The sequence below is a fragment of the Bos grunniens genome, chromosome 15 (genome assembly GCF_055505025.1).
Source record: "Bos grunniens cultivar Pamir isolate PY7600 chromosome 15, Bosgru_T2T1.0, whole genome shotgun sequence".
Lineage (NCBI taxonomy): Eukaryota > Metazoa > Chordata > Mammalia > Artiodactyla > Bovidae > Bos > Bos grunniens.
Window position 1 is genome coordinate 48,572,935 of NC_141179.1, and position 72,089 is coordinate 48,645,023.

Sequence of the window (72,089 nt, forward strand, 5' to 3'; positions counted from 1 at the left end):
GGACTGTGAAGAAGGCTGAGCGCCGAAGAATTGATGTTTTTGAACTGTGGTGTTGGAGAAGACTCTTGAGAGTCGCTTGGACTGCAAGGAGATCCAACCAGTCCATTCTGAAGATCAGCCCTGGGATTTCTTTGGAAGGAAGATGCTAAAGCTGAAACTCCAGTACTTTGGCCACCTCATGCGAAGAGTTCACTCATTGGAAAAGACTTGGATGCTGGGAGGGATTGGGGGCAAGAGGAGAAGGGGACGACAGAAGATGAGATGGCTGGATGGCATCACTGACTCGATGGACGTTGAGTCTGAGTGAACTCCGGGAGTTGGTGATGGACAGGGAAGCCTGGTGTGCTGCGATTCATGGGGTCGCAAAGAGTTGGACATGACTGAGCGACTGATCTGATCTGATCTGATCCAACTGAACTATTTCACTACTGTGAATGAGTGTGTGGGTATTAAGTCGCTTCAGACATGTCTGACTCTGCGACCCCATGGACGGTATAGCCAGCCAGACTCCTCTGTCCACGGGATTCTCCAGGTAAGAATATTAAGAGTGGCTAGCCATTCCCTTCTCCAGGGAATCTTCCTGACCAAGAGATCAAAGCCAGGTCATCTGCATGGCGGGCAGATTCTTCACCTCTTGAGCCACTTGGGAAGCCCATTATCATTGCTATCTATAATGTGAAAGATACTAAGATATTTAACATTATTTTTTTGAACTGTCTTCAAAATCTTAGTGTACAATTTATATGTATGATACATCTCAATTCAGACAAGTGTTCAAGAGCCACCAGAACCTCTTGGCTACCATAATGGACAGCCAAGCTCTTGATATTCAACTCCTTGATATTTGTTTCCATCCTCACAGCCACCTCATCATAATTTTATAGTTGGCTCAAAAAGCATACATCACCTGTCTACCAAAGGCACTTATTCACAAGCTGTTCATGAACATAAAGAAAAGGAAGTATGGAGAAAGTAGAAGAAATCATTCTCTTCCTAAAAGTGCTTTATATTGATTATTTTCTCTTTACATTTTCCCCACATTCTGGCAGAAAAATCTGTATTGGTTTGGTCATTTTCTTCCTCTCCCCTGTTTTTATTTCAATCCATTTAGAATAATTTTTTTTTCAATTAGTATCTTCGATTTTTAAAATCCACGAAGTTTGTAGTGAAAACTGAAGTTAGAACCTTTCTTTAAATTGAATTTAAAACCACCAAAATTAATGTTTTAGCACTCAATCTTATATACTTACACAAAAAAACACTCAATGGATTTTAGCACTCAATTCTATATATACTTACACAAGAAACCCAGCAATTTCTATGCTCATATATTGCATTTTATAAAAGCTGACAACAATGTTACAGGAATATAAAGTTACAGGTCAATTTATTTTATAAACAGAGATGAAAACAAAACCTAAACAACGTATGAACAAAAACAAATCCAGTATTGCTTGTGAATAATAATAGTGGTTTATTCCAGAAATTTGTGTTGGTTTTAAAAATGAAAACATATCAATATACTCAGTAACAGAATAAAAATGACATGTAATTATCTCAATAATTATAGACACAATATATGTTGAAAATTTTCCATTCAGTACATAAACTGACATCAGATAGAACTGTTATTTCCTAATACTGCATCAACAAAGAAAAATCTTTACCAAATGGTCAACAGGAAAGAAAGGATAAACTGAGATTCAGGAGAGACTTGGAGTACAGGGTATAAACTCAGAATGTTTAAGAGCTTGGGCGACGCAGAGTCATCGGGAACACACAGTTGCAAGGATTAAAATACGGACAAAGGGTTGTAGGAAAGTAATACTTAGAGAAGGTGTAGATAGGGAAGCCATGGTTGGTGACATTGTAAAAGGAGACTGTGCCAGCATCATAGTCTAAGAACACCCCAACTCGGCGAGGGGGCACTGTCATGGATAAGAGCAGGGAAGTGGATGATTCCTCGTAGGCTCTATATTCATGCTTGTGATGTAATCCAATCACCCAGTACCCACTTTGAGGCTGGTATCGGGAGTAAACATTCCGATTGTTTGCAAACTGGTTGAAAGAGAAAGCAGGTCCCATTGAATCACTGCACACCCCCAGGATCCAGTCAGTCTTCTTGGCTACATCTACCTCCCAGTAATGCTTCCCTGAGGAGAAGTGCTGAGAGCCCAGGACACCACAGCCGTAATGCTCTTCCAGATGAGATCCGGACAGCTGAGCGCCCACAAATCGCACCTGCCTCCGGTTCTTAGACAGGACAAGATTTAAGTTAGCCGTGTGTGGATTCAGGGTCACGTCCACTGTGGGAGAAAAGTACAGCATCAGCAGAGGATGGGTACATAGTCTTATGACTCTGAGAAGAGGAAACACAGATTATGAGTGGGAAGAAATGGAGCTGGGTGGTGGGGGGAATAGCGACACCTCATATCTGAGAGTGTGTGTGGCTATGAGTGGGGAGGATAAGCACACGTCAGCTTAAAGAGGCCACAGTTTCTACTTACCCCAGTAGCTCTGGACATCTGTCAGCTCTGTAACAACAAAGAGTCAATCACACCAGCATTCTCAGGTCTGCTGCCCTCCCTCACCTGGGTGAGGGGAGTGTCAGGGAATTCTCTACGATTGTGAACTGGCCACTTCATTCCCCTTTTAAGTATGAACCGCATCTTCCTCAGCATATTGTGTTGCTCCCTCTGCCACTGTTCCCAAATACCAACCATGCCCTCCATTCTTTTCATTTCCTACTACTACCATGATCCCCCATCCAAACTCTGTTTCCTGAAACTTCTCACCTCTAAACACTCGAAGCATCTTTTTCAGATCTGGAGCTCGAAACATACTCTTCAGCTTCGTGGGGAGAGCCTCTGGCTTCTTCAGGGTCCAGAACTCACTCCTAGAGAGAAAAGACATTATGAAACTCCAACACTGCTAAACTTGGGTGCCTCTAATTCCTGTGTCCCAGGCCCATTGGTGAACTTCAACATTCTTTCCTGAAGAAAATTAGCATCATTCTGCAAAGAGCTCCGGCATAGGAGCCAGAAGACCTGGACTAAAAACTAGCTTCTCACCATATGTGTACATGTTGATAAGATTGTCATGCTTTTTTTAATGACTGTGTAGTACCTATATCTGGGTTTCCCAGGTGCCACTAGTAGTAAAGAATCTGCCTGCCAATGCAGGAGATGCAACAAACACAGGTTTGATTCCTGGGTTGGGAAGATCCCCTGGAGGAGGGCATGGCAACCCGCTCCAGTATTCTTGCTTGGAGAATCCCATGGACAGAGGAGCCTGGCGGGCTACAGTCCATGGGGTTGCACAGAGTTGGACACGACTGAACATAAAGTCACAAAAATAGTATCTCTATCTGTATCTATATCCATTTATTAATATCTACACCACATCTTTATTCAGTCAACTGTTGACGAACACTTAGGATGCTTCCACATCTTGGCTATTGTAAACAGTGCTACAATACTGGGGTGCATGTATCTTTTGTACAGACTGGGGAATATGGCCAATATTTTCTAATAACTTTAAATGGAACAATGTATAAAAATATTGACTCACTATGTGGTATACCTTAAACTAATATAGTCTTTTGATTCAACTATAGAACAATTTTTTTTAAAGTTGATAGGATTTATCCCTCAAAGCCTCATTTTGGTTTCTTTGTTTGGTTTGTTGTTTTGTGAAACACAACAATTTTTCCTTCTTTGTCTGCATCCTAGAGACCGAATGCATGCTAAGTCACTAAGTCGTGTCCAACTCTTTGCAACCATGGACTGTAGCCTGCCAGGCTACTCTGTCTGTGGGATTCTCCAGGCAAGAATACTGGAGTGGGTTGCTATTTCTGCCTTAGAGGACCTTCCTGACCCAGGGATTGAATCCACATCTTCTGCACTGGCAGACAGATTCTTTACCTCTTGAGCCACCTGGGAAGCCCTGAGACTGTATAATATTAAATAAAATAATGGCTGGGAAATTTTTTGCTACCTCTAAAAAAGACACAAAATATTTAAAACATCAGTGACTTCTTAGAGAGTCTACAGGTATCTGTGTGGACAGGCAGAACATCAGGACCTGCTATGGGGCTTTCAGAGTTATCAGACAAGGGATTCCCTCTGAAGAGTCTGTGATTTAGTTCTTAATGTCTTACAGATGCCTAGGGAGAAAGACCTGCAGAACAGTCCCTTAGTCTCTGGGAATGTTATCTCAGTTGGAGAAAGGAAATGTCCTCACCTCCAGACCGAGAGTGAAAACTTCCAAAGGGACAACAGGCTCCACAGGTCACATGTCTGTAGGAGCCTCAAGGTACCAGGTATGTGGGCAACTTTAGGGGTCACCTTGAAGAATGAAATTCTACAGTATGTGATACAGAATATGTTCTTGTTCCAGGGCCAAAGCCACTTTTTTTCAAGACCTCAGTCTATGTTTTTATTGTAACTGAGAAAAATGCTAGTCTGAAGAATACTTGGTAGCAAGGTATGGATTGTTCCAAAGCCAAGAGAGAAAGGGAAACTTAAGCAGGGGTCCCTAGAGCTGATTCCTGAACCCTGAAAAAAAAATGCAAATGGAAAATTTCCCTTTAATAAAGTATATGGGCAAAGAAAATCACTGTGTATTTTTAGAGAGCTATAAAGTACTGGAATCAGGGCTGGAAGCAGGTATACAGAGGTTTGTTCTATCACAAGGTACAAGGTGAGTCAGTGATACTGTAACCCTTGATTAAGGACACCACCATCCTCAATTTGTGACCTACCACAAACCAATTTCTCCTAACATAGAAACCAAGCCATTCCCTTTATTCTGGAGGACCCCAAATTCTCATGCTAAGCAATTCAAGACACCACAGTCCTAAATCTTCCCTGCCTGGTGACTTTTTTCCCTTTCTCATTGACTGTAAGATGACTCTACTACAGGAGCATTCTACCCCTCCTAACAGGGTATAGGAATCTTCTGTCAACCCAAGAGAACCACCTCATGTTCTACACATACCTTTTCGCAACGTCACTCACATCCTAGAAAAGAAAGAGAGAGGTTAAGATAAGGAGTAATAGACCTTGTCCTCTACTACAGCCACATCCATGTCTATCATCCCGCCCTTACCACCCCATGATATGTTGGGGCTAGAGATGATCCAATATGGAGGCCACAAAGCAGAGGTAAGAACTCAAGGCAGACTCTCCCTGAGGCCCTATCCAGGCATATCAGGAAATGATTCAACTCACGCCATGGTGCATTTATTTTTATAAATGTGTGTGTATGTGTGTGATGTTATATATGTGCATCATCTATTAATTGCCAGGCACTGTGCCTGGTCCTAGATGCTCTTACATGACTAAGTCCTAATTTCTGTGATCTAGATGCTTACATTCCGGTTGCTGAGGATACAAGACCTTAAATGCGGCTGGTTCTCAAATCCCACCTCCCCTAACCCTCTAGGTTGCTTTGCTGACTTTGTATTTTTCTTGTGTATTTTCAACACACATACCTGTTGATGATGCTCACATTTCTTTTATATACCCCAGTACACAAGCCACAGGCTTCCCTAGTGACTCAGTGGTAAAGAATCTACCTGCCAATGCAGGAGATGCGGGTTCAATCCCCTGGGTCAGGAAGACCCCCTGGGCAAGGAAATGGCAACCCATTCCAGTATTCCTGCCTGGGAAATCCCATGGACAGAGAAGCCTGAAAGGCTATAGTCCATGGGGTCACAAAGAGTCAGATACGACTTAGTGACTAGAACAACATAAGCTACAGGAATCACAATTTCAAGATGTCTGAAAGAAATTTTACTTTTTCTGCAACCATAAAGTCTCCTCTGTTACTTTCCATCTTTTTCAATGACATCAGCATTCAGTCACCAAAGGTAGACAAAGTACTGTCCTAAAAAACTGATATTCACCACAACATCCCATCTTAGACCAAAGTAGTCCATTTCACACCCTTAACTTTTTTTAGCCACTGCTCTTTACTATCATCACCACCACTGCCTGATTCATTTGAGTAGAATTATCTCATGGCCTCTTAATTAATCTTCCTAACTTCTGCTCTATACACTTCAATTCAGTAGAAGAAAAGGCCAATGGTTTGATCTGTGCAATACAAGAATAACTATTTTCATAGTAGTGGAGCTATTTTTGGTTGTATCTTGTAAAAACACAACTCAAACTTGCTTGAATATGTAAAGTGGCAGATGTAGATTCAGGTTTGTAACAATTTTTTTTTTTTGGCCATATCACACTGCATGTGGGATCTTAAGTTCCTTGACCAGGGATCGAACCTGCACCCCCTGCAGTGGAAGCACGGAGTCTTAACCACTGGACTAGTCAGGGGAGTCCCAAGGCTGTATTAATCTTAAGGCATACTTATAATAAGACACTCAAATGATCAAGTCAGGATGCCACTTCATGCCTTTTCCTCTTAGCTTAGCTTTATTCTCAGGGTTCACATTTTGAAAGCCGCAGGTATGTGTCCAGCTGTCAAATCTTCATGGGCAACAATGTTAAACAGATACGAAAAAGAGAAGGAGGAAGTCTGTGATGGGCAAGTTCTGCGAAAATTGACTAAGATAACACTCTCGTTAAAATGACAATTGGCTGTTCTGGGTAGAAGAGTCGAGCAGGGGCCTCAACTATTAAACAAACTGACTATCCATTTGTACTTATGAAGCAATGTTTCCGTTTTGAGGACACTTGTAAAGGGGTTAGAATAAGTGGTGTTAGAAGCAAGCATTAGGGCAACCCAACATCAAAGATGAATAAAAAAGCAAGAAGAATAAGCTAAAAACATGAAATCAGAAGCAGTGAATGAGGAAAAGCTCCAAGAGGTGGAAAATAACTACCCCATGACCCCATGACCTCAATTCGAACTACCCCATGATCCCAATACGAACAGAGGTAGTGGAGGTGATGGAATTCCAGCCGAGTTATTTCAAATCCTAAAAGATGATGCTGTGAAAGTGCTGCACTCAATATGCCAGCAAATTTGGAAAACTCAGCAGTGGCCACAGGACTGTAAAAGGCAGTTTTCATTCTAATCCCAAAGTAACGCAATGCCAAAGAATGCTCAAACTACCACACAACTGTACTCATCTCTCATGCTAGTTAAGTAATACTCAAAATTCTCCAAGCCAGGCTTCAACAGTACATGAACCATGAACTTCCAGATGTTCAAGCTGGATTTAGAATAGGCAGTGGAACCAGAGATCAAATTGCCAACATTCGTTGGATCATAGAAAAAGCAAGAGAGTTCTAGAAGAACATCTACTTCTGCTTTATTGACAATGCCAAAGCCTTTGACTGTGTGGACCACAACAAACTGTGGAAAAATCTGAAAGAGATGGGAATACCAGACCACCTGACCTGCCTCTTGAGAAATCTGTAGGCAGGTCAGGAAGCAACAGTTAGAACTGGACATGGAACAGCAGACTGGTTCCAAATAGGAAAAGGAGTATGTCAAGGCTGTATATTGTCACCCTACTTATTTAACTTACATGCAGAGTACATCATGAGAAATGCTGGGCTGGAAGAAGCACAACCTGGAATCAAGATTGCCAGGAGAAATATCAATAACCTCAGATATGCAGATGACACCGCCATTATGGCAGAAAGTGAAAAAGAACTAAAGAGCCTGTTGATGAAAGTGAAAGAGGAGAGTGAAAAAGTTGGCTTAAAGCTCAACATTCAGAAAACTAAGATCATGGCATCTGGTCCCATCACGTCATGGCAAATAGATAGGGAAACAGTGGAAACAGTGGCTGACTTTATTTTCTTGGGCTCCAAAATCACTGCAGATAGTAACTGCAGTCATGAAATTAAAAGACACTTGCTCCTTGGAAGAAAAGTTATAACCAACCTAGATAGTATATTAAAAAGCAGAGATATTACTTTGCTAACAAAGGTCTGTCTAGTCAGAGCTATGATTTTTCCAGTAGTCATGTATGGATGTGAGCGTTGGACTATAAAGAAAGCTGAGCGCCAAAGAATTGATACTTTTGAACTGTGCTGTTGGAGAAAACCTGAGTCCCTCAGACTGCAAGGAGATTCAACCAGTCCATCCTAAAGGAAATCAGTCCTGAATATTCATTGGAAGGACTGATGCTGAAGCTGAAACTCCAGTACTTTGGCCACCTGACGTGAAGAACTGATTCACTTGAAAAGATTCGGATCCCTGATGCTGGGAAAGATTGAAAGCAGGAAGAGAAGGGGACGACAGAGGATGACATGGTTGGATGGCATCACTGACTCAACGGATGTGAGTTTGAGTAAACTCTGGATGTTGGCGATGGACAGGGAGGCCTGGCGTGCTGGGGTTGCAAAGAGTCAGACACGACTGAGTGACTGTGCTTAACTGAACTGACCCCAGAACTAGGGCCCAAGAATAAGTAAAGAAATGATTACTCTACTAGGAAAGACAGCAATTGGAAAGCAAGAAACCAAACAGAAAATAAGGAATAGCCTGAAGGTTTCAGAATGTCTCAAGGTACATCCTGCTTCAACTTAACAGTCACACTATTCACTCTATGAAGAAATAGCCACTCAGATTTCCACCTCAGTTCAAATCTCTCTATCAGATTTTTGGATTTGACAGCTTGCACTCTCCTAGTCTATATATACACAGAGACCGGAGTTCTTTCTTTGTTCTTCAAAAGCTCTGTTTGAACTTCTATTATAACATTTTCAATGATTCTGTCCTACAGAAGAGAGTCACAGCAAAGAAGAGCTGGTGATTACATAAAAAAATCTCTAAAGTACTTGAGTTTGGTTGTGTATGCCTGTGACTAACCTGGGTGAAAGGAACCTGACCAATCCCAACACAGCATCAGAGGTCAGTAGTACCAAGACTGAGAATTGATGCTATAAAATATCACTCACTATACAAGATCTTTGACATAGTACTGAATTAACTTTTGGACTATCCTTTATACATAGGAAATAAAAATGAGATAATCCCTTAGCATTTGTACTTTTAATTATCCTGTGCTTTATCCATGGATAAATCTTGAACTGTCTAATAGCAAAGAGGCACTGTATGATCAAAGGAAATTTTTTTATTTCCTCCACCAGGATAGGAGTCCCACATCAGAAGGGAAGGAGAGTTATTTTCTCTTGGTCTTGACTCTCAGATCGCAGGCCCCTTTCCTACTCTTACCTGCAGGAGCTCTGTTGCTGACCCCTGACAACGGTGCTCCAGGTCTGAGATGAGCTCTCTCAGGGACTGGCTCTGCTGGACCAGCTCGACCTCAGCTTCTGCTATGATGTTCAACCCTCTCCTTTCCTCCTCCTCCAGCTTCTTCAGCTGTCGCTGTTCCTCTTTGTCCAGGATGCTCCTCAACTGATCAAACTGTTTCTGGATCCTGTGTTTCTCAGGTTCCATCTGATTCTTAAGGAACATGGAAAAGAAAGAGGCTGCTAATCTGCTGAGCTGAGGGTCTCCTGTATAAGGAGCAGAGGGGTGGGGAGGGCAGGCTCCGCACTGGTTTCCTGGAAGGTCTCACTGGGTTGGAGGAACAAATGAGGGAGTAGGCCCTGCAGAACCTGCTCTTTCCTCCTGTTCTCCTTTCAGCTCTTCTCAGACCACTGGCCCCAGGCTGCCTTACCTAGGCTTCTAAGACAGAGACTTTGATTCCTGGGGGTGGTTCAGATTCTAAACATCTTCCCTAGCCGGTCAGGATTAGGCATCAGCCTCCTTTTCCAGTTTTCAACATTGATATAAGAATGACTGGCCTGTGCCTGACCTATTTTTCAAACTTTTGAAACTATAGGACAAGGTCCAGAATCCTTAATTAAGGGCTGCCAATGACTATGGTTATTTTCCCATATGATTGTCTTCAGAAACTTAGATTCCCTTTGATATGTTCATTTCTATTCCCCTTTCTCTCCCCCTTACTCTGCACCAAGAACAATACGCTTGTTTGGAAGGCTTGCAGTGAAGAACTGGGCAAAAGGAAGCTTATCTAGCCAAACTGGGGAACAGATAAAACCAGGTCTCCTTTGCCCTCAGCTCCCATGCCCTGGCTTGATTTCTGCTCCAGGACACCTTAAGAAGAATCTCTTACCTTCCAGGATATCCTCTTCTCTCTGATAACAGCTGCTAATTTCTCGGCTTCCTGCTGCTCTTGCCTCAGCTTCTTCAGAGACTCCTGGAACTTCTCCTGGAAGAAACACATCAAGTCAAGCAGGGTCAAGTGTCAAACTGTCTCAGTGCCAAGACATGGAAAGAATGGGGGAGAGATTATGCTGACCTCAGGAGATGCCAGCCCTAGAATGAAAAACTGAGAAGGTCAAAGTTACCTTTTACAAACAAGGGATGGAAACCAGTGAGAATAGGCACTTTCTGTTTTCTGCGGGGGAACCACCTGACCATGAATCACTTTAAGTTCTTTGCTCTCACTGCCAATATATCCCCTGCACTCAACCTGTGTAGCCCCCAGCTGGCCTTCAGCAGCAGTCTCTACTCATGCAGAGCCGATCGTGGTAAGCAAGACAGAGACGGTCTCTGCTCTTGGTCAGAAGGGCTTTTTCTAGGTTCACCCTCTAGGTAAATGGGAGGACTACAAAGAAATTAGATTAGAGCATAAAGAAAAGTTAAAATCTACCCAGCAGTCTGTTCCTGCCTGTCTTCCCTCCACCTGGGCACCCACCTGGTACTCCTGGGCTATCTCCTCCATGAGGAATGTGTGGTGACCACGGTGCTCCTGAGACCGCTCGCAAAGCCAGCAAATGAGCTTCCCATCCTCCTCACAGAAAAGCTGGAGTTTCTCTCCATGGTGCGCACAAAGAATCACCTTCAGCTGCTTCCCTGAGCCCAACACCACCTCCCTGAGCCTCTCGGCTATGTTGGCCAGGTGCCGATTGGGCCGCAGGTTCCCAAGCCAGTAGCTGGTCTGGCACACAGGACACCTGCTCTGCCCCTCCTGGCCAGGCATGGACTCCTTGTTGTCTGCAGTGATGCAGGCTTGGCAGAAGCTGTGTCCACAGTCTATGCTCAGGGGTTCGGTCAGGAGCTCCAGGCAGATGGGGCAGGTCACTTCATCTTGGATGTCCACCAGGACTGCTGAAGTCATTGTAGCCACTTTCCTGGCCTCTGCCTGCCCAGCCCTGACTTCTAAGGTGCTTCTTGTGTTTGGAATCCTGGGTAGATGGGCAAACAAAAAAGGATTTGGGGTAAGAAATGAGGGAGACAAAGGGAGGCTGACTGTTCTGGATAAAGAGGTCAAGCACTGGGGTAATGAGAACTTCTCATTCTAACTTCAAACATGTTCTTTGCCCCTGCCTCACATTCGACATCAATTTGTACCCTCATTATAGCAATAAAACAATTTCCTTTTACTCACTGGATAAAGGGACAATGAGATCCTGGAGAGAAGTGGCTTTTGGGTGAGTCTGTTTAACCTTTTCTCAGCCCACAAACACACATCCTCAATGTTCCAAGCACCAGAACATGCTGCTCCCTCAGGATGTTTGTACTTGCTGTTCCTACTGCAAGGAAGCCCCTTCACCCTGGTATCCACATGACTCTCTGACTTCCTTCAACTTTCTCCCTACATGTTTCCTTACCAGAAGGGTTTCCTCTGCCAAGCCTAGCTAAGGCACAGCCACCCACACCATCACTTTCCATATACTCAATGACTTTATTTTTCTTTTTATCACCACCTAACACATTTCTTTTGGGGGGCTTCCCTTGTGGCTCAGTGATAAAGAACCTGCCTGCCAATGAAGGAGATGCAAGTTCCTGGGTCAGGAAGATCCCCTGGAGAAGGAAATGGCAACCCCCTTCAGTGTTCTTGCCTGGAAATCCCATGGACAGAGGAGTCTGGTGGGTTATAGTTCATGAGGTCACAAAGAATCAGACATGACTAAGCAACGCTTTAATTGTCTGAATCCTCCCACTGGAATATAAGCTCCATGAGATCAGAGACTGTTTTCTTATTACTGAATGAGTTCAGTGCCTGACACACAGGTCCTCAACTTTCTTTTTTTTTTTGGTCCTCAACTTTCGATGAAGAAAACCAGAACCTCCTCATCTCTCCATAGATGATTAGATCTTTCTCAGTAGCTTCTTCACCTCTCTTTGCCATCATGCTGGCATGGCTCTCCAGGATTTAATCTCCAAATTCAAAGGTTATCATTTATTGGGAAGACACAACCACCTTCTAACAGAGCTTTACATAGAGCCCTTTCATCTCTCACGGTCACTTTCCCAGAAAAACCCAAAGAAATTACAATGACCACAATAAGATGATGTCATATCTTTACAACCAACACTTTTATAACCAGCTGTGATTTCAAAACCATATTCCCCTGCTTTATACCTTATAGGAAAACTATGAATAAATTATTTTTGGCCTTTTGATAAACAGAGAACCTAAGTGACTTTATAAAAATCACACAGCTTATAAAGCACAGAGCCGGCAACACTTCTCATGTCGAGTCCTAGTTCAAAGCTCCATCCTCAATCTTGTAACTTTAACCCCAAAGAAGGTGTGTGTGTGTGTTAGCACTTAGTTATGTCCGACTCTTTGCGACCCCATGGACTGTAGCCTGCCAGGCTCTTTTGTTCATGGACTTCTCCAGGCAAGAATACTGGAGTGGATTGCCATTGCCTTCTCTAGGAAAGATGGTGTTCAGTTCAGTTTAGTCGCTCAGTCGTGTCCAACTCTTTGCGACCCCATGGACTGCAAAGATGGTCTTAAGGGTGCTCATAGTCTGGCACTGACCTGGTGCTTTTGAGAAAAGACTTTACCAGGCCTGTCCAAAACTCTAGCAGGAGGCTTATGGGGCCCATGTGAATGGGAGAGGAAGAGACAGGTGGGCAGTTGAGGTCACACATGGTTTAGGGATAGGATAATTCATTGAGAGCAGACCTAGGCAGAAGCATGCAGGTGGGGTGTTTGGGACAGAAGTCTTATAGCATTTGGGGAAAGTATTTCAGAATCACTAATAGGAGAAAAAGATAAAAATGGAGGAAAAAGAGGAATGAAGAATTGATACCTTTAATAATATGGATGAGCTGTGAAAACATGCTAAGTGAGTAAAACCAAATACAAAAGATCACATATTATAGAACTCTTTTTATAAGCAATGTCTAGGACTTCCTTGGTTGCACAGTAGATGAGAATCCACCTGACAATGCAGGAGACACAGGTTCGATCCCTGGTCCAGGAAGATTATACATGCAGCGGAGCAAAGTCCATGTGCTACAACTGCTGAGCCTGTGCCCTAGAGATCACGTGCCACAACTGAGCTTGTATGCTGCAAGTACCAAAGCCCATGCACCTAAGAGCCTGTGCTCAGCAACAAGAGAAGTCACCACAATGAGAAGCCACAATGAGAGGCACACCAAAATGAAGAGTAACCCTCACTTGCTGCAACTAGAGAAAGCCCATGCAAAAGCAATGAAGACCCAATGCAGCATAAATAAATAAAAGTTAAAAATAATCTGGAGTAGGTAAATGTACAGACACACAAAGTAGATTAGTGGCTGCCAAGAGTTGGTGGGACGGGGACTAGAGAAGGACTACTGATGCATTTGGAATCACTTCGGGGGGGTGATGAAAATATTCTGGAATTAGACAGTGGCGCTAGTGAACACCTTTGTGATTTAAAAAACAACAACAACCTTATTTGTATACCTTGAAAGGGTGAATTTTATGGTATATGAACTATATCTCAATTTAAAAAAATCATATGACAGGAAAAAAAAAGAGGGAGAGGCTATCTTGTGACTTCTGGTTCAGAGCTCTCCCAACTCCACAGCTTTTACACAAGGCAGCCATGGGAAAAGACCTGAGTCAAGCACGGTGCTGTAGCTGATATGGGGAGATAGGGATGACTGAAATAAATCCCGTACAAGGAAGTGTACCACTCAGACTGTGAGCAGGAAACATAACCTCTTTTGAACACATAGCAAAGACAATCATTATTAATGCAAGCAAGTATGTACCCATGAAGGGACAGTGGAAAACAAAAAATAATCACAGAGACCATTTTCTGATTGCTTTTTATGTGAGAGGCAATGGCTGAACTTTTTATAGGCATTATATAATCTAATCCCATAATAACTCAATCAGATAAATGTAGTAACACTTTTTTTTTTTTTTTTTACAAATGTGAAAAGTGAACTTCTTAAAAAGATAGTCAATTACCAAAGGTCTCGGAATGAATAACTGATGAAGCAAAGGTTACAATCTAGTTTTATGCAAATCCAAACCTCAGTTGTTGTCTGGTCCTTAAAAGAAGAGAATGTTTCCTTTATGCACCCCCACCCCCAAGCATTACCTGCCAAGGCACTCAGATCACAAAGCTGCTCAGCTTGTTTCTACCCACTCCTGACTGGTGCTTGTCTCATTTTTCAGCTGTACTGATTCAGCATGATAGCTCCATTCTTCTGATGTCTGAAAGCATCCTACAGCACTTCCTAAGCTATCTGCAGGCTCCTTCTCCAGCCCTGCTCTGCTTCATTCCTCACGGCACATCCCTGGGACTCCATGCTTCCCTTTCCCTGACAGTATGAGATGAGAAGAGAAGGCACTGCCAACTCGGGTAACACAGATGCAGCTCTGAATCCTGAATTTGTCTGTCTCTGGTTCTGGAACACTGGGGTAATTCCTGATCTGAGAGGTGATTTTGTGAATTGCTGATGACAAGTCCTCCCTTATAGCACACTTGTCATAAATTACCTGAGCCTGTGTAGAAGAGTCTCAGTAAAAACTGGCTGTCACTACATTTATACCACCATTGCCTGCCAATCCCTTAGTGGTCTGCCCTATTACCATGATGAAAAGAGCCTCTTTCATATTTTTACCAGGAACAGGGATACAGCAAAATCTGATGAATGGATAGCTCTATATAAATATATATATTTATATATATATATATATGTATTATTTTATTTATTTACTTTTTTGCTGGGCCTTTTCCCCTCTTACAGTTTTATTGAAATATAATTGGAATAAAGTACTGTGTACATTAAAGACATAATGATTTGAGTGACATTACAAAATGTTTACCACAAGTTGAGTGAACATCCATCATAAAAAAATAGATGAAGGAAAAAATATTTTTTCTTTGTGATTCGTAGGATTCACTTAAGAACTTTCTTATGTAACATATAGCAGTGTTAATCACGTTAATCATGAATGCATCATTTTCTTACCCCTTTCATATCTTCCTCCTACTTTCGGACCTAGGGGGAAAAAATCCACTATCTCAAGTCATTTACAAGATTTAATAAGATGGCATTTAAGGACAAGGTGAGAAAGCTGGACCTGGCCTAGTCTTTTTTCCATGGCTCACATAAGGGTTAGTTAGGGAAGCTAGTAGCTTCTCTGATGAGACAACTCAAGATATTGAAACTGACCCTAACTTTATTTTTTGTCTGTGCTTAATTAATATAGATGTCCTCATTGAAAAATATCTTCTCATTCTTGAAAGTTTTCAGTCATTAAATTATATTAGTGTTGTCTTAAATCACATAATTTTAAAGAAATTTAAAAGTATTTATTTATAGTGTTCCAGCATTGAATCACGGAGAAGGCAATGGCAACCCACTCCAGTACCCTTGCCTGGAAAATCCCATGGATGGAGGGGCCTGGTAGGCTGCAGTCCATGGGGTCGCTAGGAGTCGGATACGACTGAAGCAACTTAGCAGCAGCAGCAGCATTGAATCACTCATTGGAAACCACATGTTCCACTTGCCTATATAGGAATGGGCCTAGGAGTCTAGTTTGGGTCACCAAAGAAGAGCCAGCTGACAAAGACACTGCCTACTTGAAGGTACACTACCTCTGATTCCAGCTGTGACCCTCATGTACAAGGTAGGCCATAGCGTGACTTGAGTGCAGATATAATTCTATGTTTCTTAACTGGCCCCCAGCAAAGGTGGATGTATACTGTGTACAACATGCTCAGTGTGGGCAAAATTTAAGAAAACAAAATCTGTTAGCTAGGCAGCAGCAGGGAACTGATGGAGTTAAACCAAGGTATGCATTGTTTTGCAGAAACCATTGCAAAAAGATGCAAAAAGTTTCAAATACCAGATGTTTCACAAAGGTTACAGTGCATTCCAATCAACAAGATAACCACAGCGTGAGCAAACCACCAAGCACCTGTTTGCTCGCCATTTTTGGCAAGCTAGAGAAACCCATACTACATGGAAGATCAAGCCTGCCATTTCATGAATAGCCATGCACCCCAGACACAAAACTTCCCTGATCCTGCTGTTCAGAAAGACAGTTTTTGAGAGCTTCTCCCTGTCTCCTTACTTGTCGCAAGTAAGAAACACTTCTACTTTAATCAGTAGTTGGTGGTTCATTGGCTATGCACCCCAACTGATGGACCCACTGAATCTGGTGACAGGTCCTGTAATTGACATCAATTTTCCCCTCTTGAGAGTGTAATAAGATTAAAAAAATATCAAGTTGCCTACCAGTAACAAGCCCTTACAGAAGTGCCTGAGAAAGTGCTCCAGACCAAGAAAACAATCTGTGAGATAAGTAAGGTGAGTACAAGGCATTGCTAGAGATCTAGTGAGCTAAAACCATGACCTCAGTGCATATTACTAGACAATAAAATGGGCGTACTGATATATACAACAAAATAAATCTCAAAAGAATTATGCAAAATGAAAGAAACTAGACAGCAAGGATAAGGTGCTGTATGATTTCATTTATATGAAATCCTAAAAACGACAAAAAAGTCTACTATTTGAGAACAGACTAGTGGATACCAGGGCCCGGGGCTGCCAGAAGGGGATAAATTACAAACGGACACAAAAAAGTATGGAGGATGATGGAAATCCCCTATGTATATCATGACTGTGTTGTTTGGACAACTATATATGGTCAAACCTGATGGAATTGTAGGCTTATTAAAACTGCCAACTTATTAAATGTAAATGACAACTCAGTAGAGCTAACAAAAAATAGAAGAAATGCAATGAGAAAAACTGAGGCTTAATTTTCCGATCTTCTGAACACAAGTTAGAAATGTGTTGTCAAGCACGGTAGCCACATGTGGCTCCTGAACACTTGAGATGTGGCTAATTGGAAATAAGATGTATAGCCACATCTCAAGTGCTCAGGAGCCACATGTGGCTACCATGCTTGACAATACATTTCTAACTTGTGTTCAGAAGATCGGAAAATTAGGCATCCAGTCCCACCACTTCATGGGAAATAGATGGGGAAACAGTGGAAACAGTGTCAGACTTTATTTTTCTGGGCTCCAAAATCACTGCAGATGGTGACTGCAGCCATGAAATTAAAAGATGCTTACTCCTTGGAAGGAAAGTTATGACCAACCTAGATAGCATATTCAAAAGCAGAGACATTACTTTGCCAACAAAGGTTCGTCTAGTCAAGGCTATGGTTTTTCCTGTGGTCATGTATGGATGTGAGAGTTGGACTGTGAAGAAAGCTGACCGCCGAAGAATTGATGCTTTTTTTTGAATTGATGCTTTTGAACTGTGGTGTTGGAGAAGACTCTTGAGAGTCCCTTGGACTGCAAGGGGATCCAACCAGTCCATTCTGAAGGAGATCAGCTCAGGGATTTCTTTGGAAGGAATGATGCTAAAGCTAAAACTCCAGTACTTTGGCCACCTCATGCGAAGAGTTGACTCATTGGAAAAGACTCGGATGCTGGGAGGGATTGGGGGCAGGAGGAGAAGGAGACGACAGAGGATGAGATGGCTGGATGGCATGACTGACTCGATGGACGTGAGTCTGAGTGAACTCTGGGAGTTGGTGATGGACAGGGAGGCCTGGCGTGCTGCGATTCATGGGGTTGCAAAGAGTCGGACACGACTGAGCATCTGATCTGATCTGATGTGAAGTATAAAATACACACTGAAGATATGGTAAGAAGCAAATAATCTGGTAAGAAAGATTTGGTAAGAAAAATAATCTAAAACATTTCATTAATGGATTTTAAAATATTGATTACATTGTTTAAATATATTTGGGGAGCATGAAGTTAAATATATTAAAATAGTTTCTTCTAATGTTTTAATGAATCCAATAGAAAAATTTAAATTATATATGTGGCCCTATAATTCTATATAACTTTTCCATCTAATGCTCTACTTGAGATATTCAAGGCAGAGTAAGATTCTTGAACAGAAAAGATTATGTAAGAGTTGATGTCTCTTGTTATGAAGTTGAACCTGGGGAATGGAAGAAAACAGACTCAGCTAACATTCAGTTATAAGGGTTTGCGTGAGCCCCGCCCACATCCCATTAGGCGCTTCACCAATGGCTACTGCTCAATGCAGCCCAAATGACACAAGAAAAGCCAACAGAGTCCCATGTCTCAAGAGCTGTGTGGGTGGCAGAAAAATGAGTCCCGCTGTGTGAGAGCAGATACCAGAGCCTAAGGGGAAGAGCTCTGAAGATCAAATTAGCAAATGAAAGTCCTACAGTCCGGTCCAGCTCTTTAGGACCCCATGAACTGTAGCTTGCCAGGCTCCTCTGTCCGTGAGAATTCTCCAGGCAAGAATAATGGAGTGGATTGCCATGCCCTCCACCAGGGGATCTTCCCGACCCAGGGATCGAACCTGCATCTCTTGTGTCTCTCCTGTATTGACAGGGGGTTCTTCACCACTAGCAACACCTGGGAAGCCCAAATTAGCAAATGAAAGAAGCCAAATCCAGGACTGGGTGGAACCAATTACATCAGAAGCAGCCTCCAGAAAATGGTAAAGTGGTCTGCTAACTTGCCTCACTGGAATCCAGAATTTCTGGGCCTCAGAGAGACCAATTCAGTATCTGCGTTTGTATAAGATCTCAGGCGATTCGTATGCACATTAACTCCTCAGAAGCTCTGCTTTCCTCCCAGGTAATTGCAATTTAGGGTGCAAAATAGAAAGGGGTGACGGTGGGTGGGGAATGGCAGAGAATGAACTGATACTTAGATCTGAAACATCTTTTAGAATGAAAGCTCACAACTCGATATTAAAACGGCTTTCAGAGTAAAAGTCAGTAAATCGGTATTCTTTCCAAAATTTTGATTTCATACTTTTCTAAGGTAGGCATTGAGTTTGATTAATATTTTGAGTATTTACGATTTTTTCAGGCGCTCTCCTGTTTAAACTTCTGCCTCACTTAAACCTCACCAAAACTCTAGAATGTAAATATGACGCTGTTCATTACATAGATAGAAGAAGCTGAAGCTGAAGCAACAGGTAGGAGGCACACAGGCTGGGTCTAAGTGTCCAAGACCGACGCTGAGCCCAGGCACGCTGGCCACAGCTGCTATGCTCCTAACCACACATTTTTGTCTTCATCGACAGATTAAACGCTGTCTCTAATCTCGCTGAGCTCATTCACAGTGAGGATGAGAAAGAAAGTATCTGTATCATGAGCCCCACAAGGGAAGGGACCCCATTTCTTATACCGCCCTGTCACTTCAAGTGACAGTAAGTGGTCCAGCCACAGAGGGCAGATATCTCCGCGTGAAGGGCACGTAGAGGCTTCAGAGAGTCAAGGCAAACGAAAGGTTTTTAAAATAGTCTCTGAAGAACAGACTACTCTCGAAAAGGTCTTTTTTCCTGAGCTCGGTGGGGCGCCGCCCTGCCCGCTATGGGGAAATTGCACGCAGCCCGCAGGTCAGACTGAGCGCGTCCGGAAGGCTCATCCCCCAGCTCCCTCTGGGAGGAGTCAGGGCCTCAGGGGTGGAGGGGTGGGGGGTGGGGGCAGGATAAACGGTGCTCACTTCCTGGAGCAGTAAAGTTGAAGATGGGGGGATGGGCTGCTGACCTCTGGATCCAAGCCAGTCCCCAGGTCGGCCGTTATTTCCTAACGTCATTCCCTAACAGGACTTTCAGAGGTGACTCCCCGACATCCTTTAGCTTCCAGAATCAGGGTTTCATTATCACCACCTTTACACAGGCGACTCCCAGCTCCAAAGGTGTGTCTTCCTCACTCCCTTCCTGAACTTGAGTCATCTCAAAACTGCAGAGGTCTCCCTCACTCGGCCTCCACCCGCGAACACCCCCAACCAACCTGTAGGACGGGTCAAACTCTGAACACTAGTGGGGACAGCGGCGGCTGGCCAGAAAATGGACTCGCTCACCAACCTGCAATCTGTGACTTGGATCAGAGCCGAGGATTTACAGCTGCTGCCGCCGCCACCGAGGCAGAAAGGCTCAGGGGGAAAGGGGCGGGGGCGGGGCCGGGGGGAGGAGATGCTGCTGATTTGTCCAGCGCCGCGTTGGGTCCTGCGCTCCAAGGCCGCATCCAGCTTCAAGAAGGCGGTTCCGCTTACCGGTTGAACCGCAAATGGTGAGGCCTCGGCCACCCTGAAGGCCAGGGATGGTACTTGTAGATTGTCTTCAGTTTGGCTTTCCGACCTCATGTCAGGGTTAGGATACGCATACCTGTACTCCATATTAAAATATCAATTAAAATGTCTGAATAAAAGTATTTATAAAGTTATACGAATAAGGAAAGGTAACAATTTGGCATTATAATGGCATGCTTTGCAAAAAGATCATTAAAGTTTATCAATTTAAAATTACAAATATAGTTGGAACTTGTATTACAGATATAACTTTGTATCTAATTTTAATTGATATAACTGAGAGACTAAATGTTTCTTAAGTCCTCAGGAATACAAGCAAGCTTTATGAAGCTTCGGGAACTTCAACTGTAGGGGTTTGATAGCACAGCAATTCTGAGAAGAAAAAAAAGGTTAAACTTTCTGCCCCAAGGAAACTGACTTGGTCTGGGAAGGCAGTTAGGGGAAGGAGGGCCTGGACCTATGAGGGTGTCCAGATAAAAGTCAGAGCAGAGGGCTCTGTGATTCAACATAATATTTTCTAGGTTCATCCATGTTGTATCTTGTATGAGTATTTTGTTCCTTTGACGCCTGAGTAATACTCTGTTGGATGGGTTTTTCACATTTTGTTCATCAGTTTTTAGACATTTGGATTGTTTTTACTTTTTGGCTGTTCTGAATAATGTGTCTATGAATTTTCTTGTACAAATTTTTTTTTTTAAATAAACATAGGCTTTTTATTTCTCTTGGGTATACACCTAAGAATAGAATTGCTGGATCATGTATTTACTTTTGTGAAGAAATTCTGGGCTGTTTCCCAAAGTGATTGTAATATTTTGCATTCCCACCAGCTTTGTAAGAAAGGTTTCAGTTTCTCCACATCTTTGCCTGTACTTGTTATTATGTTTTGTTTTCTCTTATAATAACGTGTGAAGTGCTATCTCATCATTATTTTAATTTGCATTTCCCTAAGGACTAATAGTGTTTATCATCGTTTCATACACATTACTATCTGTGTACCTTTTTTGAGAAATGTCTATTCATGTCCTTGATCCTTTTTTTAATTGGGTTATTTGTCTTTTTCTGAGATTTTCATATATTCTAAATACAAGTCTTTTATGAGTTCTGTGATTTGTAAATATCCTCTACCATTCTAAGGGTAGTCTTTTCATTTTCTTGATTGCATCCTTTGAGGATTAGATTCTTAATTTTGATGAAGTCCATTTTTTTTGTCACTTGTACTTTTGATGTCATGTCTATGAAGCTTTTGCCTAACCCAAAGTCATGAAGACTTTCTCCTATATTTTTTTCTAAAGATTTTATAATTTAACTCTTACACTTAGAGCTATGAGCTATTTTAAGTTCATTTTTACTGTGTGAGATAGAGGTTCTGTTTTATTCTTTTGAGTGTGGATAGCCTGTTGTCTCAGGAACATATTCTTTCCTCATTGAATTGTCTTGACATTGTTGGGAAATCTTTAAGGAGTTTTGTGTGTGTATGTGTGTGTGAAAGAGAGAGAGATGGTAGGGTGTAGTTGGGAATGAAATATTTTCAGTGTCTAAATGTTATGTAAGAAAAGATCACCTGGCAGCACTGATCAGGTTGAAGAGGTCTGGAGGTGACAGACAATGCCTAAATCCAGGGAAAATAAATGTCTAATTATTGCTTTAATTTGGAGGAAAATTGCTGAACTAGATTCTACTGAGTATAGATAGAAGACAATGAATTTGTTCATAATTGGTTTTCTCTTCCTGAAATTGATGACAAAGTGTAGGTGGAAATTAAGGATAAGTGAATCATGACATATAGCCAGATCTTTTGCTCTGTTAATGACATCTATTCAGAAGAAAAGGTAAAATTAAGAGATAAAAAATACGAGTAAGAAGAGAAATGTGAGCTGATATTCAAAGGAGCCCACTGAAGAAACATATTTCCAGGGAAAGTATCTTGAAGGAACAGAGCAAAAAGCCAAAAAGATAGTTCAAGAGAGCCTTGTTATTAAAGAAGACCAGTATCTAGCAAGGAATAGATTCAAAAGAAGGATGATATCTAGCTCAGGAATTAACTCAAAATTCATTTCATCAAAAGGTTTTTTTAAAACCTGAGGATTAATAAACCAAAGAGTTTATAACATTCCATTAAATACAACTTGCGTTTTCTTTTTCTGAATTGTTTTTCTTTTGAGAATAGCTATTCCAGAATTTCAAGGTAGAAGTTACACTGCTGCTTTTAGAATGTCTATCTTTCAAGTTCTCCTAACAAGTTTTCCTTGATCTTTCTTATTTCCTTCACTCTATTCCACATTTTTGAATCCCTACTTTATTCAAGCCCAATCCACTCACCCCCACCCCTTAAAAAGATATCTTCATGTGACTATAGATTTGATTTTTACACTTGAAATACAATTTATCACAGAGAAGTTAGTGAAAGGTGAAATATCTGCTTTACAAAGAAACTCTGAGACCCCCGATTTACATCGTTTGCCTAAAATTAACTGGCAGATCAGGTAATGAATAGCTGTTGTCCTGTAACGTATCTGCTCATCTATTTCCTATTGGGTGTGTGTGCTAAGTCCCTTCAGTTGTGTCTGACTTTTTGCAACCCTATGTAGGCACTGTAGCACATGAGGGTTCTCTGTCCATGGGATTTTCCAGGCAAGAATACTGGAGTGGGTTGCCATGCTCTCCTCCAGGGGATCTTCCCAACCCAGGGATCAAACCCGTCTCTTATGTCTCCTGCATTGGCAGGCAGATTCTTTACCACTAGCACCACCTGGGAAGCCCGATTAATCTATTCCATGGGGTTTGATTTTATTCTCTCACAGGCAATGGAAAATTCAGTTATTTGTATTTTGGATAGATCCGAGGGTGGCTGGATAGCTGGGGACTTGGAAATGCCCAATGCTGAAATCAAGGAGATCAATGACTATTGAAACAGTCCAGATGAAACTAAAGCAGTAGAGTGAAAATATGAAGGAACTGATAAAACAAGTTGCTAAGATGGAATGATTAGGCCCACTAACGGCAGCATATTGGAGGAAGGCAGAAGGAGGAATCTGAAACTGATGTTTTCTATTTAAAATTTTTGTTGAAATATAGTTAATTTACAATGCTGTGTTTCAGATGTACAGCAAAGTGATTCAGCTATATATATATATATATATGCTGTGCTGTGCTTAGTCTCTCAATCATGTCCAACTCTTTGCAACCCCATAGACTGTAGCCCACTAGGCTCCCATGTACATGAGGATTCTCCAGGAAAGAATACTGGAGAGGGTTGCCATGCCCTTCTCCAGGGGATCTTCCCAGTCCAGGGATCAAACCCAGGTCTCCTGCATTGCAGGCGGATTCTTTACCGTCTGAGCCACCAGGGAAGCCCATATATATAAATATACAGACAACACATATGTATGTTTTATGTATATATTCTTTTTTTACATTCCCCTCCATTATAGGTTATTACAAGATATTTAGTGTGGTTCCCTGTTGGTCCTTGTTGGTTACCTATTATATATACAGTGCTGCTGCTGCTGCTGCTGCTAAGTCGCTTCAGTCGTGTCCAACTCTGTGCAACCCCATAGACGGCAGCCCACCAGGCTCAGCCGTCCCTGGGATTCTCCAGGCAAGAACACTGGAGTGGGTTGCCATTTCCTTCTCCAATGCATGAAAGTGAAAAGTGAAAGTGAAGTCACTCAGTCGTGTCCAACTCTCAGTGACCCCATGGACTGCAGCCTACCAGGCTCCTCCATCCATGGGATTTTCCAGGCAAGAGTACTGGAGTGGTGTGCCATTGCCTTCTCCATATATACAATAGTGTGTATATTTTAATCCCAAATTTCTTAAGATTGATTTTTACATTAAGCCATTGGATAGACAGTGAAGCTGTTCACAAGGTGAGGAATTACGGAGACAAAGCAATTTTCTGGGGGGAAAAAATGCACATTTGTTGTTGTTGTTTTTTAAACCAAACTAGCATATCTTGAATATCATTCAGATAAGATTAAAAAACTGAGTTCCAAGTAAAATGTAGTCACTAGATTTTACTACAGATTTGTGAGTCAACACACTGTACAAGTGTTCAAGCCACAAAATGCAATTATATCCCTAAGGAGTTATGTATGGAATGATGGGAAACAAGAGGCTGAAGAATAACATATTGAACTCTTCAAGGCCAGGGATCATTTCTGTATTCATATGTGTATATCTACAGTGTAGAATAATGTACTAATTATTCAGAATTGGCTTGTGGAAGGAAGTACATGACTTCCTTTTCAGGGATCAGATCACAGAAAGAAAATAATATAGACTCCTCTTTGTCTCCTACAAGTCTGTCAGACTCTGCAACCTGGAGTTATTATTTTTTTATCTTCTCTTGACCCCTGTTGGTTCACTAGAATTATCTGCCTGGACCCTGATCTTGCTTTTATGACTGTAATACTAAACCTTTCTGAAAGGGGGCAACATTCTGTGATTTCCAGATTGAACCTGTTTTTCTTTTCTCCCACAGGACGGAAACCAGAAAGGAATATATGGATGGGTTTGGGGTGGGAAGTGTCAGCCACTTTGCCTGGTGAACTATATCACAGTTCACAGTGAGCCCTTGTGGGACTCAGGGTAGTGAAGATGCATTACTGAGCAGTTAGCAGATACAGGTCACTGAGCTGAGTATTAAGGATTCATGATCAGTAGGAGTGAGCAAGTATCTATGGTAAGCGAGTTTGGCATGTTCTCAAAGTCAGTGGGGAAGGTGGAGTAAAAAAAGTCTCAGGATTGGTAATTCTTTTTCTAAGTCCTCATATTTTATTACTGAATACTTGGTTATTGGGCTGCAGGAATTACAGTCTGAGCCGTTAAATTCTGCCTGTTGATTTCATTGTTGGGGTGCTTTGACTCACATGCCTTTCAAATTCTGAACCAGTCTGTGGTGGTGGTTTAGTAGCTAAGTCATGTCAGACTCCTGTGATCCCATGGCCTGTAGCCTGCTAGGCTCCTCTGTCCATGTGATTCTCCAGGCAAGAATACTGAAACGAGTTGCCATTTCCTTCTCCAGGGGATCTTCACGACCCAGGAATCAAACCCAGGTGTCCTGTATTGCAGGCAGATTCTTTGCTAACTGAGCTATGAGGGAAGCCCTATTCTGAGGGAACCATTGTGGGAGTTGTAGTATTATGAGCCAAGCTTTCCATCACTGTTGAAGGAACTCAAGTCTTGCCCTCAGGCCGTATAAGATCCATACCCTAGATCATGGAATTTCTGGAGTTTTTCCATACTTAGTCACTCACTATAAAAGCCTCTCCTGTGGAGTTATTGTCAGGCTAGTGAGATTGTCCTTCTCTGACTTCTTTTAACTCTTCCTCTACTCAGAATGGCAGGGTGATTTGTCCTTTATGAAGCTTTGGGTTTAGCTGAGGAGGCAAAGACTCTATGTTCCTTTGAACTATAGGAAAGACTTGAGACAAATTGAACTCTATAATACTGAGAATTGTACTGCTCTTCAACAAGATGTTCTGCACTTATTATATCCAGAGACTTCAAGAAGTAAAACCAGGACAGATTGATATCTGAGACAATGGTGTGCTAGTGTGGTATATCAGTTATCTCCTGAGTCAGACCTAGGAGACAGTAGGAAAAAAGGTATCTCTTTTTAGGTAGTATATGGTATATAAATTATATTTCAATAAAGTGCTAATTTAAATTAAAGAAAAGAAACTGGACTCCTGCAGCAGAAAGAGAAAGAAATGTGAGCTGCGGGCCTCTCAGTCTCCTCTTACCTCATGACTAAATTCCTTTATTCAAGGAATTAATGCCTTAATCCAAGAAGCTGCCTCTCCTATCCCATTTAGCTTCCTGGGCCAGGGTCTGGTGGGCAATGAATGGCCTTTATTTACACAACCACTTCATGGCCAGAGATCAGCTTTTCTATGCTTTCTCCGCAAACTTGGGTTACATTTTAAACCTGCAAAATTCTCTACACATCTTTATCCAACATCAGCCAACTACTGAAGTCTGGTGGAGGAGGCAAAACCCTTTGAAGGGAGGATGAAGGCCTCCTGGCTTCACTCGCCTATACCTGCATGTGCAGAAGAAAACAGAAAATAAGAAAAGCTTCTGGGGCTGGGGAAGTGGCAGGAGGAGCCAGAAAAACCTCCTATAACGTGAATTCAAATACGTTCAGTCATTCCAAGTCTAGAATGCTGCACCATGAATCAGAAAGTGGGAAGAGGAACAAATGTGTGTTCTGAGCAAGAAACAACTGTATCAGGATTTTAAAGAACAGTGCATGCGTGCATGCTAAGTTGCTTCAGTCGTGTCTGACTCTTTGCCATCCTGTGGACTGTAGCCTGCCAGGCTCCTCTGTCCATGGGATTCTCTAGGAAAGAATACTGGAGTGGGTTGCCATGCTGTCCTCTGGGGACCCTCCCCACCCAGGGATCAAACCCACATTTCTTATGTCTCCTGTATTGACAGGCAAGTTCTTTACCACTAGCACTACCTGGTAAGCCCCATTAAGCTATACACTCATCATTTATTATTTGTATGATATTGATCATGTTATTTAACTTTTTAAGTTGAGATTCACAAAACATAAGATTCACCACTTTACAGTGGGCAATTCAGTGGTTTTTAGTGTACGTGGGAAGCCCTTAAAGAGTAGTAGGCTTCAGTAATTCAACAGGCTAATAGATAGTGATACTGAGGGCTCAGCCTCAGTGATCTTTACTTTTCCATCACAATTTAAAGCAAAAACATGCTTACCAATTAAAAATAATTAGAAGAATTGAACTGAAGCATAATTGAGATGTATTTAATAATAAGTTAAGCTTCCCTGGTGGTTCAGTGGTAAAGAATCCACCTGCCAATGCAGGAGCCACAGAAGACATGGGTTCAGTCCCTGGAAGGGAAAGATCCCCTGGAGCAGGAAACGGCAACCCACTTCAGTATTCTTGCTGTGATAATCCCATGGACAGAGGAGCCTGACAGGCTATAGTTCATGGAGTCACAAAGAGTCAGACACAACTGAACACACATGCTTTTACTGTGGAGCATGGGTTCTAGGGCAGGTGGGCTTCAGCAGTTGTGGCACATGGGCTTAGATGCCTATAGCATGTCCGGATCTTCCGGGACCAGGGATTGAACCAGAGCCTGCAGCATTGCAAAGCAGATTGTTAACCACTGAAGCACCAGGGAAGCTCTCAGAGATTTTTTAATGTACTTAATTTTGATATTTCAAAATTATATTTGTTTGTAATCCATTATTGTAAACATTAGGTTAAAACATTAAACTAAAATTTTTTGATTTTCTTTTTTCTCATTAGAAAAATGAAATTGGAGCTTATTGCATGAAATATATAAAATATATATATATAATCAGTTCAGTTCAGTTCAGTCACTCAGTCATGTCTGACTCTTTGCTACCCCATGGACTGCAGCACCCCAGGCTTTCTTGTCCATCAACCAGTTCCTGGAGCTTACTCAAACTCGTGTCCATCATGTCGGTGATGACATCCAACCATCTCATCCTCTGTCCTCCCCTTCTCCTCCTGCCTTCAATCCTTCCCAGCATCAGGGTCTTTTCAAATGAGTCAGTTATTTGCGTCAGGTGGCCAAAGTATTGGAGTTTCAGCTTCCACATCAGTCTTTCCAGTCAGGACTGATTTCCTTTAGGATGGACTGGTTGGATCTCCTTGCAGTCCAAGGGACTCTCAAGAGTCTGCTCCAAAACTACAGTTCAAAAGCATCAATTCTAATCAAGACAACCTTATATTAATTATGAGGTGATGAGCTATTGAGTTGGATGAGCTATTAATTAAAGCAACAATACAAATAAAGCTATTTTGTAAAGCATTTATTATATCCCAAGTACTATTAAATGATATATATGTGAATATATACTATAAAATATATATTTTTCATCAAATCATTAGGAGAAAAGTACTATTAGTATTTTCTTTTAAATATGAGAAAGTTGAGATATAGAGAAGTGAAGTAACTTGCTCAAAGTCAAAAAAATAATGTACAGAAGATTCAGAATTCTAACGAAGATCCAGAACCCAAAACTTCTCCTGTTTTCTCCTCCACATGATAAATGCTAATAATTTCTTTCTATAACTCTCATTATATTGTCTTCAGGATGCAGAAAGCATTGTGGGAAGAAAAATGAACTGAACATTTATTGAATGCTTACTATAATAAATATATTTTATAATAGTCATGTATGGATGTGAGAGTCGGACCATAAAGAAAGCTGAGTGCAAAGAATTGATGCTTTTGGACTGTGGTGCTGGAGAAGACTCTTGAGCGTCCCTTGGACTGCAAGGTGATCCAACCAGTCAATCCTAAAGGAAATCAGTCCTGGGTGTTCCTTGGAAGGACTGATGCTGAAGCTGAAACTTCAATACTTTGGCCACCTGATGTGAAGAACTCACCCCTTGGAAAAGACCCTGATGCTAGGAAAGATTGAAGGAAGGAGGAGAAGGGGATGATAGAGGATGAAATGGTTCGATAGCATCACCAGCTCGATGGACATGAGTTTGAGCAAGCTCTGGGATTTGGTGATGGACAGGAAAGCCTGGCATGCTGCAGTCCATGGGGTTGCAAAGAGGCAGACATGACTGAACAATTGAACTGAACTGTTTGTGTCATCTTCATCTTCTTTGCAGATGAATAGAAAGTGAAGTTCACAAGGACTATGCAACATCTAGAATTCATTGAATAAGCAGTAGATCCTGGCTTTAACTCACTATCCTGGCACCTAGCACAGTTCTTTCTTCTACTTGACACTGAATCCCAGGGCTGAGAGGAGCTCACTCAAAGAAGAATAAATTTTGAGCATAAATGTGGTATTAAAAAATCTTTAAAATACAAATGTTATGCACATACACACATAATACATAATTGCTATGTATAGGTGCTTATGTTTGAAGCAGTAGTGATAGAACCTTTCAAAATAACCTCTTTCCTCAAGGAATGCATTCTAGACAGGGTATAAAGTCACCAACATGAAAAAGGAAGACTCTAATAAACACGAAGGCATATTCTCAGGACCCAACAAAATGGATGAAAAGAGTAAAAAATCTGCCTGCCAAACAAGAGACGCAAAAGATGCCAGTTTGATGCTTGGGTCAGGAAGATCCCCTGGAGGAGGAATGGTAACCCACTCCAGTGTTCTGGCCAGGAAAATCCCATGGACAGAGGAGCCTGTTGAGCTACAGTACATGGGGTTGCAAAGAGTAGGACATCACTGAGAACAAGAAAAATAATGAGTTATTAAAGAATATGTAAGTCTCTGTCTATTATATAAGAGTATGTATTTGACTTATTTTAATTGTGAGTATAATTTTCAAATACAAAACATATTCGGATGGAAAAGACTACTCTGTTCCTATACAATTATCTACATTTTGAGGAAAGCTTTGTAACAGGTAAAAGTGGCCCAGGCTTATTTGATAAAAGTTTTTGAAATGGTATTTTCATATTTGAAGTGAAGTGAAAGTCGCTCAGTCATGTTCAACTCTGTGAGTCTTTTCCAGTGAGTCAATCTTCACATGAGGTGGCCAAAGTATTGGAGTTTCAGCTTCAGCATCAGTCCTTCCAAGGAACACCCAGGACTGATCTCCTTTATGATGGACTGGTTGGATCCCCTTGCAGTCCAAGGGACTCTTAAGAGTCTTCTCCAACACCACAGTTCAAAAGCATCAATTCTTTGGCACTCAGCTTTCTTCACAGTTCAACTCTCACATCCATACATGATCATTGGAAAAACCATAGCCGTGACTAGATGGACCTTTGTTGGCAAAGTAATGTCTCTGGTTTTGAATATGCTATCTAGGTTGGTCATAACTTTCCTTCCAAGGAGTAAGTGTCTTTTAATTTCATGGCTGCAGTCACCATCTGCAGTGATTTTGGAGCCCCGAAAAATAAAGTCTGACACTGTTTCCACTCTTTCCCCATCTATTTCCCATGAAGTGATGGGACCAGATGCCATGATCTTCGTTTTCTGAACGTTGAGTTTTAAGCCAACTTTTTCACTCTCCACTTTCACTTTCATCAAGAGGCTCTTTAGCTCTTTTTCACTTTCTGCCATAAGGGTGATGTCATCTGCATATCTGAGGTTATTGATATTTCTCCCAGCAATCTTGATTCCAGCTTGTGCTTCTTCCAACCCAGCGTTTCTCATGATGTACTCTGCATAGAAGTTAAATAAGCAGGGTGACAATATACAGCCTTGACGTACTCCTTTTCCTATTTGGAACCAGTGTGTTGTTCCATGTCCAGTTCTAACTGTTGCTTCCTGACCTGTCTACAGGTTTCTCAAGAGGCAGGTCACGTGGTCTGGTATTCCCATCTCTTTCAGAATTTTCCACAGTTTATTGTGATCCACAGTCAAAGGCTTTGTCATAGTCAATAAAGCAAAAATAGATGTTTTTTTGGAACTCTCTTCCTTTTTCCATGATCCAGCAGAGCCACATTTAGTTGGTGATAAATGGATGTGTTTATTTCACCTACTATGATGCTGTGTTAGCATCTCTGAACTCGGATATTTAAACGTGTAATTATGGACATGTATAGCTGATAATAAAAAGAAATATCCGAAGGGACTGTGAATTTATAAGCATGACAGTTTTCAGGGGTTCCCATTGTGAGAAAGATGTTGAACTGTAAAATCTAAATGAAAAAATTATATGTGTGATTAATTACCACATCAAGGAGAAAATGAAAGTAGATACAGAGAAAAGTCCTATTTATATGGTAGATTTCAGGTGAGTTAGATCATTTCCCCTAATTAGATTTTCCTTGAATTAGAGGGGAATCAGGAGCTATTTGAATAATAGATGGAAGAAAGGGGGTTGGGTATTACTATAGATTTCCAAGTCAAATGTGGATTTGAGTAGAACATATATTTACATTATTGGAATATGGATGATAATAACACAGGGATAAATGGAAGATGTAGAGATGAGGAGACGTATAGAAAGGAATTAAGTTGAAGTCAAGTCGGGAGCATTTATTTAGATTCTTTGATAAGATATGAAAACAGCTGTTTAGCCCCTTCCAAGATCTGCTTGGTCCTCACTCCATAAATAATGGGATTGAGCATAGGTGGGATGACCACATAGAGATTGGCCAGGAGGATATGAACATAGCGTGGGATGTGTCTCCCCCAAAACCTATAGGCAAAGACAGAAAAGAGTGCAGGGATGTAGAAGAGTAAGATGACGCAGATGTGGGAGCCACAAGTGCTCAGGGCTTTGGACCGGGCATCTTGAGAGGAGAGGTGGAAGACAGCTCGGAGGATGTGAATGTAGGAAACAGCAATAAGGATGACGTCCAGGCCAGTGGAGAGCAGAGCAGCTGCCAACCCATACCAGACGTTGATGGAGATATCAGAACAGGACAGACGGGCAATGCCCATGTGCTCACAAAATGTGTGCGCAATGATATTGACCCGGCAGTAGTGCAGGCGCTTGAGGAGAAAGATAGATGGAAACATGATGATGAAGCTGCGGGCCAGTGTGGCAGCCACGATCTTCCCAATGGTTGTGCTGGTGAGGATTGTGGCATATCTCAAAGGGGAGCAGATGGCCACATAACGGTCAAAGGCCATGGCCAGGAGGACTGCAGACTCAGCCACAAAAAGGAAGTGGATGAAGAACATCTGGGTTAGGCAGCCATCAAAGGAAATGTGGGTAGAACTTAGCCAGAAGTTGGCCAGGGCTTTGGGCATGGTGGATGTGGAGAGTAAGACATCAGTACTGGCCAACATGGACAGGAATATGTACATGGGCTCATGCAGGCTTGGCTGGGAGAGGATGACACAAATTAAAATGCTGTTGCCTGCCAGGGCAGCTACATACATGGTGCAGAAGGGGATTGAGAGCCAGATGTGTAGGTCCTCCAGCCCAGGGATGCCAAGAAGGAAGCAGCCCGCCAGGCGAGTATCAGAGTTGTTCACAGCAGCTGTGTTGTTAGCAGACAAAAAGGCCATAATTTTCTGCAGAGATATCACCTGTGCCATAGGGGAAAAATAGCATCAGACTTTGTATTTATTAGCAGAGTGCACATAAAGGTTTGCAATCAGCCACCAGGTCTGCACACACTCACAGATCCTACAACCATGATGGGTTCTGCACACATGCATATTCTCTATAGAAAATCACACCCAATGTCTGTGCAAAGTACACAGTTCTAGACCCTGTCCACAGACAGTCTCAGTGTCGTCATTCAGACCCTCTACCCCATTTGGCTATAAGATTTTCAGGCATCTTCTGAGTTTGAAAACACTGTGGCTCTGAAGTGTGGTGCTATCACCTAGAATATGAAGGAAGGTGTGGAGCTGTGGAGCAATGCTTCTTAAAGTGCCATCCCCAGGCTAGCATCGTCAGCATCACCAGGGAACTTGTAGGTTCTTGGACCCTGCCACACACCTAATGAATCAGAAACTGGAGCAGCAGTCTCTATTTTAGCAAGATCACAAGGTGATTCTGATTACAGCTAACGTTTATGAACCAATGTTGTAAGAATGTCTTTACTTTCTTCCCTTTCTAGTCTAGATGTCTGTCTCACAGGACTGATAACTTCTCCATCCCAATTAGTTTCTGCTGCATTCTCTGGGAAAATACTTAAACTTCATATAAATCTAACTGGTGCTTCCCTCAACTCACATAGTCAGTTCAGTCACTCAGTCGTGTTTGACTCTTTGCAACCCCATAGACTGCACTACGCCAGGCCTCCCTGTCCAACATCAGCTCCCAGAGCTTACTCAAACTCCTGTCCATTGAGTTGGTGATGCCATCCAACCATCTCATCCTCTGTCATCCCCTTCTCCTCCCACCTTCAATCCTTCCCAGCATCAGAGTCTTTTCAAATGAGTCAGTTCTTCGCATCAGGTAGCCAAAGTATTGGAGTTTCAGCTTCAGCATCAGTCCTTCCAATGAACATTCAGGACTGATTTTCTTTAGGATGGACTGTTTGGATCTCCTTGCTGTCCAAGGGTCTCTCAAGAGTCTTCTCCAGCAACACAGTTCAAGAGCATCAATTCTTCAGCACTCAGCTTTCTTTATAGTCTAAATCTCACACCCATACATGACTACTGGAAAAACCAAAGCTTTAACTAGTCAGGATGTGAAGAAAATGACACAGTCATATCAGTGGTCTTTAACATGTTAGACCACTTGCCCCCTCAGTCCTATTAAATTATTCTCACGACTATAAAGCTTTTAACTGCTGCCCAAATTCCTTCTTCTCAGCTGAATGTCCCTCCTACCTAACTGAAACTTAAAGACTGTCAGGAGCCAACTCCTCATCTTATTATTCCACTCCTGTAAATTTGTCTTATCTCTGTAAGTGTCCGTGTCTCCTTTCCTCCACTGTCAGAGGAAGCAGTGATGATGTCTTTTTTGCATTTCAATATCTCCTCTCTTAGAACTATATTTTACTTTACCTAGGCATGAGAAAGCTCCCTTATCTATGTATTTGTTTATTTAGAGAGTACAAAGACAATATAAATCAATTATATTTTTATACTAGCAGCAAACAACTATAAGACTAAATTGAAAATTTTCTTTTTATATTTAACTCAAATTTTCAAAGCCTCTGCACTAAGAATTTGCAAAATATTGCTAGAAGAATTTTTTTTTAATGAAAATAAATGGAGAAGTATAGGGTTTCCCTGGTAGCTCAGCTGGTAAAGAATCTACCTGTAATGCAGGAGACCCTGGTTTGATTCCTGGGTCAGGAAGATCCCCTGGCAAAGGGATAGGCTATCCATTCCAATATTCTTGGGCTTTCCTGGTGGCTCAGACAGTAAAGAACCTGCCTGCAATGTGGGAGACCTGCGGTCAGTCCCTGGATTGGGAAGATCCCCTGCAGGAGGGCATGGCAACCCACTCCAGTATTCTTGCCTGGAGAATCCCCGTGGACAGAGAAGCCTGGCAGACTGCAGCCCATGGGGTCACAAAGAGATGGACATGACTGAGAAGTGTACCATGTACACAGAATGGAAAACCCAATTGATTGTTAAAACATCAATTTTCTCAAAATAAATATATAGCTTTAAAATTTAATTTTCCAGCTTTATTGAGGTATAATCAACAAATAAAAATGGTGTATATTTAAGGTATACAGCATGATAACATATGTATACAATATGAAATGATTGCTACAACCAAGTTAGTTAACATACCCATTACCTCACACAGTTGCCATTTTAATTTTGTGCCTTATCTCAAGTAATTTTTGAAACAAGCTGGATACACATATACACACACCAAAAAACCCACAAAACCCCCATAAATATATGCATATGTGGGGCTTCCCTGGTGGCTCAGATGGTAAAGAATCTGCCTTCAAGGCAAGAGACCCAGGTTTGATTCCTGGGTAGGGAAAATCCCCTGGAGGAGGAAATGGCTGCCCAGTCCAGCATCCTTGCTTGGAGAATTCGATGGGCAGAGGAACCTGGCAGACTATAGTCCATGCGGTCACAAGGAGTCAGACATGACTGAAGTGGCAGTGCGTGCATATGCATATGCTCACTTGCATGCATGCTAAGTCACTTCAGTCATGTCTGACTTTTTGCGACTGCATGGACTGTAGCCTACCAGGCTCCTCCATCCATGGGATTTTCCAGGCAAGAGTACTGGAGTGGGTTGCCATTTCCTTCTACAGGAGATCTTCCCAACCCAGGGATCGAACCTGGGTCTCCTGAATTGCAGGCAGACGCTTTACTGTCTGAGCCACTAGAGAAGCTATAAATATCTGTAAAGTATGTATGTGTATTTTCAAGAATAATTTCCCCACCTAATCTCTGAATCAACCTTCTTTCCTACCTTCTCAGGGACTTTGTTCCATCAGTTATCCCTTCTCTTATTTATCAATGGTCACTCCTAATTTCCTGAATCAGGATTATTTATGAACATTCATATATTTTTAGTCTTAAAAGCAAACAAGAACTTTAGCAGCTACAGTAAAATTTCTTATTCACCTAGTCTGTCTCACTACTTTCTGTTCTGTCTCTCTCCTTTTCTTCAAAGTCACGCTTTTTGGTAGATGCTTCTTTTGGCTTTGATGTCTTTACCCTCCACTGGTTCTTCTCTTGCCCCTGACCTTTCTTTCTATCCTCATGAAGGGCTCCTCTGTCCCTGAAGGAGGGTTTGGTGTTAGTACTTTCTATGGTTGTCTCTGTGCTTCCCTTACTTTTCAATCTACCTGGCCAATTTTGTCACCTGCCTTAGGTTCATTTACTCTGCTTGTAATAAGACATCCCAAATCTATAACTGCCATTTATATTGCTTTCCAGGCTCCAGATCTAATTATTCGAAGACCTCCCAACTGGTATCCTAGCCTTTAGTCCTTCTAGTCTCTAAACCAGTCTCCATAAATAAATTATATTTCCTAAAGATAATTTTGAGTACTCTGCTTACTTGATCACTGATACTAATTTCCCATTGCCTAACAGAATCATGGTCTATGCTTTCTCCACTGATACTGGTCAAGATCCATGTCTCTGAAGTGTCTCTTCTTTCTTGGTGGTCTTTTATACATTCCACTCCCTCTATCTCCATCCTCTCCTTTAATCTAGCCAATTTAAATATCTCATTCAAGAAGACTTTTCTCATTTCCTAAGACTGTGTTATGTACTTCCTCTGTACTCCTATATTCCCCGGTAGTTATGTATTTCTCTCTCTAGGATTTATCACACTGAAACATTTTTAGCCTCAATATATTATCAGCTTCCTAAGGGTCAGGGCTGTATCTTATTCACCGATGTCTGGGACAGAGTTGACATGTAGCAAATGTTAAAGGAAAACAAGAGAATATGTAAGTTTCCACCCACTCAACCATGGAAGTTCACACGGTGAAGGACACAAGCAAATATTGTAAAAATCACGGATTTATAATCATAGATCTTCTGTGCTCACATTCTTTCCTTGTGTGTGCATTGTGCTCGTTCTTTCTACAGCATCATTCCACATGCTCATCCTCTACTACATGCACCCACCTTTGTCAGTCACATCAGCGCCTGCACAAAATTTTCTTCTGTCATTTCAGTTCCCCTTCTAATAGGCAGACTCTGTTCACATTATCTCTCTATCACTCATTTATGTGATTTCTGCTTCCTTCCAATTCAGGTACCTATTGCTGTTGCCACATCCCCAAACCAAGCAACCAAGCAAACCAGAGCAACTCCAACCACTCTGCTTAAAGTTTCTCTCTAGCAACCTCTGTTTTCAGAACTTTCACTTTTAAAATAGCTGATTTCCATTTCCTTGCCCACTGATTCCTGCTTCTGTCATCTTTGGCAAAATTGCAAGAAAAAGTATCCCTTATATATCAATGAATTTTCCCCACCTGTTTTTGAATCCTTTATCTGACTGCCCTGTCCAGGAAATTTGTCCTTTTTAAGTGATCCCCCAAATGCAGCAAAATAAATTTTTGTTTTTCCTTAATGTCTGAGGATAGAACCTCTATATCATTTATGATTCTTGCATCATCCTCAGGAACCAAAGATCACTTAGTCATCTACCTCTCTATCCTTACCTAGAGAGTGATCTTCCAAACTGCCCTTCTCTCTTCTGACTTCCCAGGAAAATACAATTCACTCCAGCTACTCTAGACTTTTTTTCCCATCAGCCCTCTACTCCTCCTTGAACACTGACACAAAACTTTCCACTTACCTGGTTCCTATTCTGCATCCATTCCTTCATAGTAATAGCCTTCTCTCCATCCTGAAATATCTAATCCAAACTTACCTTCCCAAGGCAACCTTCTCAGACTCACAGTTGCTTCAGTATTTCATGTACAACTTAGGCTTCTTTAATATATAGAATTGAAGCTCACACTTTGCCTCATATGGTGTTTATTCCCTCGTCTCATTTGGGAGCACAGATTCTCCACCCTTTCTGTCATTCCTTTCCTCAGCTCCAACTTCATCCTGTATACCATTTGGACCAATATGCCTCTGTTCAACATGATCTAAGGCACACAGGAATATGGTATAGAGCTAGATGGAAGACAGCCATTGACAGATAATCTGGGCATCTAAGAGGAGGTGGTCAGCACCAGCTCTGAGGCTCTTAGCCTGAATGTTTCATTGAACTTGTTTTTGTATTACCCATTCCAATACTAGAACTCTTTCACACTTTTAATCCTACCCCTTCTCTCTCTCTCTTTCCATTGTCCTTCCTAAAGCATTTCCTCTTAGGCTTCTTTTATTCATCACCTTTTTTTTTTTTTCAAATCCATGTTTGTACTTCACCTTCGTGCTTTCTCATCACTCCTCCACTGTCTCTAAAAGTCTAGTATATTCATATGTCATCCTAAAAGAAAGAGTATGTAGTGATTGCTCGTTCAAAAATCTGACAAAGGGGAATTTACCTGGCAATCCAGTGGTTGAGATGCTGTGGTTCCCCTTCAGGGGATCAAGTGTGTTTGATCCCTGGTCAGGGAACTAGAATGTGGCCAAACTTAAAAAATTTTTTAAATGAATATTGTGTGATTTTTTAAAAATCTGACAAGGCTTGACCCTTTCTTTGAGTTAGCATTTTAAGTCAAGAGAGGAAGGAATTGTGCCCTCTTACCATGAGAAGCTATCAGTAATTATAATAAAACAGTGGGTATACCATGCTGTGGGAGTCAGAGGCTAAAAGAATAATTCTGCCTGGTGTTTCTAAGAGAGGCTTCACAGAGTGTCAAATTGCAGTTCAAGCTGTAAAGGATGAGTGTGTGTGTACACTTGTGTGTGTGGGAGGGCATGTGTATGAGTTTATTGTGGGTGCTGCTTGAGACAATGAAGGTGAAAAGACTTTCCAAATGAAATAGTACTTTGGTGAATTTGGACAGAACGATAAGAGTGGAATTAGAATACTAGAAATAAAACAGAGATAGCAGAGACTAGAATTCAGGAGATAGGAAATAGTATTAATCTGTCTTAGGATCTTCCACACTTAGAATGACTCCTCTTTTGGAGCCAAGATTTACTTAATTTTATTTGTCAATTGAGATAAAATTCACCTTTTTAAAATATACAATTCAGTGGCTTTTAGTATATTCACAGGTTTGTCGAATCATGGCCCCTATTCCCAGAACATTTCCTATACCCTGCAAATAATTGACATGCCTGAGAGTAGTCACAGCTCAGACCTTATTCCTGTCAGTTCCTGGAAATGCTAATTTGTTTTTGATAGGTTTACCCATTCCAGACATTTTATAGAATAAAGAGTCCTGTAATTTATGATAAAGATATTATTAACATCTTACATTAGTATGACACATTTGTTATAATCAATGAGCCAATATTGATGAATTAGTATTAATTAAGGTAAATATATGGCAAGAGTGAAAGTTGCTCAGCCGTGTCCAACTCTTTGCGGCCCCATGGACTATACAGTCCATGGAATTCTCCAGACCAGAATACTGGAGTCGGTGGCCTTTCCCTTCTCCAGGGGATCTTCTCAACTAAGGGATCGAACCCAGGTCTTCTGCATTACAGATGGATTCTTTACCAGTTAGGCCGCCAGAGAAGCCCTTAAAAATATGTTAACCAAAGTCAATTTCTGATATAATTTGTATCAGAAGTATATATTCTGTTTATAGTGTATTTGCAGTAGAATATTGGTATGTAATTCTTTAAGATTATTTATATAGATATATTTATAGAATATCAATAATAGACTATAGAATTTATGCATTCATATATATCTTTTTTTATATACAACAGCTAACAGTAATTAATATCTTTTGAACATTTAGTATATGTTTTGTAAGTTCAGGAAATAACTCATGTTTTTTCAGAAGAGCTGCATCTTAATATTACTTATTTTGGTATAGCATTCTAGAATGGCATATATCTGCTGCATTTACAACAATCACTTTATAATTAAGAATATGTGTTCCAAAGAATTATAATCTTCTTGGTTTAATAGAGAGGACAGTCAATAGTAAAGATAGTTTCTATTTCTGTGACTCACTGTTTCTTAGGGACATCTTATCAAATAGTCTGTGTCAAGAACTGTAAGTGTCTGAAATTGTACTCTACTTGCAAGACAGCAAGTTAGTCTGTTACAGTTTCATGAGGCTGGTAAAAAACACAAAACTTCTGGGTCAGAGACAGTACATTTTAGCCCATACAGAAATGACAGATTTCTTTAGTTTTTACCTAATGTTCTTTTTTTGTTGTTGTTCCAGAATTTCACCCAGGAAACCTCATTACATTTAATTTCATGTCTCCTCAGACTCTTTTGGATGCAACAGTTTAGTTCATAAATGTTTTCAGTCTTTTAATATTTTAATTTTATTTTAAAAAATAGCTCTTTTGTATATATGTTATATGCTTTTATTTTAAAATGTTATATTTTTTACATTGTTAAAATGGATGAATTTGTTGTTACTGTGAGCTCAGTTTGATTTTTTTGCCATGAAATATCAACTGTGACATATAGAAATGAGAGAAAGACAGTTTCATGTAAGGAACTGAGAGATCTTCATGAACTCACTCACATGGCCAGAGTCAAAAGAATAGGTAATTTTTAGGGAAGCAGAATTTTATTTTATCCTTTTTAAAAAATCTATCTTAATTGATACACCAAGCCAACAAGCATATAGCCACTCTGTTCTGTTTCTCCTTATAATATTCTGGACTTGATATACCTTTGCATTTATAGTAAAATGCAAAGAATAGTTAGCAATACAAAACTACAATGTATTTCAGCCCTTTCTGTAATATGTAAAGTGTGGTCTGCATTATATATCCATTACACTGTCATAAAATACAATTCAAGTATGAAAGGTCTCTGTATGACACTGGGATCTATGATAGTTTTTTTTTTTTTTTTGCAAAACATTAACATAATCAATAAAATGAAAGTATGGTAAGTGAGAAAAAAGGATGTCAAGAGTGTTTAGGTTTCTACCATAAGTAGCTGGATGTTAATAATTCATCTCCAGCCATGTGGTAGGCGTATACTAAACAGACAATGACCTAAGGGAGTGGTTTGTATAATAAAAGTTTACCTCATCTTGCTCAGAAGTCACTGAGTTTTTTCAGTCCAAAAAATATCTCATTACAGTAACACGTAGAGACCAGAAAGTCTCATTCAGTGAAATAGAAGATGATGCAATGATCCAGAAAGACCCTCACTTGATGGAGTAGTTGGGGCTGAGAAACCAAATGAATCAGAATTTGGAGGACTTTGAAAGACTGATAGTCACATCTGTCCTGCAACCATATCTTCTGGAACTAACTAGCATCCCTAACCAATCAACTGTCTTTTCTCCAACAGTTCCTAAAAGCATCTTCTGGGACCTAGAATTTGCAATGTCATCATCATACTGTTCTTCTGATTCAGATCCAGGTGCCTATCTACTTTAATTCATTATTCTTTCAAAAAGTGTTTTTTGATTGTCTATAAATGGCTAGTCTACACAAGCCATACTCTGAAGAATCCTAGCACATTTTGGTTTCTCGCCTCTGTCTAAAACTCAGAGGGGGGACAAATTGAGAGAGTAGTACTGAAACATATGCATTACTATATGTAGTACAGACAGCTGGTGGGAAGTTGCTGTATAACATAGGGAGCTCAACGCAGTGCTCTGTGACAACCTATGGGGTAGCATGAGGGGTAGGTGGGAGAGGGATTCAAGAGGGAGGGGATATATGTATACTTATGGCTGATTTGGCTTCCCTTGTAGCTCAGTCGGTAAAGAATCTGCCTGCAGTGGAGGAGACTTGGGTTCGATCTCTGGGTTGGGAAGATTCCCTGGAGAAGGAAATGGCAACCCAGTCCAGTATTCTTGCCTGAAAAATCTCATGGACACAGGAGCCTGGTGGGCTGCAGTTCATGGGGTCATAAAGAGTCAGGCACGACTGAGCAACTAACACTTCACACTTATGGCTGATTCACATTGTTGTACGGCAGAAACCAACATAACATTGTAAAGCAAATATCTTCCAACTAAAAATAAACTGAAAAGAAAACCTAGAATCGTATCCTATGAGTGAATGCTATCATTTATAGACTACGAAAATGATAGACAATTAGATACTAATAGTACTGACTTGGAACTGAAGTCCCGGGAATCCCCCTACTTTTAGAGCACTCATTTTTCAGAGTCCCTGCTATCCATCCCCTGAGCAAACCACCATGAGGTAAAAGTCATGCCAACCATATGTGTTTGTCTTTCCTGGCTGGAATTAAATTTGTTTCTCCCCATGCTTCATCTTCTGACCTGGGTACCCTTCTTTTTCTTTTTATATATCTTCCTCAATTGTTCTTTCCTGCATCTTGCTGTTATTACCCTTGGAGTTCTCCATGACAACCTCTCTCCTGACTTTCTAACTCAGCACTAACCTCAAAATCAGAGGCCTGTGAATGTTATCTGAGTGTGGGAATGGTGCTACAAGTCTTGGGGTGGTAGACTGGGAGAGATCCAGATCGTATAAAAGGTCCTGTGGTAGACAGAGTAGTGGCTGGCCCCTCAAAGATATGCACATTCTAACTCTTGGAAACTGTGCATATATTATTTACAAGTTAAAGAAGATTTATGCTTGATAATCAGCTGACTTAAAAATGGAGGGATTATACTGGATTATCTAATGCAATGCAATTGCAATGATTTTTATAAATGGAGAGGGAGATTGAAAAGATTATAATCAGAGAGAAATATGTGACTACAAAGGTCAGAAGTCAGAATAGTGACTTCTGTGTAAAAGGCTAAATCCTCTCTGTGTGTATACACACACACCTCTTTTGGTCTAAGGGAAAGGTTTCTTGTAAAAAAATCAGAAAAAAAATAAGTAAACAATGGCAGACTTAAAATATCAATTTTACTACTGAGACTGTATGAATGGTTATTCTATGTGAAACCTTACCTCCTCCCAGTCTGAATAGACACATTCAGACAGAAAATGTGTCCTTAAGAAGAGTTTTCAATCATTAATGAAGGATGGCTACATATCTAGGAAAGATGATCTAGGAAAATAAATAAGAAAATAATGCATAGATTTAACTACCTGATTGTTTGGTAAAATGATTAATAACTGTGATTATATAAGCAGGGAAGTAGACTGTATGGTTCAGCTATACTAGAGAAGGTTTCTTGGAATCATTGGCACTTGTAAGGATCAGGAGCAATAAGTAGACAAGATTGCATTTCTGGAAAGCATAGAAATATATGTGATTAAATGTAGGGATGATGGAAAATTATGGAGGGGCCTATATGAATACCTTTTAAGGAGTAGTGTCTTAAAAATTTCATATTTTCAAAAGAGAAATCTGACAGCATAAGGTGATGAAGGGACTTGCAAGACATTGGAAGAATTATTCTATGTTTCTAATTAGTGATGAAGATGACTTGAGAGGGAGGAAAAGAAATGGAATAGTCAGACCAAACAGGAATTTCAAAAAAGGATCATATGAGCCAGCAAAGAGATATAGAGACTGAAGGAGAATGGAGAGTCAGCAGAGCCAGTCCTCAGATGACTGTGTTCCAGCAGCTGGGGAATGATATGATTTTAAAGTGCAGTAGCTGGTCAGGAATTGGCAGAAAACAATGAGTCTTAGAGAACTGAAGAGTTGACAGGATATTTAGATGAATATTTTCTTCTAGCTATTGAAGTGGTTGGAGTAACTAGAAAGTAAAAGATTGGTTCGTCAAAAACCTAATGATACATTGGCACTACAAATGTAGATTTGCTATTTCACATGTAGTTCCTGTTACTTCTTTGGATTCAAACTTCAGAGAAGATATTACTTAGACTCATGGAGGTAAGACATTTGATATTTACATTCTTGAGATGTCTCAGACTGGTTTACTTTGTGAGAGCAAGCTAATCTTGAAATTTTAGTTAACATCCAAGGGCCAATATGCTCCTATGTCATAGGTCTGTCGGGGCTTTGTTCCACTGCAGCAACAATGCAATTGTGGCAATGTCCATAGATGGGGGATCATTGGTTTAATTGGGATCTCATGGCATTTTGGTAAATGCTGTAGTGGTTGTGACAATAAGTAGGTTACATTTTCCCTAGTGCTTATTAGTAAGTAAAGTAAATAGTAAAAAGTCACTCAGTCGTGTCCGACTCTTTGCGACCCCATGGACTATAGCCTATCAGGCTCCTCCGTCCATGGGATTCTCCAGGTAAGGATACTGGAGTGGGTTGTCATTTCCTTCTCTGGGAGGGAAGTTACTGCTGCTGCTAAGTCACTTCAGTCGTGTCCGACTCTGTGAGACCCCATAGACAGCAGCCCACCAGGCTCCCTCGTCCCTGGGATTCTCCAGGCAAGAACACTGGAGTGGGTTGCCATTTCCTTCTCCAATGCATGAAAGTGAAAAGTTCTTGTTAGATGATAGGAAAGGAGGGATCCTGGTTGTAGAAAAGACTTGAAAGGAATTAATTTCATTGACAGTTGGTCCTAGGAATCAAATGTGATATTTTGTTCTCAGGGAATGACAATCCACATGATGGCCACTTTGAATTTGATCAATTTTAATCCAGACTCCTTCATTTTGATGGGGATCCCAGAACTGGAGCAGTTCCACATCTTGTTTGGGATTCTTTTCTTCTCCATCTACCTTGTGGCCCTTGTAGGCAATGGCATTCTTTTCTACCTCATCACTATGGACCATAGTCTCCATGAACCCATGTTCTTCTTCTTCTTAATGCTGGCCTCTGGAGACCTCATATTATTTACTGTAAGTGTCCCCAAAACACTTGGCATATTCTGGTTAAAAGCTCAGGAAATCACATTTTCTGGCTTCCTCACTCAGTTGTCCTTTCTTCACCTTAGCTTTTTTCTGAACTCAGCCATCTTGTTGGGCATGGCTTTTGATTGTTACATGGCCATTTGATACCCTTTGAGATACACTAGTGTCTTGATACCCAAGACGATTGTTAAGATCATGGTGGGGACTGCGAGTTGAAGCTTTACTGTTATTTTGCCTGTTGTTTTTCTGGTGATGCGTTTGCCATTCAGCAGGACCCGTATCAACCTTCACATATATTGTGAGCATATAGGGGTGGCCCGACTTGCCTATGCTGACATCTCCATCAGTATCTGGTATGGCTTCGCTGTGCCTATAATGACTATTATCTCAGAAATGATCCTCACTGGCATCTCTTACACTCTCATTCTTCGTGCTGCTTTCTACCTTCCATCCAGAGATGCCCTCCAGAAAGCCCTCTGCACTTGTGGTTCTCATGTCAGCGCCATCCTCATGTTCTACACACCAGCCATGTTCTCTGGCCTCACTCATCGCTTCAGCCACAGCATCTCTCACACATTTCACATCGCATTTGCCAGTCTCTATGTAGCAATTCCACATGCACTCAAACCCATATTCAAAACAAAGCAGATCAGGGACAAGGTCATCCTTCTATTCTAACCTAAAGGGATGCAGTGACCTGGGGATAAGAACACAGAGAGAAAAAGTGTGAGAAATCAAATAATCATATTGATTTAAGAGAACTTTCTTTTGTAAATAAATAACTGGAAGCCTTCAATCAATAATGGATCCAATTCCTATGAATTTCACGGCCTCAGTTCTACTGGAAAAAAATTATTGGTAGAATTAGAGGGGGAGAGGGGATTTTTAAAACCCCAAGAAAATGAGAGGCATCAGATGAAACTATTCTAATTTTTTACAATGAAAAACATCAAAACACAAAATCTTGCTCTTGCTCAGGTCCTTTGATCCTGTTTCAATTTGTCTTTATAAAATAACAGAAAAATAGTACTTTACTTGTAGGCTTTTTGTAAGGTTAAATTTGTTTAGCATGAAATAAGCTTATGAATTCAATAACCACCTATATGTTGATAATTCTCAAGTTCAAAGCTTTACTTCAAATTCTTTCTGTCCCATGTAGCCAACTCTCTATCTGATAACTCCTCTTGGCTATTCCACTGAACGTTCAAAATCAAAATGAACCAGAATAATTTCATCTTCTCTTCCTTTCCTCTTATGATCAACATAATTTCCTGAATTTTCTGTCTTATTAAGTGGTATAGAATTCAACCAGTTTCTGATGTCAAAGGCTTTTCTCTTTTCATCATTCACTTAAAAAATTGTTTGAAGTGAAGTGAAAGTCACTCAGTCATGTTCAACTTTTTGTGATCCCCTGGACTATACAGTCCATGGAATTCTCTAGGCCAGAACACTGGAGTGGGTAACTGTTCCCTTCTTCAGGGGATCTTCCCAACCGAGGGATCGAACCCAGGTCTCTTGAATCGCAGGTGGATTCTTTACCAGCTGAGCCACCAGGGAAGTCTAAGAATACTGGAGTAGGGTAAGGGAATTCTTGGAACTCCAAGAATACTGGATAGGGGTAGCCTATCCCTTTTCCAGCAGATCTTCCTGACCCGGGAATCAAATCAGAGTCTCCTACACTGCAGGAGGATTCTTTACCAGCTGAGCTACCAGGGAAAAAATTATTTAAAAAAAATTTATTATTTATTATGTCTTCTGAATAACCTCAATTTATTCATGTTTCACATTAAAAATAGTCATAATGTTCCCTTTGCCCTGGACTTTTCAGCAGCCTCTTTTAGAAATTTCTAACTTTATTTATTTATTTTTCTCTCCCATTTATGTTTTACTCAGAAACAATATTGGTCTTACTAAACTTCAACTAGATCATGTCAATCCTGTAGTTAATAATCATTTAACAGTTATTCATTTTGATTTACAGAAAACCCAATACCCTAGCATAACTTCAAAGCATTTTATGGCATCATTGGTGCTAACCAGTTATTGCTTGGTGTCTGGTTCTCCCCTTTCCTGTCACTCTTTCTCTCACATGCCCTTTTTGCTACAATCACCCTGTACTTCTTTTGGTTTTTCAGGCTATGTTCTCTTGTCCTTCTGCAACTTCACACATGCTATTCCCTCTGGAATCCAAATCTTAGCTTGAACTTGAGAATGAAGGGAAATGATTTTTCAACTCCTTTTTGTTGTTCTATTTCATGCCCACTAGGATAGCCATACGGAGAAGGCAATGGCACCCCACTCCAGTACTCTTGCCTGGAAAATCCCATGGACAGAGAAGCCTGGTAGGCTGCAGTCCATGGATCACGAAAAGTTGGCCACGACTGAGCGACTTCACTTTCACTTTTCACTTTCATGCACTGGAGAAGGAAATGGCAACCCACTCCAGTGTTCTTGCCTGGAGAATCCCAGGGATGGGGGAGCCTGGTGGGCTGCCGTCTATGGGGTCTCACAGAGTCAGACAGGACTGAAGCGACAGCAGCAGCAGCAGCAGCAGGTGATTGTGGAAAAGTGAAATAGAGAGTGACTGTTTAGTGCATAGGGGGTTTTTTGAGGGGATGAAATGTCCTGGAATTAGATAGTGGTGATATTGCACAGCACTGTAAATGTACTAAAAACTTCTAAGTTGCACACTGTAAAGTGGTGAATCTTATGTTTTGTGAACCTCAACTTCATAAAAAAATTAAATAAGATGTTCAATATCATATAACTAATAAATGATGAGGGTATAGCTTAATGGGGCTTCCCAGGTGGTGCTACTGGTAAACCTGGCTGCCAGTGCAAGAGACGTGGGTTTAACTCCTGGGTAGGGAAGATCCCCTGGAGAAAGGTGTGGAAACCCACTGCAGTATTCTTGCCTGGAGAATCCCATGGACAGGGGAGCCTGGCAGGCTAGGTCCATAGGGTCGCAAAGAGTTGGACACAACTGAAGCAGCTTAGCATGCAGGCACACACACATGTATAGCCTGATACGTCTATCTGATTCCCAGTGTTTATTCTTACTCATTCCCTATCCTACTTCTCAGTGAGACAGGATCTCTCTAGCACAAAGAAATCCTCACATCTTTTCTGAATTAAACCAAAACTACATTTGTCATTCTAATCCCAGTGTGTCAGATCTAATAAGAACTAAAATTAGCTGTGTGCTAGATACTGTTTATACTGGCTTATGGGAATCAAGTGTTACCTTTTCAGGAATTCAGCCAGCATGTCAATATCATATTGGCAGCTTGAAATCAGTCCTAGTAGGAGTATCTGTAACTCCTGAATCAACAAATCTACAGATCAAAATCCCCCAATTCAGGTGTTGAACATTCACCAGGACACCACTGGCTACCATCCTCCTGTGTGTGGCTCAGGCTATGACTTTAGACCTTCCATAGCTGCACTTGACTTTCATCCTCTCTGCTGGGCTCTTTTAGGTAAATGGATTTGTGTGGCTATAGGGAATAGAGGGGGAAGGAGATTCAGAGACAGCAGCTACTGAAGACTTGTATGTTTGAGTATCATGGAAGTAGAAGCCCGTTTGCACTGGAAATTTGTAACCAGCATGTGTTGGGTTTTACATATTTATGTTATTAATGTACACACAAAGTTTTTTGGATCAGAAACAGATTATCATTATTCACTTAAAATACAAATTATAACTCAGTGGTTCCCCACACTTTATTCTTACCCCTAGGGCTATACAATAAAAGTCAGGCCAAGTGACCTGTGCATATGAAGTTGAGGAATGAAGAAATATATATTTTCTCTGATTATAAAAGCCAAAGAGACTATTCCTCCTCCCCTTATATCCCCTCCATCTGAGAACATTTCCTTAGAGATGGGTGGGAAATATAAACTTCTCCAGGGGGAAAATAAGACCATTGACTTAGTGAAGTAAATCAGAAAGAAAACCACCAATACAGTATACAAATGCATATATAAATGCCAAAGAATGCTCAAACTATCGCACAATTGCACTCATCTCACACGCTAGTAAAGTAATGCTCAAAATTCTCCAAGCCAGGCTTCAGCAATATGTGAACCATGAACTTCCTGATGTTCAACTGGTTTTAGAAGAGGCAGAGGAACCAGAGATCAAATTGCCAACACCCGCTGGATCATGGAAAAAGCAAGAGAGTTCCAGAAAAACATCTATCTCTGCTTTATTGACTATGCCAAAGCCTTTGACTGTGTGGATCACAATAAACTGTGGAAAATTCTGAAAGAGATGGGAATACCAGACCACCTGACCTGCCTCTTGAGAAATTTGTATGCAGGAGGTCAGGAAGCAACAGTTAGAACTTTACATGGAACAACAGACTGGTTCCAAATAGGAAAAGGAGTACATCAAGGCTGTATATTGTCACCTTGCTTATTTAACTTCTATGCAGAGTACATCATGAGAAACGCTGGACTGGAAGAAACAAGCTGGAATCAAGATTGCCGGGAGAAATATCAATAACCTCAGATATGCAGATGACACCACCCTTATGGCAGAAAGTGAAGAGGAACTAAAAAGCCTCTTGATGAAAGTGAAAGTGGAGAGTGAAAAAGTTGGCTTAAAGCTCAACATTCAGAAAACGAAGATCATGGCATCTGGTCCCATCACTTCATGGGAAATAGATGGGGAAACAGTGGAAACAGTGTCAGACTTTATTTTTGGGGGCTCCAAAATCACTGCAGATGGTGATTGCAGCCATGAAATTAAAAGATGCTTACTCTTTGGAAGGAAAGTTATGACCAACCTAGATAGTATATTGCAAAGCAGAGACATTACTTTGCCAACAAAGGTCCATCTAGTCAAGGCTATGGTTTTTCCTGTGGTCATGTATGGATGTGAGAGTTGGACTGTGAAGAAGGCTGAGCACCGAAGAATTGATGCTTTTGAACTGTGGTGTTGGGAAGACTCTTGAGAGTCCCTTGGACTGCAAGGAGATCCAACCAGTCCGTTCTGAAGGAGATCAGCCCTGGGATTTCTTTGGAAGAAATGATGCTAAAGCTGAAACTCCAGTACTTTGGCCACCTCATGTGAAGAGTTGACTCATTGGAAAAGACTCTGATGCTGGGAGGGATTGGGGGCAGGAGGAGAAGGGGACGACAGAGGATGAGATGGCTGGATGGCATCACTGACTCAATGGACGTGAGTCTGAGTGAACTCTGGGAGTTGGTGATGGACAGGGAGGCCTGGTGTGCTGCGATTCATGGGGTCGCAAAGAGTCGGACAAGACTGAGCGACTGAACTGAACTGAATGCATATGTATGGAATTTAGAAAGATAGTAATGATGACACTATATGCGAGATAGCAAAAGAAACACAGATGTATAGAACAGTCTTTTGGACTCTGTGGGAGAAGACAAGGGTGGGATGATTTGAGAGAATAACATTGAAACATGTTTATTATCATATATGAAACAGATCGCCAGTCCAGGATCGATGAGTGAGACAGGGTGCTCAGGGCTGGTGCACTGAGGGATGGGATGGGGAGGGAGGTGGGAGGGGGGTTCAGGATGGGGAACACATGTACAAAGGAAAAAAACAAACATCTTGTCTATTGGAAAAAATAAAAAATAAAACCCAGCCCTGTCTTCATACTTCTGGAGTTAGGTAAATCTCTAAATTTTAAGTAAATCTCTCTGGGGTTCTCTCACTATCTGTAGTTACTTCACTAACTTCAATTTTACATTCATTTTCCAAGAATTCCTCTTAGCCCAGTATTTCAAGACTTTGGCAAAATTTATTCAGAAAGCCCAACTTAGGAAAAATACAAATATATTTTCTCTATATATACCTCACAATATGCCAGGGATCTGAGCAGACAGATGAAAAGAAGGAAGGAATAATTTCCTTGAAATTTCCATAAGGGTTTCTGAAGGATGGGCTGAACAAGACTGGCCCACACTGCCTGGAATATGGGCAGTAAGGATAGAGCACTGAAATAATGTCTGTAGTCACATCCTGCATCCAAAGTGGATGGTACATGTGCATCTGTTGGGGAAAAGCTGTAGGGAGGGTACTTCACTGCAGCTAGATGGACCCAGATGGGAAAAGAAGGGAAGAGGAAGAGAAGGTTTAGCTATAGACAAAGTACTGGGGTTTTGCTTTGTTTTGTTTTTAGCCTTTGACCAAGAAAGGTGAAACCTCATACCAGGGAACATGACATTAATGACAGTGATGTAACATATTTGCATATAAGTGGCTCAGACAATAAAGCATCTGTCTACAATGCAGGATACCCGGGTTCAATCCCTGGGTTGGGAAGATCTGGAGAAGGAAATGGCAATCCACTCCAGTATTCCTGCCTGGAAAATCCCATAGACGGAGGAGCCTGCTAGGCTACAGTCCATGGGGTCGCAAAGAGTCAACCTGACTGAGCGACTTCACTTTCACTTTACCATTTCTAAAGTGCTTTAGTATCTGCTTTTTCATTGCATCCTCATACAACAATGCTGTATGATAGATGGTAAGAAGCTTGAAAAGAGGGTTGCTTGACTGCAAATTGGGGGGACATCTAGCATCCAAAGCAGTTTATATCTCCAAACACTTTACTTAATAACCTTGTCTTTTTTCTTTTCTCTCCAAAATCATGTACATAAAGGTCATTTCATTTGTGTGGATCATGCTATGAATATTTAGTGTCAGAAGCTATTTTCATTTTTACTACAAGATTGTTAAGATCTTGGGGCTTCCCTGGTGGCTCAGTGGTAGAAAATCTAACTTGCAACCCTGGAGATGTGGGTTCAGTCCCGGATCTGGGAAGATCCCATATGCTGTGGAACAACTAAGCCCATGTGCCACAACTGCTGAGCCTGTGCTCTAGAGCTCCAGAGTCAAAACTGCTGAGCCCACGTGCTGCAACTATTGAAGCCTGCTGGCTGTAGATCCCGTGCTCCACAAGAGAAACCACCACAATGAGAAGCCTGCCCACCCCAGTTAGAGAGTAGCCCCCGCTCGCTGCAACTACAGAAAAGCCCATGAAGCAATGAAGACCCAGCATAGCCAAAAATAGAGAACTAATTTTTTTTTTTTAAAGAGTTAAGATTTGTGTGTGTGTGTGTGAATAAAGTGAGGTAGAAGAGAGAGTCTCCACCTTTCCCCTATTTGTGTATAATTTTGGTGTTCACTCTTTCTAATTTGTATTCATTATAGCTCTTGGGAGTGTCCCAGATGGCACTCATGGTAAAGAATTCACCTGCTAATGTAGGAGATGCAAGAGAAGGGGTTCGATTCCTGGGTCAGGAAAATCCCCTGGAGGAGGAAATGGCAACCCACTCCAGCATCCTTGCCTGTAAAAATTACATGGACAGAGGAGCCTGGCAGGTTACAGTCCTTGGGGTCCCACAGAGTTGAACATGACTGAACACACGTGATAGTGGTGGTAGTGGTGTAGCTCTTGGGGAAGACATGTACAGACCTAAATTATACCTATGGCTGATTCATGTTGGTACTTGGCAGAAACTAACACAATTCTGTAAAGCTCTTGTCCTTCAATTAAAAAAAATAACTTAAAATTAAAAAAAAAAAAAGTAGATGAAGGGAAACTTCCCTGGTGGTCCAGAGGTTAAGAATCTACCTGCCAATGCAGGGGACATGGGTTCGATTCCTGGTCTGGCAAGATTCCACATGGCACAGGGCAACCAAGCCCTTGCACCACAACTACTGGGCCGGCTCTCTAGAGCCTGTGAGTCACAACTACTGAGTCTGTGTGCCATACACGACTGCTGAAGCCCATGCACCTAGAGCCCGTGCTGCACAATGAGAAGCCCACGCACCACAACTAGAGAGTACCCCGCACTTGCTGCCACTGCCACCACACAGGTCAGGATGCCGTTTCCTGACAGCTACCAGGTACATCAGGCAGAAGGGAATGGAGATCCATGTGTGTCGCTCCTTCGGGCCAGGGGCACCAATGAGGATAAACATATAAACATATGATAATTGACAGTGGAGTAGTTGGGAGCTGCCATGCCTGAATTACGGTATGGAACTTTCATCACTTATCTAGATGAATTACGGTATGGAACTTTCATCACTTATCTAGAAGGAGAAAAAGAGTTAACTTGTCACAACCAACTAACATATATTTAGTAACCCTCAACAAGCTTAAACATCTGCTGTGTAAAATGTCAGTTAATGAGTTCCCACATACTCAGAGTATTAATCATGGATATACAAGTGTGCAGTATTCTGCTTTGAAGAGAAAGATGCTGAAGATTCAAAGTAGGATCACATAATTTTTAAAAGATGCTTTCAAAGGAAATACTGAGACTCATACTATTTTCTTATATATGTGTATGCTTGTGCATGCTAAGTCGCTTAATTCCTGTCTGACTCTTTGCAACCCCATGGACTGTAGCCCACCAGGTTCCTCTATCAATGGGATTCTCCAGGCAAGAATACTGGAGTGGGTTGTCATACCCTGCTCCAGGGGATCTTCCTGACCCAGGGATCGAACACAGGTTTCTGATGTCTCTTGCACTGGCAGGTGGATTTTTTTTTTAATCACTACTGCCACCTGGGAAGCCCCATTTTCTTATATAATTGACATAAATTTAAAATAATGGTCATACAAAATGTCTAAATAATAATCAATTGTATTCTCTATTTTAAGACAGGAAATAAAATTGAATTTTTATAAAGAATAAAATAAATAAAGAGACCTAGTTAATCCCAACTGTGACTCTGTGGACTGTAGCTCACCAGGCTCCCTTGTCCATGGAATTCTCCAGGCAAGAATACTGGAGGGGGTTGCCATGCGCTCCTCCAAGGTATCTTCCTGACCCAGGGATTGGACCTGTGTCTCCTGTGACTCCTGCATTGCAGGAGAATTCTTTACACCAGGGGAGCCCTTATACCCCAACACAAAATAAGAAGTTTAAAATAAAAAAGAATATAATAAATGAATAGAAACAATTTTTTAATTGAACTAAATTAAATTATGTTTTCTGGTACACATATTTACCTAATAAACTTTGCTCTATAGAATACATAAGCATCTATTTATCACCATCAATGTGGAGATGGAAACAGCAACAGACTCTAGTATTTTTGCCTGGGAAATCCTATGGACAGAGGAGCCTGGCAGGCTACATTCCACGGTGTCCCAAGAGTCAAACAGGACTTAGTGACTAAAGCACCACCACAACCATCACCTCCAGTGTATATAGACTTATCAAATGGAAAAAAGAGTCCAAAATCTAAAAGTGAAATTCTGTCCATAGGGTTATAATCCATGTGATTCTTTGTTTACAAGGACTGAATTTGAATAAAACTAGTAAACAAGGAAATGCTGTCCTTTAGGCACGTTCCTCAAATCTCCCCTCTCAGGGATTTTTGTGAACCCTTCAAGATGCTTAATGAGTTTCAACAATGAAAAGGGAATATATAATAAAATATACTATAGTCTTTAGAGATCAAAATAAAAATCCCAACTCTGCAATCATTTCAAATATGCTAAAAATTAATGAATAATCTATATTAAAAATGACATTAATTTTCTTAACACAGAGAATCTTTGTTATTCTGTATCAAGAAAAATTGACTTATACACAAAGGTAGTTTAATTATTTTTATCTTAAAAATGTCATTTAATATTTACCAGCTGTTAAATAAAAAAAAAAGTGGTTATAAAAATGCTTATGGTATCATTGTTGAACAGTAGCATACTACATGAACATATATTTAGGACATTTGATAGATAAAACATGGAAATACTAACTATCATATCTTGGTAGTGAACTAATAAATGATTTTATTTTATTTTTGGTTTTATCTGTTTTTATCTGATAGCTTCTATGTTTCTATTTTGATATTATTTACTGTTGTTAAGTATATGACTACAATTTGTGGAAGCTGATTTGGGCTTATAATAGAAGTTATTTAATTCATATAATGAGGTTTTAGAAAAGTTTATCCAATATCTCCTCTAATCCAGAGTAATCCAACTTTCTCTTAGACTAGCTCCAGGCTCATTAAGAATCTAGAGTTGTCCTTTGCCTTTTTAAAATAAACTAGGAAGCCTAGTATTGGTTACCATCACTTGAAATATTCATTGGTACCATAAGTTGACATGGGATTTACCAAACAGGAGTTATATTTATCAAAAATAGGAAGAATGTATGGAACAACATATTATTATTCTTTACTTTATATTAAATATCTTCATAATATTGCTTAAAATGAAAAGCCAAGGCATTTTCCTTATTTACAAAGATCAACTTGTTGGGCAAATGACATCTTTGACATGATGTCTCAAACTTCTAAAGTGGAGAAGCTGTGTGTGTGTGAGCCCAGCTTTCACAGAAAAGCAACCAGGAAGCCAAAATCAAGATAGAGACATCCACAAAGGATAACATTTGAGAAGCACTCATAAAATACCTAACTTCCCTACCTAGCAAGAGTCCCCTTTCCCCAGCCACATACCAGGCACATCTACCTTGGATTGAAAGACTAGAGCACTCTCTTGAAATAGACCCTGTTAAGAGCCTATTTCATTCAGGGGCCCTGGTTTCTGGCATTCTCATCTTGCATTCTCCTCTGCGTAGAAAACTGGAATGTGATCATAACAACTGTAAAATATCACTGGGGGAAGCTCAGAGAACAAGGCACTGTGTTGGTCACTGTTTTGGGGAAAGGGCACAAATTCCTCCCTAGAGACAGGGAGAGATTTCTGTAGGGAGAACAGGGGGGAAATGCAGAGTCAGACAATGAAAATACAGGGAAAAGCTGTCAAAAAAGTTCACTCTAAAAATTTACTTTACCTGCTGTCCATGTGGGCAGGCCACAGACACAGAAATGACTTCTTGCAATCTAGGTGGTTACAATCACTGCTCTGTGTCTGTGTTGCCAAGATCCCTGGAAATGTCCCATCTAGCTCACTCAACCCCATCCATTCCCTTGGCCTCAGAAGGGAGACTCCCACTCCACAGAAGGCAGAGTGAGACTGGGATTATTTATTGCTCCTGGAAAGTCTCAAGGGAATGACCTCTGGGCCGTGGTGTCTGCTCTGGCCTTCAGCTAAACAGCAGACAGATAAATGAATAAAGAAAATACATAACTCTTTTCTGCTGAACTGGCAATAATGCTTTGATTGTCCCTATACTGAGTAGGCAAGCCCTGGAAAGGTGCGCTTGGCAAAAAAACTCAAACCAACGCTTAAGACCTTTAGAATGAGCAGCTCCTTAAATTTTGCATTCTAGAGACCTCCTAGCCCTGGAGGGAGCATTATTTAATTCATTCCTGGAATGAATTAATGGATGGGGTTGAGTGAGCTAGATGGGACATTTCCAGGGATCTCAGCAAATATACTGCTACTGCTAAGTCACTTCAGTCGTGTCCGACTCTGTGTGACCCCATAGACGGCAGCAAATATAACTCCTCATCATCTCTGCCTAGACTGCACTGAAATTTCTCAAACTAATTTTGCTGCCTCTACAGCTTCAATCTAAGTACATCTTACTTGATTCTAGTAGCAAGTCCACACAACAGCAAGAATGAACTTTCTAATATGTTAGTTTCATTTTGTCATACTCCCAAGTTAAACCTCCCATCAGCTCCTTTATCCCTTAGCCTTTATAATAAGATCCAAGTTCCAAAGCACAAAGAGTAGGTTTTTGCTCTCCCTAAACTCTCATTCTGACCTTCTTGCTTCTTAGCCTCAGCCACATTCAAGATGTGCCCATATCAAGGTTCAGACAGTTCCCCAAATCTCATCATGTTCTCATTTGCTTCTTTGCATTTGAAATAATGTTTTCTCTGCCTAGCATGTTTCTATTCCCATGATTTCCCTTGAAAACTCTTGTTTTTCCTTTAAATCACGGCTGTGATAAAAAAAATTCTTGACTATCCTGCTGCTGCTGCTGCTAAGTTGCTTCAGTCGTGTCCGACTCTGTGCGACCCCAGAGACGGCAGCCCACCAGGCTCCCCCGTCCCTGGGATTCTCCAGGCAAGAACACTGGAGTGGGTTGCCATTTCCTTCTCCAATGCATGAAAGTGAAAAGTGAAAGTAGAGTTTCTCAGTCGTGTCCAACTCTTAGCGACCCCATGGACTGCAGCCCACCAGGCTCCTCCGCCCATGGGATTTTCCAGGCAAGAGTCAGTCAGTTCAGTCGCTCAGTCGTGTCTGACTCTTTACGACCCCATGAATCATAGCACGCCAGGCCTCCCTGTCCATCATCAACTCTGGAGTTCACCCAGACTCACGTCCATTGAGTCGGTGATGCCATCCAGCCATCTCATCCTCTGTCGTCCCCTTCTCCTCCTGCCCCCAGTCCCTCCCAGCATTAGAGTCTGTTCCAATGAGTCAACTCTTTGCATGAGGTGGCCAAAGTACTGGAGTTTCAACTTTAGCATCAGTCCCTCCAAAGAAATCCCAGGGCTGTTCGCCTTCAGAATGGACTGGTTGGATCTCCTTGCAGTCCAAGGGACTCTCAAAAGTCTTCTCAATGCTTCGGCACTCAGCCTTCTTCACAGTCCAACTCTCACATCCATACATGACCACAGGAAAAACCATAGCCTTGACTAGACGAACCTTTGTTGGCAAAGTAATGTCTCTGCTTTTGAATATGCTATCTAGGTTGGTCATAACTTTCCTTCCAAAGAGTAAGCATCTTTTAATTTCATGGCTGCAGTCACCATCTGCAGTGATTTTGGAGCCCAAAAAAATAAAGTCTGACACTGTTTCCACTGTTTCCCCATCTATTTCCCATGAAGTGATGGGACCGGATGCCATGATCTTTGTTTTCTGAATGTTGAGCTTTAAGCCAACTTTTTCACTCTCCACTTTTCACTTTCATCAAGAGGCTTTTGAGTTCCTCTTCACTTTCTGCCATAAGGGTGGTGTCATCTGCATATCTGAGGTTATTGATACTTCTCCCGGCAATCTTGATTCCAGCTTGGTGTTTCTTCCAGTCCAGCGTTTCTCATGATGTACTCTGCATAGAAGTTAAATAAGCAAGGTGACAATATACAGCCTTGATGTACTCCTTTTCCTATTTGGAACCAGTGTGTTGTTCCATGTCCAGTTCTAACTGTTGCTTCCTGACCTGCATACAGATTTCTCAACAGGCAGGTCAGGTGGTCTGGTATTCCCATCTCTTTCAGAATTTTCCACAGTTTATTGTGATCCACACAGTCAAAGGCTTTGGCATAGTCAATAAAGCAGAAATAGACGTTTTTCTGAAACTCTCTTGTTTTTTTCATGATTCAGCAGATGTTGGCAATTTGATCTCTGGTTCCTCTGCCTTTTCTAAAACCAGCTTAAACATCAGGAAGTTCACAGTTCACATATTGCTGAAGCCTGGCTTGGAGAATTTTGAGCATTACTTTACCAGCATATGAGATGAGTGCAACTGTGCGGTAGTTTGAGTATTCTTTGGCATTGCCTTTCTTTGGGATTGGAATGAAAACTGACCTTTTGCAGTCCTGTGGCCACTGCTGAGTTTTCCAAATTTTCTGGCATATTGAGTGCAGCACTTTCACAGCATCATCTTTCATGATTTGAAATAGCTCAACTGGAATTTCATCACCTCCACTAGCTTTGTTCGTAGTGATGCTTTCTAAGGCCCCCTTGACTTCACATTCCAGGATGTCTGGCTCTAGGTCAGTGATCACACCATCGTGATTATCTGGGTCGTGAATATCTTTTTTGTACAGTTCTTCTGTGTATTCTTGCCATCTCTTCTTATTATCTTCTGCTTCTGTTAGGTCCATACCATTTCTGTCCTTTATTGAGCCCATCTTTGCATGAAATGTTCCCTTGGTATCTCTAATTTTCTTGAAGAGATCTCTAGTCTTTCCATTCTGTTGTTTTCCTCTATTTCTTTGCATTGATTGCTGAAGAAGGCTTTCTTATCTCTTCTTGCTATTCTTTGGAACTCTGCATTCACGTGCTTATATCTTTCCTTTTCTCCTTTGCTTTTCACTTCTCTTCTTTTCATAGCTATTTGTAAGGCCTCCCCAGACAGCCATTTTGCTTTTTTGCATTTCTTTTCCATGAGCGTGGTCTTGATCCCTGTCTCCTGTACAATGTCACGAACCTCATTCCATAGTTCATCAGGCACTCTGTCTATCAGATCTAGGCCCTTAAATCTATTTCTCACTTCCACTGTATAATCATAAGGGATTTGATTTAGGTCATACCTGAATGGTCTAGTGGTTTTCCCTACTTTCTTCAATTTAAGTCTGAATTTGGTAATAAGGAGTTCATGATGTGAGCCACAGTCAGCTCCTGGTCTTGTTTTTGCTGACTGTATAGAGCTTCTCCATTTTTGGCTGCAAAGAATATAATCAATCTGATTTCAGTGTTGACCATCTGGTGATGTCCATATGTAGAGTCTTCTCTTGTGTTGTTGGAAGAGGGTGTTTGTTATGACCAATGCATTTTCTTAGCAAAACTCTATTAGTCTTTGCCCTGCTTCATTCCGTATTCCAAGGCCAAATTTGCCTGTTACTTCAGGTGTTTCTTGACTTCCTACTTTTGCATTCCAGTCCCCTATAATGAAAAGGACATCTTTTTTGGGTGTTAGTTCTAAAAGGTCTTGTAGGTCTTCATAGAACCATTCAACTTCAGCTTCTGCAGCATTACTGGTTGGGGCATAGACTTGGATTACTGTGATATTGAATGGTTTGCCTTGGAAACAAACGAGATCATTCTGTCATTTTTTAGATTGCATCCAAGTACTGCATTTTGGACTCTTTTGTTGACCATGATGGCCACTCCATTTCTTCTGAGGGATTCCTGCCCGCAGTAGTAGATATAATGGTCATCTGAGTTAAATTCACCCATTCCAGTCCATTTTAGTTCGCTGATTCCTAGAATGTCGACATTCACTCTTGCCATCTCTTGTTTGACCACTTCCTATTTGCCTTGATTCATGGATCTGACATTCCAGGTTCCCAGGCAAGAGTACTTCTCCCCAAATTGTATCAGCACCCTCCTCTGTGTTCTCACAGCTCCCTGTTTTTTAAGGTCATATTTCTTGTCACTTTGTGTTGGAATTGCCTGCTTCCATGTGTGTTTTCCCTACTAATCTATGACATCCTTGAGGATAGTAAAACATGTCTTAGATATATCTGCATCCACAGCACTTGTTACACAGTAAAGTAAAATCAAGTTTAAAAATCATTGTCAAACATTGTGCAAAGTGCCTTTCAAATATTATCACCATCAATTCTCAAAACTTGTGAGATAGGTAAGAGCTCCATGTACTCACAAGGAAACTGAAGCTTGGATAATTAAAAGAACTTTCCGGTTTCATCCAAAGGGAACTGGTGGAATTGATAAATTGCAGTCATCAGTCAGTGTCCACCTATATGTCTTTTCACCTTAGTCCCACTTCTGTTCATCCTATAGATGCCTCAATGAATCGTGGTTGGATGAATGTAGGAATGAGAGAACTGTAAACTGGGGCAGGGAATATGCTATTAAGTTGAATGTTGTCTTTCAAGATAGTTTCTTGGGAAGGTCAGTTCCTTACCAAAAAAATCTTCTGAGGCTCATAATTTTTTAAGTATATAAAGAGTTTATATCAACATCTTCCTCCTTCTAACCTAAAGGACTTTGCACATACTTTTCTTTGTATCTAGAATATTCTCCAACTTTTCTTTAGCCTGCTGGAGAGAACATGGTATAATGTGAAGTAGAAGCAGGGTTCAGGAGTCAGACTACCTAAGTTAGAAAATTCTCCACTAAACAGCTGAACAATCTGGATCGACTTTCTACATATCATTTGTCTCATCTGTAATGTGGAAACAACAAGGATACCTAACTCAACAGAAGAGAGTAAGAACTAAATCTGATAATGTTTCTTAAGTGTTTGACTCTGTGACACATTGTGAGACCCCAGTAAACACTATTTTATTATCTTTTAGTTAAAATTCTTTCAAATATCTTCCTAAGAAAATCTTTGTCTATCCTTCCCAGGCCTGATCAGATATCTTTATTATACTCTATATTCATAACAGTTATCAAAGGTGGTGATTATTTTTACACATATAATTTGTTGGTGATTTGAATAATGTATGCCTTCTTCACTAGAGTGAACAGTCCGTGAGGAGAGGCATTGTGTCTGTTTCCCTTTTCACTGCGTTCTTGATGTCTAGCTTGTTGTCTTGCTGGTACTCAGTGTTCAATGTATCTGTATGAAATGATTGATGACCTACGTGCATGAATGGAGAAGACCTTTGAGAGGCCTTGGACTGCCAGGAAATCAAACCAGTCAATCCTAAAGGAAATCAACCCTGAATATCCATTGGAAGGGCTGATGCTAAAACTGAAGCTCCAATATTTGGCCACCTGATGCAAAGAGTCGGCTTACTGGAAAAGACCTTGATGCTAGGAAAGATAGAAGGCAAAAGAAGAAGGAGGTGGCAGAGAATGAGATAGCTAGAAAGCATTACTGACTCAAGGAAAATGAATCTGAGCACACTCTGGGAGACAGTGGAGGACAGAGGAGCCTGGCGTGCTGTAGTCCATGGACCCCCAAAAATTCGGACACAGCTTAGTGACTGAGCAACAACAAAATGCGTGAATGAATGACTGGTTGCCTGCCTACCTCAGCAGTTTCATTTCTCAGCACTTCACTAAACATACCTGGGTCTCCTAAATGACAAACATTTCCAGAACACATCATAACCTCTGACACTGCTGAAACTTTGCACATGCTAATCTCTTGGCACCAAATATCTTTTCTGTGTCTTATTCTAATCCTTATTCATCCTCAGGATTTATATTAAATTAACTTATTTCTCAAGATCCTTCTGATCCCTAGCCTGTGGTATTACGCCTGTACTCAGTTTCCAAGGACTTCTTTGGATTTCCTATAATACTCTCTGTATATTAAAATTTTATTTTATAATATTGACCTTAGTAGTTTGTGTCTGCAAGTAAACGGACTGATATTTATCTCTGAATAGCCAGGGGTAATGTGATGTGTGGTGATGTGATGAAACTGATGTGATGCCTGAATTTCCCGGACCTGACAGATTATTCCTAGTTTTAGTCAATGGTTTTGGTGGGAAAGAAGTGATTTCAAAATTCTTTTACAGATATTCATGATGATTACTGCATTTCACACATATAGAATAGGTGACCTCTTCTGTTGAAGTTTGATAGAATTACAGTGGAATATCTTTAAGCAGCCCAAGCGGCCAAGAACTATATACTCTGCCTTGACCTTCAGTTCCTCATCCTTCTGCTGCTGCTGCTAAGTTGCTTCAGTCGTGTCTGACTCTGTGAGACCCCATAGACAGCAGCCCACCAGGCTCCCCCGTCCCTGGGATTCTCCAGGCAAGAACACTGGAATGGGTTGCCATTTCCTTCTCCAATGCATGAAAGTGAAAAGTGAAAGTGAAGTCGCTCAGTCGTGCCCAACTCTGTGCGACCCCATGGACTGCAGCCCACCTGGCTCCTCCATCCATGGGATTTTCCAGGCAAGAGTACTGGAGTGGGATGCCATTGCCTTCTGCTCATCCTTAGGTGGAGCTATATAATGATAACCTGCATTCCTTTTCATATTAGTCATCTATGCTGTATAACAAATTATGTCAAAAATTAATTTCTGGACCTATAAAATGTCATACAGAATGAAGTAAGTCAGAAAGAGAAAAACAAATATCATATATTAACACATATATGTGGAATCTGGAAAAATGTTATAGATGATCTTATTTGCAAAGCAGAAACACAGACACATATGTAGAGAACAAACAAATCGATACCAAGGGGGAAAGGAAGGGGTGGGAAGAATCGGGAGATTGGGATTGACATATAAACACTGCTATGTATAAAACAGATAACTAATGAAAACCTATTGAACAGAACAAGGAACTCTACTCGGTCCTCTCTCGTGACCTATATGGGAAAGATATCCAAAAAAAGATATATGTATATGTATGACTGATTCATTTTGCTGCACAGCAGAATCTGACACAGCAATGTAAAGCAGCTATACTCCAATTAAAAAAAAAGTTAACAATTTCAAACAAACAACATTTATGATCACAAACTGTCTGACTGACAAGAATTCAGGAGTGGTCTACCTAGGCATTTCTGTCTTGGGTCTCTTATTAGGTTGCAGTTAAGATGTTATTGGGGTTGTAAGCATCAAAAGGATTGGCTGGAGCTGAAGCATCTGCTTTCAAGGTGGCCACTTTTGTAGTGCTCTTTGTTAGTAAGAGGCTTCAGTTTCTCCCGACACAAGATGCTTGTCCTCATGGCCTGTAGGTTGGCTCCTTCCAAATTGGACAATTCAAGAGTGACAGCGAGAAAGATGCTTCAGTGTCTTTTGTGGCCTAGTTTCAGAAGATGCACACTGTTTACATGCACGTGTACTATTTGTTAAAGTTGAGTCTCTAAATCCAGATCATATTCAAGGGAAGGGAATTAACTCCACCTGTTGAGATAGGACTATCAAAAAACATGTGAACACTTTTTAAAGCCACCTTACCTAGTTGTTTTCAGTTAAGTTCAGTTCAGTTGCTCAGTCGTGTCCGACTCTTTGCCATCCCATGAATCGCAGCATGCCAGGCCTCCCTGTCCATCACCAACTCTCGGAGCTCACTCAGGCTCACGTCCATCGAGTCGGTGATGCCATCCAGCCATCTCATCCTCTGTCGTCCCCTTCTCCTCCTGCCCCCAATCCCTCCCAGCATCAGAGTCTTTTCCAATGAGTCAACTCTTCACATGAGGTGGCCAAAGTACTGGAGTTTCAGCTTTAGCATCATTCCTTCCAAAGAACACCCAGGGCTGATCTTCTGTAGAATGGACTGGTTGGATCTCCTTGCAGTCCAAGGGACTCTCAGGAGTCTTCTCCAACACCACAGTTCAAAAGCATCAATTCTTTGGTGCTCAGCTTTCTACCTAATTATATATATATATATATATTATCTGAATTCTCATCTTTCTGATGTTTTGTCATTGGACCTTATCAACATGCATACTGCTCCAGTATTTTTCTCTGGAAACTTCCATGGACAGAGGAGCCTGATGGGCTACAGTCCATGGGTTGCAAAGAGTAGGATGTGACTAAGTGACTGAGCACATAGCAGGCATACATACATGCTAGGCTATCAGCATTACAATGCCCTGAAATCTATATATGAACCACAGAGCTCATATTATCTTTGTCACCATTGATTCTTAACAGAATAACAATTGTTTCCCCCAACATTCTATCTGAATAAATAATTTACAGAAAACATGGATAAACCCCTCCCTAAAGAAAAAGGTAAATTGAGGACAGGTGTTAGGGTCCTCAATTCTTTGTTTTCTTCTTTACTAATCATGCTTGTCATGGAATATGAATTTTTTCTAAAAATTAGGGTTAAAGGTAGAGTTTGAACTGAGAGAAGACTACAAAAATGTTACAATAAAAATGAGGTTTTAATCTAAGATACACTTTGGTCAAATTATCCTTGTTGGATCTGAGTTTTTGATATCATAAGCTAATAAAGTATTTCTTAAGATTTAGGATTAAGAATCCCCATGGACAGAGGAGCCTGGCAGGCTACAGTCTATGGGGTCACGAAGAGTTGTACATAGCTGAGCAACTAAACACAGCACAGCACAGCACATTATGCTCTAACTTCAGAAAGTTTTAAGTATTTTTATAACAAATAATATAAAATTATTTTCTAATTGGACTTTTATTAGTAAATTCAACATACAAAATATTGTTTAAACGAATATGATAAAAACAGGTGATGCTCTTTCTACTACTAGTAATAGTTGAGAACACAAATTGAATGCATAGTTTGTGAACAACAATGGAAAGCCAGTGATGAGCATAAAGAGTGAAGCCTTTCATCAGGGAATTTGTGTTCTGAAAGGAGAGACAGAGAACTACACAGATAATTGCAACATGGCGTGATTAGTGCTACGGTGGGAGTAACACAGGGATGAGTGAGGGATGACTTTCCAAATGAAGGGATGCTAGAGTTTGAGCTGAGTCAGAAAAGAGTAGGAAAGATAGTCTCAAAAGTAATTAGCCTCCAATTAAAATAAATAAATGTAAGTTTAAAAAATAATTAATTAAAAAAAGAGAAACAACATTTGCAGAAGGAAGATTCTTGCAAAATTTTGTGTATGTGAAACTACAAAGAGAGCAGTTGGAATTTAGGGCATTTTGGAGATAAGTAGAAGAAGATGAAACTAAATAGGATTAACTTCCTCTTGGGCCTGAAATTGCTAGATTTCCTAAGCTATTTACTTTATCCTAAATATTTTCTGCAGAAATAACAATCACTTTTCTATTTTAGAAAGATTATTATGGCCTCTTGGTCTTCCTAGGTGGTGCTAGTGGTAAAGAACCCACTGATGCAGGAGAAATAATTGATGTGTGTTCTATCCCTGGGTCAGGAAGATTCCCTGGAGGAGAGCATGGCAACCCACACCAGTATTCTTGCCTGGAGAATCCCATGGACAGAGGAGCCTGATGGGCTACAGTCCACAGGGTCGCACAGAGTCGGAAATGACTGAATTGGCTTAGCACAGCATGTCATGGCTTCAGAGGAGAGGATGGATTGGTGGGGTGGAATTGAATTTTAGATCAATAAGGGCCCAATAACAGAAGCAACGAGAGACAGAAGAGTGGTTATTGAAGGAGGAACGTGATTCTAAAGATATTTTGAAGTAGATTTCAAAATCAGCAAGTGTATGTGTAAGGAGTTTTATATGAAAGCTCAAGTGTTTGATCAAGATGAATGATTTGTGATAAGTCAGCCATTTTCTTTTTAGGTATCAGAAAGAAGAATCCATGTATATACTTTAAATCTATTTACATTTTATGAAAACAACCTTTGAAAATTTATAGCATAAACAAAATATCACTTAAAGACATGCAAGTTCTCTGAAACACACAGAAAACACACGGACTCACACACAAGAAATACAGAGAGTATCTCGATGGCTTTCCCAGCCATTTTGAAAGCCCCAGGAGATTCTGCTCCCTGAGACACTGCTTGTCCAGGAAGATCTGAGCCTGCAGGGACTGAGTCCACCCCAACCATTGGGACCTCAAAACCTCATGATCTAGACCATCTGGGAAGAGCTTCACTGTGCCTCCCACAAGTCAACAATTGGATTATGTACCTCAGGGGCCCACCAGCCTGAATGGCCCCTCTGAAATCCCAGGAAGAGAAAGAAGATTGGCCCCTTACGGGTGCTGTTTCTGTCCATTCTTACGAAGGAGCTGGGGATTGGTGAGTGTTGGTTTGGAGACAGGTCAGATATGATTGGAAAGCCACAGTTATGACTCAGGCCAGATCCTGGGCAGGCTGACTGAAGGACACACAGAGGACCTGAGAGGAGGAGCGAGAAAAGATAAGGGGGGCTCAGTCCAGCTTTCCCCATGAGATAGTCCACAGGCTAGGGAGCCAGATTATAAAGTCTAAGGATTGAAATGAGGATGGAGAAATAAAGGAAGCAAGCAGGACTGGAGCTGTCATGCGCACAATTCAATTGCTGAAACAAAATTGTCTAAGAACTTGGATCCAGAACACTGGACCAGCACTCCGTATTTTTTGTGATTTGACACTTTCTGCTGTATCTGTGCATTTGCCTCTATTTGTTGTCAAAATGGTGTTACATACTAGTTGCTATTTATTGAGAGCCTACTATTTTCCAGTCATTGAGGTGATGACATTTCTCCTGTCGAAAATCTCTTCAGAAAAATGCTATGAGGAAACAGGCATTTTAAAGAAATCAAATAACGTGTTAAGTATAGTGAAAAAAGAGGCACAGGTTAAGTGCAAATTCAGAACACTTGACTCTAAAATCAGAGTCCTTACGCAGTGTCTGTACTGTGACTTTGTATAGACTTTCCCTATGTTCCATGTGCTTCTAGGTAGATGTGCAAAAATATGTTGTGTGTTTGTTAATTAATTAACCCATTATTTTAGCCATTTATTCATTAACCTGAACTTTAATGAGTACAGGGTGACTAGAATAAAGGTAGGATGGAGAATGATGTGGCTGCACATGCACAAAAGACCCACGTCAAACAAGAGCTTGTGTGTGTGCAGTAAGTTAAACATTACTCATTTATCCAGTAAAACTTAAGTGTTTAATAAAAATTAAGCTAGAATAAGGAGATAAAGCTATGAATATGACAATCTTTACTCTCAAGAAAGATAGATGATAGGCAAGTGAATGCAATGAATGGTGATGCATCCTTCCAAAAGGCTTATGTACATGGTTCTCTGTGGGTGAATAAAAGGACTGTCTTTTTTTTTCCCTCTTAATTTTTAAAATTTATTTATTTAGGGCTGTGCTGTGTCTTCCTTGCTGCATGGACTTTCCACTATACTTGATTTTCAGTTATCAGTTTAGTTCAGTCGCTCAGTCATGTCCGACTCTTCACAACCCCATGGACTGCAGCACACCAGGCTTCCCTGTCCATAACCAACTCCCGGAGCTTACTCAAACTCATGTCCATAGAGTCAGTGATGCCATCCAATCATCTCATCCTCTGTTTTCCCCTTATCCTCCTGCCTTCAATCTTTCCCAGCATCAGGGTCTTTTCCAATGAGTCAGTTCTTTGAATCAGATGGCAGAAGTATTGGAGTTTCAGCTTCAGCATCAGTCCTTCCAATGAATATTCAGAACTGATTTCTTTTAGGATGGACTGGTTGGTTCTCCTTGCAGTCCAAGGGACTTTCAAGAGTCTTCTCCAATACCACAGTCCAAAAGTGTCAATTCTTCGGAACTCAGCTTTCTTTATGGTCCAACTCTCACATCCATACATGACTACTGGAAAAACCATAGCCTTGACGAGACGGACCTTTGTTGGCAAAGTAATGTCTCTGCTTTTTAATATGCTGTGTAGTGTGTCTATACATGATTTACATGTGAAAGTGAAAGTGTTAGTCACTTAGTCGTGTCTGACCTTTTGCAATCCCATGGACTATAGACTGCCAGGCTCCCCTGTCCGTGGAGTTCTCTAGGCAAGAATACTGGAGTGGATTGCCATTCCCTTCTCCAGGGGATCTTTTCGACCCAGGAATTGAACCTGTATCTCCCGCATTGCACACAGATTCTTTACCATCTGAGCCACAAGGGAATATCTAATGGTTCTAATTTCTCTATGAAGTAAAATAAAACATTATCTGTTGAGAAAGAGGAATTTGGGGATAGTTAATGTGCTTAAAAGAGAGTAGGGAAAAAATCCAGAGAATTCCCTGATGGTTCAGTGGTTAAGGCTCTGTGCTTTCACTACTAACGGCCTGGGTTCAATCCCTAGTCAGGGAGTTAAGATTACACCAATCTTAAAAAAAAAAAAAAGTCATACAGGGAGACTGAGTTGTACAAGATCATGTTGTTGGACCATTGGAAAGTGTTGAGGATAAAGTTTAAGGCTGATGATTATGAAATTTGGGGAACACAAATATACTTAACTAAGAAATACTTTTCCATCATGACCTAGAGTACTTACTAGGTTTTTTAATCTAGGAATTATATTTTGCCATTTATATATCATGGAAGCTCAGTGGAGGGAGGGCAGCAAAATATTTTAAGAGAGTAGTTGAAATGATGACTCGTAGATGTTAAACTACATAAAGAGGGATGCAAAGACACATGGATACTGAAGGAATGAGAGTGACAAAGTCAGTGCTGAAGAGGCATTGAGGTTCTTGAGGAACAGATTGGTAATAGGTGACTCACATCATAGGAGAGATATAAAACCGTATTTGTGATTTATGAGGTTAGTCAATCTGGGGTTACAATACTTCAAAGATATGGCCCTGGAATTGGGTGGGCTGATCATCAGTAACAAAATAAAGTCATCCAGCGTGATGCTGTGCTACTTTGAGGGGAAAATTTTGGGTAGGTAAAGGGCAAGGATGTTAAACTTGTTGCAGATAATAGCCAGATATATATCTTCAAATAATAAAGGGAATTACAAGGAAGTCTGTGACAGATAATAATAAGAAAATAAAAAAGTTGGGTAAATGAATAGCTTATTTCTAACAAACATTGTTTATACTAAATGAGTACTAAGAACGGATGTCTACAGGCAGTATAACTTACACTTTCACTTAGGAGTGTTCCTCTTAATAGTGAAAAGTATTTGTTGTTTCATTTAATACATTGAAAGGTAAACTTTACCTTTTCTTATTTTCATTTTGTAAGGTTTGTGTTCTTTGTCTATAAAGTTGTCTGATGGTCCCAGGTTTATCCTTTTGTTTTTATCTTTCTGGGTACTTTGCTTTACATCTTTTTCATGTGAGCAACATATAATCAGATTTTATTTTAAAAGACTTCATTGATACCTATGCTTTTAAGTATGCTGCTGCTGCTGCTGCTGCTGCTAAGTCACTTCAGTCGTGTCTGACTCTGTGAGACCCCATAGACGGCAGCCCACCAGGCTCCACTGTCCCTGGGATTCTCCAGGCAAGAACACTGGAGTGGATTGCCATTTCCTTCTCCAATGCATGAAAGTGAAAAGTGAAAGTGAAGTCACTCAGTCCTGTCCGACTCTTCATAAACCCATGGACTGCAGCCCACCAGGCTCCTCTGTAGAATTCAGAAATCTACATTTACAAAAGTTTTAAATTTATTTATATTATTTTTGGCTGTGCTGGTCTTCGTTGCTGTGTTAGCTTTTCTCTAGTTGTGATAATGGAGAAGGCAATGGCACCCCGCTCCAGTACTCCTGCCTGGAAAATCCCATGGATGGAGGAGCCTGGAAGGCTGCAGTCCATGGGGTCGCTGAGGGTCGGACACGACTGAGCGACTTCACTTTTACTTTTCACTTTCATGCATTGGAGAAGGAAATGGCAACCCGCTCCAGTGTTCTTGCCTGGAGAATCCCAGGGATGGGGAAGCCTGGTGGGCTGCCGTCTATAGGGTCACACAGAGTCGGACACGACTGAAGTGACTTAGTAGTAGCAGTAGCAGTTGTGATAAGCAGAGTCTACTCTTGTGTTGTGGAGTACCAGGCTCTAGGACATGCAGGCGTCCTTAGTTGCAGCACATGGGCTCAGTAGTTGTGGTTCGTGGACTGTAGAGCACAGGCTTAATAGGTGTGGTACAGGGGCTCAGTTACTCCAGGGCATGTGAGATCTTCATGGACCAGGGATCGAACGCATGTCTTCTGCATTGGTAGGCAGATTCTTTACCACTGAACCAGGAGGGAAGCCCCAGACATCTACATTTTAAATAATAAGTGATGTGCTCAATATTACACTAATTTGCTATATGTTTCCAGTTTTCTGTTTTCTTTATGTGCCCAAATTTAAATCTTTTGCTGTATAGATGTCATGTATATACAATTTTCCACAGACTGCATAGAGAATTTTGGTCATAGACACAGTGGTCTAGGAAAAGACTCCTAGAGTTTGAGTCCCAGCTCTGCCATTTCCTCATTGTGTGGCAGTGGCAAGTTACTTAACTTCTCTTTGCTTCAGTTTCTATATCTTTAAAATATAGATAATGCTTTTATCTATCTTATTGTTAAGAGGAGCATAGAAATGATTTCATGTAAAGAGCTTTAGTTTTGTGTAGTGTAATGAAAGTTCTCAAAAATTGTGAACTCTTACTATGGTAGTAGTAGTGACTCAGTTGCAGTAGTTAGTTGCTCAGTTGCATCTGACTCTTTGCGACTCCATAGACTGTAGTCTCCCAGGCTCCTCTGTCCATGGAATTCTCCAGATAAGAATACTGGAGTGGGTTGCCATTTCTTTCTCCAAAGGAAAAGAACTCTTACTAAGAGGTTGCTTATTTGCTTTTATCTTGGTTCAGAATTTAGAATATATAAATTCTATATTTCTTTCACTAGAAATCATCTCTGTCTTTATCCAAAGCACATTTGAAATAACTGCCTTATTAAATCCTAAGGGTGTGTTGGAGGCTGGCTACATATCTTTCTCATATTATCCTCCATGGTGAGACATTAACACAGCCTCAGAGCACATTATGGTCTGCAAATCCCAAGACTTTCTAGAGTCAGGGAAATCATTACAACTACAATAGGGTTGGTGTGTCAAATTACAGTTCCAGGTTTATGTCTTTCCTTAAACCCTACACCCACTACCTCTTCTCAGTTTTTCTCATCTAACAGAGTACTGAAGAAGTCACCTGAGGTAGAGTGTTGTTGTTTGTGGACTTTAATGGTCTTGGCTCTGCCAGTTACTAAAGATGAGATCTTGGGTAAGATAGCTCTCAGAGTTTTAGTTTCTGTTAAAAGAAAATCAAGAGAATAAAAATAATCTCAGAAGATTGTTCTAAATGAGATAATACTTTATGAGACTGGTCTATGGGAGGAGCCTGTAATGATAAAGTGCCTCCTTATTTTTCCAATTGAAATGCCTTACTTTTTGGACTTTCTTGGTGGCACAATAGGTAAGCATCCTCCTGCCAATGCAGAGGACACATGTTCGATCCCTGGTCTGGGAAGATTCCACATGCCCTGGAGCAACTAAGCCCATACGCTACATCTATTGAGCTTGGGCTCTAGAGCCCAGGAACCACAACTACTGAGCCCACACGCTGCAGCTACCAAAGCCCATGCACCTTAGAGGCCATGCTCCACAACAAGAGAAGCCACTGCAATGAGAAGCCCATGCACCACAGCTGGAGTAGCCCCCATTTGCCACAACTAAAGAAAGCCTGTGAGCAGCAACAAAGACCCAGCACAGCCCCAAATAATTGTTTAATAATGCCCTAATTTTCTAATTCTCTTTTTTCTCAGATTATAGTTAGATTATTTTTCTCTATACTCATATCTATACAGCAATATATTACATTAACCTAGGCAAAACTCAGTCATTAAAATGGAAATAACATTTTATGCAGTTTGAAGAAGACTTTGGAGAGACCTGGTGCTTAGTATCAGGAGTACTAGTATTTTAGAATCTTTTTAGAGAAGATAAGCATCGCTGTTAATAGCAAAGGGAGGTTATTTCTTGGCATATGTTAATTACATATAATTTGTTTTAGCACACAGAACCTGTTAATCAGATTTCAATGGCCATATACAACCTAACTGGCTACAACACGGGTTCCTTTACCCTTTTGGGGATCCCTGGACTTGAGCAATACCACGTCTGGATCAGCGTCCCCTTCTGCCTCATCTATCTTGTGGCCATTGTGGGTAATAGTGTCCTTCTCTGCCTCATTGCAACGGAGCACAGTCTTCATGCGCCCATGTTCTTTTTCCTTTCCATGCTGGCTATTACTGATCTTACACTGTCTACCACCTGTGTCCCAAAATCTCTGAGCATCTTCTGGTTTGGTCCCCAGGAAATCAGCTTTCCTGGCTGTCTCACACAATTATTCTTTCTGCACTACAGCTTTGTTCTGGACTCAGCTATACTGCTGGCCATGGCATTTGACCGCTATGTGGCCATCTGTTCACCCTTGAGATACAACACTATTCTGACCCCCAGGACCATTGTCAAAATTGCTGTGGGAATCTCCTTCAGAAGCTTCTGTGTTTTTGTCCCATGTGTTTTCCTTGTAAATCGTCTACCCTTCTGCAGGACACGTAACGTCCCTCACACGTACTGTGAGCACATAGGTGTTGCCCGACTAGCCTGTGCTGACATCTCCATCAATATCTGGTATGGGTTTTGTGTTCCCATCATGACAGTAATTATAGATGTGATTCTAATTGCTGTCTCCTACATCCTTATCCTCTGTGCTGTATTTCGCCTCCCTTCTCAGGATGCTCGTCAGAAGGCCCTGGGCACCTGTGGTTCCCATGTCTGTGTCATCCTCATGTTCTATATACCAGTGTTCTTCTCCATCCTTGCACATCGCTTTGGACACAATGTCCCTCAGACCTTTCACATTGTGTTTGCCAACCTCTATGTTGTCATCCCACCTGCCCTGAACCCTATCGTCTATGGAGTAAAGACTAAGCAGATACGAGAGAAAGTCATTCTTCTGCTCTTACCCTAAGAGGTCCCATTGATACATGCCTGAAGTCTAGGTGGCAGGGGCAAGTCCCTAGTCCACTTTAAAGACAAAATCTGTCACTTTGACCCCAGAGAAGGGACTGATAAAAAAATTTCTTATTAATCAAAAGTGTGATTTTTTTTGTTTCTTTATTATTTTAAGCAGAAATCTTCT

General features: G+C 41.0%; 3 protein-coding genes and 1 pseudogene across 6 annotated transcripts; 2 read left to right on the forward strand and 2 right to left on the reverse strand.

Moving 5' to 3' along the window:
* Positions 1-1,450: 1,450 nt before the first annotated feature.
* LOC147357963 (tripartite motif-containing protein 6-like) lies at positions 1,451-23,291 on the reverse strand. Of its 4 annotated transcripts, none has more exons than XM_086338397.1 (8): positions 20,080-23,291; positions 10,649-11,138; positions 10,064-10,159; positions 9,157-9,387; positions 4,999-5,021; positions 2,796-2,896; positions 2,508-2,534; positions 1,451-2,306 (listed from the first exon to the last, which is right to left on the reverse strand). In XM_086338397.1, the coding sequence occupies exons 1-8, from the start codon at positions 20,388-20,390 to the stop codon at positions 1,744-1,746; spliced, it is 1,842 nt and encodes a 613-aa protein (XP_086194523.1). In that variant the 5' UTR covers positions 20,391-23,291; the 3' UTR covers positions 1,451-1,743. The 4 variants fall into 4 exon arrangements, with proteins under 4 accessions (XP_086194523.1, XP_086194525.1, XP_086194524.1 ...); XM_086338399.1 differs by having other exon boundaries at positions 20,006-20,168; XM_086338398.1 differs by lacking the exon at positions 2,508-2,534.
* A 7,993-nt stretch (positions 23,292-31,284) lies between these two features.
* On the reverse strand, positions 31,285-32,295 carry OR52B6 (olfactory receptor family 52 subfamily B member 6). The gene has a single exon (XM_086338419.1). The coding sequence runs from the start codon at positions 32,293-32,295 to the stop codon at positions 31,285-31,287; it is 1,011 nt and encodes a 336-aa protein (XP_086194545.1).
* Positions 32,296-43,719: 11,424 nt separating this feature from the next.
* Positions 43,720-44,673, forward strand: LOC147357965 (olfactory receptor 52H1-like; annotated as a pseudogene).
* Positions 44,674-70,982: 26,309 nt separating this feature from the next.
* LOC147357966 (olfactory receptor 52H1-like) lies at positions 70,983-71,918 on the forward strand. The gene has a single exon (XM_086338420.1). The coding sequence runs from the start codon at positions 70,983-70,985 to the stop codon at positions 71,916-71,918; it is 936 nt and encodes a 311-aa protein (XP_086194546.1).
* Positions 71,919-72,089: the final 171 nt, after the last annotated feature.

Excerpts from the sequence above, each read along its gene's own strand:
- OR52B6 (XM_086338419.1), bottom strand. The coding sequence starts at position 32,295 with ATGGCACAGGTGATATCTCTGCAGAAAATTATGGCCTTTTTGTCTGCT.
- LOC147357966 (XM_086338420.1), top strand. The coding sequence starts at position 70,983 with ATGGCCATATACAACCTAACTGGCTACAACACGGGTTCCTTTACCCTT.
- LOC147357963 (XM_086338397.1), bottom strand. The coding sequence starts at position 20,390 with ATGGAGTACAGGTATGCGTATCCTAACCCTGACATGAGGTCGGAAAGC. Across the intron at positions 11,139-20,079 it reads ATCCAAGTCACAGATTGCAG|GATTCCAAACACAAGAAGCA; the intron begins GTTGGTGAGCGA and ends CCATCTACCCAG. Across the intron at positions 5,022-9,156 it reads CAGCAACAGAGCTCCTGCAG|GATGTGAGTGACGTTGCGAA; the intron begins GTAAGAGTAGGA and ends TTTCTTTTCTAG.